The 56,194-nt window shown below is 45.6% G+C and overlaps 3 protein-coding genes across 3 annotated transcripts; 2 read left to right on the top strand and 1 right to left on the bottom strand.

Annotated features, from left to right (window-relative positions):
- Positions 1-22,782: 22,782 nt before the first annotated feature.
- On the bottom strand, positions 22,783-36,811 carry LOC105924620 (inhibin beta B chain). The gene is made up of 2 exons (XM_036128325.1): positions 36,006-36,811; positions 22,783-23,676 (listed from the first exon to the last, which is right to left on the bottom strand). The coding sequence occupies exons 1-2, from the start codon at positions 36,400-36,402 to the stop codon at positions 22,898-22,900; spliced, it is 1,176 nt and encodes a 391-aa protein (XP_035984218.1). The 5' UTR covers positions 36,403-36,811; the 3' UTR covers positions 22,783-22,897.
- Positions 36,812-38,641: 1,830 nt separating this feature from the next.
- Positions 38,642-48,587, top strand: LOC105922981 (ras-related protein ralB-B). The gene is made up of 5 exons (XM_036128344.1): positions 38,642-39,071; positions 40,851-41,017; positions 41,092-41,300; positions 47,981-48,155; positions 48,226-48,587. The coding sequence occupies exons 2-5, from the start codon at positions 40,904-40,906 to the stop codon at positions 48,331-48,333; spliced, it is 606 nt and encodes a 201-aa protein (XP_035984237.1). The 5' UTR covers positions 38,642-39,071; positions 40,851-40,903; the 3' UTR covers positions 48,334-48,587.
- A 2,370-nt stretch (positions 48,588-50,957) lies between these two features.
- LOC110367836 (fas apoptotic inhibitory molecule 1) lies at positions 50,958-55,853 on the top strand. Its single transcript, XM_036128342.1, has 4 exons — positions 50,958-51,227; positions 53,268-53,496; positions 53,570-53,619; positions 55,052-55,853. The coding sequence occupies exons 1-4, from the start codon at positions 51,012-51,014 to the stop codon at positions 55,196-55,198; spliced, it is 642 nt and encodes a 213-aa protein (XP_035984235.1). The 5' UTR covers positions 50,958-51,011; the 3' UTR covers positions 55,199-55,853.
- Positions 55,854-56,194: the final 341 nt, after the last annotated feature.

Raw genomic sequence — 56,194 nt, forward strand, 5'->3', positions numbered from 1 at the left:
TCCCGGCCAGGCCGAGGCAGACGTGCGCTCCGTCCAGCGGTAACGAGCGCAGCGTTGGTTAGGAACCAGGAAGCGGCGGTGGGGTAATGTTTCCAGGCTCTGACAGGTTGACAGGAGGAGGACTGAGGAGAAGCAAGCGGCGCTTAGCGGCCCTGAACCTCGCATGGTTGTTAGTGTCTGGTGTCAGGTTTTTATTTTGCCGTTCGGTAGGCGACAGACGACCGTTGCTCAGGATTCAGTTCTCCAACGACGCTCTGGAGAGCCTCCGCCCTGCTCCCCAGCATGGGCTCAGTTCGTTAGGGTTCCTGCACCGCTGTCTCACTAGGTGCAGGTCTGGACTTTGACTAGGCCATGTTGGAGCAGAGCAGCCCCCGACCATCATTCCTCCACCACCATGCTCCACCCTTTGAATGAGGGGCCTCTGCTCCGGTCCTGTCTGCTCTGGCCAATGTGGTCCGGCGTCTTGACCTTTAACCTTTAACCTGTAGAGTCTGAGGCGGAGCTGCTGGTTTCTGGTCTTTTCTCTGGGCTTCCCGCTCTGACGTCGGGCTGAACCCGCTGCGACGTCCACCTTGGGAAGGTTGACAACCGGCTGAGATGTTCTCCTCTCTGGAGGACCTCAGGTGGTCTGGAGATGACCTTTGAACCCTTCCTGAAGACGATGATTTTAATAGAGACATTTTTACCCTGCTGGTGGCGCTCCAGGCGCCGTCACCACTGAGAAACGCTGATGTTTGCCTTTTTGTCCTGTTTTCAAACCAACTACAGCCTCTGCTGCTCGTTATGGTGAAGAATCTTCACGACACCCAGAGACAGATACAAACCAAAATGATCTCATCTATAATGTGCCTGCAGCACTCTGTCCCGATGGAGGACAAAAAGGGGGTAAAACGTGTTGTTTTAGGTGGAAACTGCTGCTTCCATCAACAGGTTTGACTTTGACGACCGTGACAGCTGTCGGGTCGGACCGGTTCGCCCAGATTTCCAGGTCCTGATTGTTTTCTTTCTCATCCTTATCTTTTGTTCGCGCCAGAGGAGGAAAAGTCGGAGCGCAGCAGAAGAGTCTGAGCTCTTAGCGGCTCCCGGCTGATTTAGCCGAGCCTCTTTTGTCCACCCGCTGATGAGCACCTTCTCCCGTCGGCTCGCACCCTTAAATTCCTGCGGTCCTCTGGTATAAGGCCCCCCTCTGCCTCCCCATCCATCAGACCGGGCCTGACGCCGGCACGGCAGCAGGCAATCAGGGACTCAATCAGCGAGGGACCTGCGGAGAAAAGAGGGACCCTAAAAGAGAGAGAGAAATAAGGTAAAAGCCACTCCTGGAACAAAGCGATCAGCCTTTATTCAGAGGGCTTAGCCTGGAAACAAGACCCAACCTGCAGCCCCTGCACAACATCTGCCAAGGCCCGGCTAGTCTCTCACATGACAGCGCCTGGAAAATTATTGATGTAAGCCTGAAGAGACATGTGGCCTGATTTAGATAATAGACGTGCTTTTTCCCCCTTTTTTTTTTTAAATCCTGCTCAATTATTCAAACATTTGGAGTGAGAACAATGCCTAATTGGGAGTTACCAAGAAAAGCAAACTGTGCCCCATTGTGCCTTTTTTTGCAACTTGCTCTGTCCCACTTTTCTGAGGCACAACAGCGAACAAAAAGGCAGAGAGAATGGAGACGGGGGGAGTGGGGGGGGGGGTGAATGCAGGGACAAACAGGTGTGAAAACCTGAAGGACCGTGTTGCTTGGAGGCTGCAGGTCACGCTGTGTTTGCGTCCCTGAGCCGTGATTGCCGGCGCCGTGGTGCTGGTGGTGCGCCCGTCCCTGACCTAGAAACGGGGATCAGCATCAGGCGTAATCAGCCCACAAAAATGGCAGCCGGCTCCCCGTAACGCTGGGAATGAGCAAAACGCCATTAGATTAGCGCCATGAATAGTCATGACCGCCCCTTCTGCGGGGAGCCGTATTCTAATGAGGCTCTTGAATATTCATGACGGGAGGGAGCCGGGTCGGGGCCGCGGCGGCGCCGGGGCACGGGGGCGGCTGGACGCCCGGCGGACTCAGCCGGCCATCTGGAGCGTTTAGGGAGCACAATGCCGCCGCGGCCCCCGGACCCATAATGAAGTACAAGATGAGTTCCGTGTTGTGGCGCCGCTGCGTTTCCCCACCGCTGGGCCCGCAGGCTTTCATGTGTCGCCGAAAAGTTTGTACCCCAACGAGAAAGCACAAAAGTCAGATGTTCCTGGACATCTTTTCACTTTAAGTTGATACTTTTGCTCAGTTTTGCCGACAGAAATGTAGAGGACAGACTTTGCGTTTGACCGCTGGTTAAAAACTGGACCTGGACATTTTTCTGTTTAGAAACCGGACCGACTTTTAGAAGTTAGCTTCTACCGTTAGCCGCTAAAAGGCGTCTGGAGGCTAACCGAGCAGACATCGATCAGGTCAGATGTTCCTGGACTTCTTTTCAGTTTAAGTTGATATTTTTGCTCAGTTTTGTCGACAGAAATGTAGAGGACAGACTTTCTGTTTGACCGCTGGTTAAAAACTGGACTTGGACATTTTTCTGTTGTAAATCGGACCGACTTTTAGAAGTTAGCTTCTACCGTTAGCCGCTGAAAGGCATCTGGAGGCTAACTGAGCCGACATCGATCAGGTCAGATGTTCCTGGACTTCTTTTCAGTTTAATTTGATATTTTTGCTCAGTTTTGCCGCCAGAAATGTAGAGGACAGACTTTCTGTTTGACCGCTGGTTAAAAACTGGACTTGGACATTTTTCTATTTGTCAACCGGACCGACTTTTAGAAGTTAGCTTCTACCGTTAGCCGCTGAAAGGCATCTGGAGGCTAACCGAGCCGACATCGATCAGGTCAGATGTTCCTGGACTTCTTTTCAGATTAAGTTGATATTTTTGCTCAGGTGTGCCGACAGAAATGTAGAGGACAGACTTTCTGTTTGACCGCTAGTTTGTAAACCAGCAGTTTTAGAAGTTAGCTTCTACCGTTAGCCGCTGAAAGGCGTCTGGAGGCTAACTGAGCCGACATCGATCAAGTCAGAACCGGACCTCCAGGCTGGAGCAACCCAACCAGAGACGAACATTTTGTTGCTTCTTTGTTTTCTTTCAGGCCTAATTTTGCGTCTGAACACGTTGGTTCTGTTTGACTCGCAATTCTTCATGGTTAGTGGATCCTCTGCTGAACTGGGTCAGTCCTTCATTCCCTAGAAACCAGCCAGCAGAAAACACATCACTCCATCAGTTGCGTTTCCACTGACCAACACATTTTTTTTACTAATTACGAAAATAAATTTGCTTAATGGAAACACAGCGTTTTTGCAAACACTCCTACTTTTCGCTAAATGTTTTTTTGTGCTAGGATAAGGTGTTTTTTTTCAGTCAAGTCCACATTGGTATATTTCACAAAACTGCATCACACGAGTCACGTGATCAACAACCGGATGTTACTACAGGTGAAATAGACAAAGAAGACGACAACAGGAAGTAGCAGCGGCATGTTTGGATTTGCGAGGCGACGGCGAGTTTTTACGTTTAGTTCATGACATTATTATTATTATTATTATTATTATTATTATTATTATTATTATTATTATTACGGACATGTTAGATTCTAAACAGCGGAGAAATGCGAGCGTTTACCGAGATCTTGAAGCGGCCATGACGGTTCCACAAACGCTGAAACAGAAATACCTGCCTGGCGGAAAAGATAAAACTTGTTTCAAACACCTCATGAATGAGATAATCGCGTGAATAAACATCTTAACGTAGGATTTTAATCGCATTTCTTATTTAATGGAAACATGTCTGTAGCTTTGGATGAGTCAGGGTGGGCAGAACTGCATCTGGATGGTTGCAGAAGCGTGTTACTCTAGAATCTATAGATCTAGAATCTATAGATCTGTGGTGAGGTCTGGGCGCTTTAATGGGATTTCTACTGTAATGATTCCTGCCGGGGAATATCCACATCCTGGCATTCGGTCTCATGTTCGGGACTTTTGCTGTTACCAAACTTTGTTTGGGATCATTCTGGCTGTTTTGACTAATCCGGGGGCGGCGGTTGTTGTGACTGTGGCTTCTCCTGGAGTGGTGGAAACATTCCCATGTGACTCAGCTCCTAAACTTAGCTCGGCCATGAAGTATGGGGCCCTTGATGCAGGACGCCCGCGCTGACAGCCGGCGTCTCGGAGATCTGAGGAGCTGTGGGTGAAGTGGAATGCCTGAGGCGTGAGTCAGGAGGCGTCGGGCCGTGGGACGCTGAGGTGTGGACCAACACCTGGGTCCTCCCAGAGGAGATGATTCAATGGGGAGATGTGAAAGAAGCTCTAATACCGGGCCTGAAGCCCACGCTTCCAGCTTAGCGTTCCTGGTCCATTTAATCAGCCAGACCAGACACATTCAGTTCACTTTGCTGAGGCCAATTCACTCATTTTAAGCTCTAATATGCTTAAATTTAAGCCTTTCGCTGTCAGAGTCCAATTCAGTCCCACTTATTTCCCACAGTACAACCTGACCCGGTAGAGCCACGGTCCAGTTCAGTTCAGTTCAGTTGGATTTATTCCTCCGGTGAGAAAAAACACACCACGGTTCAATCCAGTTCAGTTTATTATTTCCATTTAAATCTAAGTGAAGGTTGATCCAGTCCCACCCACACAGAGCTCAGTTCAAATCCGGTCCACTTCATTTTAAACCGTCCTGTTCAGTTCGTCTAGTCTGACATATCTGAAATAAATTCTGTTGAAATATATTACGTTTTATACGTCACAATTCAGTCGTTTCCAATTCAACACAACAGAAATAACCCTATTCGTATACTATTGTTTACAGTTCAGTTAATTTTTAATGGGTCTTTAAAATCCAACTTGTGTGACATGGTCCAATTCAATCTGGTTCGTTACAAACGGCCCAGTTCAAGTAAATTCATTTTATTCAGTTCATAGCATAAATTAAACCCAGTGCACTCAGATTCAATCAATAGAACACGATTCAATCTGGTTTCTATTGTATGGCCCAGGTCCAATTCATTTTATATGTTTCAATTTGTCCCATTAATTCCAATTTATTAGTTTTAATTCAGTTCACTTCAGTCCGCTTCATTTTAAACTGTCCCATTCAATTTGACTAGTCTGACGTGTCTGAAATAAGTTCAGTTGAAATATGTTACATTTTATACGTTACAATTCAGTCGTTTCTAATTCAATCCAACAGACTCAGGCTCAGAAATGAATCTGTTTATTTACCATTGTTCAATTCAGTGCAATTCATTTTTACTGATCCTTTAAAATCCAACTTGTGTGACATGGTCCAATTCAATCTGGTTCGTTACAAACGGCCTAGTTGAAGTAAATTTGTTTTATTCAGTTCATAGCATAAATCAAACCCAGTACACTCAGATTCAATCAATAGAACACAATTCAATCTGGTCTCTATTGTATGGCCCAGGTCCAATTCATTTAAAATTTTCAATTTGTCCCATTAATTCCAATGTATTCGTTTTAATTCAGTTCACTTCAGTCAGCTTCATTTTAAACCGTCCTGTTCAATTTGACTAGTCTGACATGTCTGAAATAAATTCAGTTGAAATATATTACATTTTATATGTTACAATTCAGTCGTTTCCAATTCAATCCAACAGACTCAGGCTCAGAAATGGTCCTGTTTATTTACCATTGTTCAATTCAGTGCAATTCATTTTTACTAATCCTTTAAAATCCAACTTGTGTGACATGATCCAATTCAATCTAGTTTGTTACAAACGGTCCAGTTCAAGTAAGTTAATTTTATTTAATTCATAGCATTGTCTACTTTATAACTCCTACATAAAGTTAAACCAAGTACACTCAGATTCAATCAATAGAACACGATTCAATCTGGTCTCTACTGTATGGCCCAGGTCCAATTCATTTAAAATTTTATAATTTGTCCCATTAATTCCAATTTATTGCTTCTAATTCAGTCCAGTGCCTTCAGACTTAGAAATAAACCCAACGGCATACAGTCCAATTCAATACAATTAGTTTTTTCTGGTCCACTTCAGTTTGATTCGTACCATACGGTCAGATTTAAAGGCTCATATCAGTGCAGCTGCTTTAATTTGGTCCATTTAGATCCAAATAATTTTGTATTTTTTTGGTTTAATCCAAAATATTCCAGACAATCCAGTTTGCTCCAATTCATTTCATCCTGATCCGCTCAGAATCAAACCCAGAAGAGTTCAGTTCAGTCCAGGTATCCAGCTTAATGACATTTAATACAAGAAAAACATGTAAGAAAACATATTCAAATTAAACACAGTGTGAATAATCAGGTTTAGCTCCACCCAAAAAAGCCCGGTGCGTTTCTGAGCCGGTCCGATCTGGTTTAGTAGGTTTTTAACCAGAATATCGGCCTTCACCAACTTGTCTAGTGCAGAAAACCAAGTTTTAAAGTAGGTAGCTACTGGAAGTTCATGTTTCATGTGTGTTTGAACCTAGAGATGAAAACTGCAGACATTCTGTTCTGAGGCTCTGATCCCTGCAGAGCTTCGTAATATCAGAACAGTCCAGACATGTCTGCTTTTATTTTGTTCCTGTCAAGCAGCGAACCCACCGCCCAGGGAACCTGGAGACTCCTCAGCTCTTAAAAACACCCACAGCGGAGGGGAAGGCGGCATTTAAAGCTCCCTGGAAGCGTCTCCTCCCTCCCTGGATCTCCTCTATGAGGAGCTGAGTGTGTCTCCACTGTCATTTTACGACATGCTGCAGAAAACCACAAGCAGCTGATCGGGGATGACGAGGCTCCCAGCACCAACCTGGAGATGCAACAAGCCTCTAATGATAGGTGTGGTAAACGTTCCTGGCATTCCCCTCTGGAGACTGGAAACGCCCTGCCTGCAGACCTGCTTCCTGCCTGCAGACCTGCTTCCTGCCTGCAGACCTGCTTCCGGCCTGCAGACCTACTTCCTGCCTGCAGATCTGCTTCCTGCATACAGACCTCCTTCCTGCCTGCAGACCTGCTTCCTTCCTGCAGACCTGCTTCCTGCATACAGACCTCCTTCCTGCCTGCAGACCTGCTTCCTTCCTGCAGACCTCATTCCTGCCTTTACACCTGCTTCCTGCAGACCTCCTTCCTGCCTGCAGACCTGCTTCCTTCCTGCAGACCTGCTTCCTGCCTGCAGACATGCTTCCTTCCTGCAGACCTGCTTCCTTCCTGCAGACCTGCTTCCTGCCTGCAGACATGCTTCCTGCCTGCAGACATGCTTCCTGCCTGCAGACCTGCTTCCTGTCTGCAGACCTGCTTCCTGTCTGCAGACCTGCTTCCTGCATACAGACCTCCTTTCTGCCTACAGACCTGCTTCCTGCCTGCAGACCTCCTTCCTGCCTGCATACCTGCTTCCTGCTTCCTTCCTGCAGACCTGCTTCCTTCCTGCAGACCTGCTTCCTGCCTGCAGACATGCTTCCTGCCTGCAGACATGCTTCCTGCCTGCAGACCTGCTTCCTGTCTGCAGACCTGCTTCCTGTCTGCAGACCTGCTTCCTGCATACAGACCTCCTTTCTGCCTGCAGACCTGCTTCCTGCCTGCAGACCTCCTTCCTGCCTGCATACCTGCTTCTTGCCTGCACCCCTGCTTCCTGCCTGCACCCCTGCTTCCTGCCTGCAGACCTGCTTTCTGCCTGCAGCCCTGCTTCCTGCCTGCAGACCTGCTTCCTTCCTGCAGACCTACTTCCAGCCTGTAGACCTCCTTCCAGCCTGCAGACCTGCTTCCTGCCTGCAGACTTGCTTCCTGCCTGCAGCCCTGCTTCCTGCCTGCAGACCTGCTTCCTTCCTGCAGACCTACTTCCAGCCTGTAGACCTCCTTCCAGCCTGCAGACCTGCTTCCTTCCTGCAGACCTACTTCCTGTCTGCAGACCTGCTTCCTGTATACAGACCTGCCTCCTGTCTGCAGACCTCCTTCCTGTCTGCAGACCTGCTTCCTGTCTGCAGACCTGCTTCCTGTCTGCAGAACTACTTCCTGTATGCAGACCTCATTCCTGCCTGCAGACCTGCTTCCTGCCTGCAGACCTGCTTCCTGCATACAGACCTTCCTCCTGTCTGCAGACCCCCTTCCTGTCTGCAGACCTGCTTCCTGCCTGCAGACCTGCTTCCTGTCTGCAGACCTGCTTCCTGCCTGCAGACCTGCTTCCTGCCTGCAGACTTGCTTCCTGCCTGCAGCCCTGCTTCCTGCCTGCAGACCTGCTTCCTTCCTGCAGACCTACTTCCAGCCTGTAGACCTCCTTCCAGCCTGCAGACCTGCTTCCTTCCTGCAGACCTCATTCCTGCCTGCAGACCTGCTTCCTGCATACAGACCTGCCTCCTGTCTGCAGACCTCCTTCCTGTCTGCAGACCTGCTTCCTGTCTGCAGACCTGCTTCCTGTCTGCAGAACTACTTCCTGTATGCAGACCTCATTCCTGCCTGCAGACCTGCTTCCTGCCTGCAGACCTGCTTCCTGCATACAGACCTTCCTCCTGTCTGCAGACCCCCTTCCTGTCTGCAGACCTGCTTCCTGTCTGCAGACCTGCTTCCTGTCTGCAGAACTACTTCCTGTATGCAGACCTCATTCCTGCCTGCAGACCTGCTTCCTGCCTGCAGACCTGCTTCCTGCATACAGACCTTCCTCCTGTCTGCAGACCCCCTTCCTGTCTGCAGACCTGCTTCCTGTCTGCAGACCTGCTTCCTGCTTCCTGCCTGCAGACCTGCTTCCTGCATACAGACCTGCCTCCTGTCTGCAGACCTGCTTCCTGCCTGCAGACCTGCTTCCTGCGTACAGACCTGCCTCCTGTCTGCAGACCTCCTTCCTGCCTGCAGACCTGCTTCCTGCCTGTAGACCTCCTTCCAGCCTGTAGACCTCCTTCCAGCCTGCAGACCTGCTTCCTTCCTGCAGACCTACTTCCTGTCTGCAGACCTGCTTCCTGTATGCAGACCTACTTCCTGCTTCCTGTTTGCAGGCCTGCTTCCTGCCTGCAGACCTCCTTCCTGCTTCCTGTTTGCAGGCCTGCTTCCTGCCTGTAGACCTCCTTCCTGCCTGCAGATCTGCTCCCAGCCTGCAGACCTGCTTCCTGCCTGTAGACCTGCTTCCTGCCTGCAGACCTGCTTTCTGCCTGCAGACCTCCTTCATGTCTGTAGACCTGCTTCCTGCCTGCAGACCTGCTTTCTGCCTGCAGACCTGCTTACTGCCTGTAGACCTGCTTCCTGCCTGCAGACCTGCTTTCTGCCTGCAGACCTGCTTACTGCCTGTAGACCTGCTTTCTGCCTGTAGACCTCCTTCCTGCCTGCAGACCTGCTTCCTTCCTGCAGACTTGCTCCCAGCCTGCAGACCTGATTCCTGCCTGCAGACCTGTTTCCTGCGTACAGACCTGCTTCCTGCCTGCAGACCTGCTCCCAGCCTGCAGACCTGCTTCCTGCCTGCAGACCTGCTCCCAGCCTGCAGACCTGCTTCCTGCCTGTAGACCTGCTTCCTGCCTGCAGACCTGCTTCCTGCCTGCAGACCTGCTCCCAGCCTGCAGACCTGCTTCCTACCTGTAGACCTCCTTCCAGCCTGCAGACCTGCTTCCTACCTGTAGACCTCCTTCCAGCCTGCAGACCTGCTTCCTACCTGTAGACCTCCTTCCAGCCTGCAGACCTGCTTCCTACCTGTAGACCTCCTTCCAGCCTGCAGACCTGCTTCCTTCCTGCAGACCTACTTCCTGTCTGCAGACCTGGTTCCTGTCTGCAGACCTGGTTCCTGTCTGCAGACCTGCTTCCTGCTTCCTGCCTGCAGACCTGCTTCCTGCCTGCAGACCTCCTTCCTGCCTGCCGACCTGCTTCCTGCATACAGACCTGCTTCCTGCATACAGACCTCCTTCCTGCCTGCAGACCTACTTCCTTCCTGCAGACATGCTTCCTGTCTGCAGACCTGCTTCCTTCCTGCAGACCTGCTTCCTGCCTGCAGACCTGCTTCCTTCCTGCAGACCTGCTTCCTTCCTGCAGAACTGCTTCCTGCCTGCAGAACTGCTTCCTGCCTGCAGACCTACTTACTGTATGCAGACCTGCTTCCTGCCTGCAGACCTGCTTCCTTCCTGCAGACCTGCTTCCTGCCTGCAGACATGCTTCCTGTCTGCAGACATGCTTCTTGCCTGCAGAACTACGTCCTGCCTGCAGACCTACTTCCTGCCTGCAGACCTACTTCCTTCCTGCAGACCTGCTTCCTGTCTGCAGACCTGCTTCCTGCCACTCATCCATCCATCATCCACACATCCATCCTTTAATCCATCCATCCATCTAGCCATCATCCACACATCCATGCATCCATCCATCCATCCATCCATCCATCCATCTGTCCGTCCGTCCATGAAAACCATGGCTCATTTCCTCCCACTTCACAGTCATGTAGGACATTGTGTTACTTTGTCAAGTAAAAGAACTCTGAGTTTTATGGTTATGACACATCGGCCTGAACATGTATGACACAGGTCCATCAACTTTAAAAGGCAGGGAAAATTTATTTGTACAGCACATTTCAGTACAAGACAGCAGAAAGAAAAAAAATAACATTTTTAAACATGTCACAACATGCCTGTATTTTCCTCATGATATATGAGTTTATATCTTACACGTTTTTACACGTATGCGTGATGATATGTGGACTAATCAGCAATAGAAATCCTAATCCTGAGGCAAAATACCTGATTTAACAAACACACATTAAACTGATCTGGGAGCTGCACATTAGTCCCACACAGCTGGTTGAAGACTTTGTTATTAAGGGATGTGTTATCTCCATTATCTCTGCTGTCCTGTGGCACATTCCTCCAACCACTAATGTTGATGTGAACACTCAACTTTGTCTTGGAAAGAAAATATACCTTCCGACCACAGGAAACTTGACAACTGAGGGGAACGTACAGCCAGTTGTTGAATTTAATCACGTATAATAAAAAAAGAAAGATCCAAATGTGAAAAATTTCCTTCTGGAAGTGTTTTTATTTCGTATTTTCACGTCTTGAATTCGGCTTCCAGCACGTAAAAAAGTAACATTTGATCTCAGGTATCCATCTTTGGCCTCAAAGTACCACAATTTACCAGAAAGCTTTCTCCAGCGATGGAAAACCATAACAATATTGGAAATCATGTGCTGGAACTAGAAGGGGTCGGAGACGCTTCAGGCTTTAGACTTCAGACTTAGTATTCGTGTTGTCAGTAATGAAACTGCTCTGCTGTTTTCCTGCCTGAGCTTTCCCAGAAATAAGCTTAGGGCCCTCAGATAATTTGTTCCAACTGCCCCACAAAGCTGAAAGGGCTAATTCACAAGAAATGTCACCTCAAGGTACTTCAAGGTACGAGACAAATGGGTCAATTCACATCCAAGTTCACCGACTGGTAAAACGCTATCTATCTGAGGAAGGCCAGCAAACTGCAGCAATCCCTCCTCCTGAGCCAGAAAGGAAGCAATCTTACCAGGATGAAACCTCCAGCAGAACCTGGGTCAGTATGTAATTCTGCCACATCCGGCTGGAGGTTGAGAAGACAAGAAGACGGGGGGGAAAAAAAACACACTGAACCAGGAGTACTTTCTATACGAGCTTATCATTTATTTTTACTTTACCTTTATTTTACCAGCAAGTCCCTTGAGATAAAATCTCTTTTGCAAGGGAGACCGGACCAAGATGCACCAGAAACCTTTCATATAAAAACATCTAAGTACAGATACAACAATTTACAGTTTAGCTCAGACCGTGAGTTTTAACCACAGACAGGAGACTCGGGTAGGTGGGCAGTTTGCCCAAAATGGCCGTATAAATGAACGATGGCCGGTTCTTCTCTCTCCTCAGGTGGAGTGAAGGCCATGAGAGCACAGCTCACAGAAATGCCTCCTGTATGAGGAGGTGATGAAGCGTGGTGAACTAAAGTGTCCAAGCAGAAGAGGGTTCAAATACAGGATACCTCCATAGTCCAGGACCTGGAGGACGGTGGGCTGTACGAGTCTTTTTCTCACATCGGGGATAAAACTTGATTTATTTCTGTAGCAAAAGCCTATTAAAGTGTTCAGCTTCTTCTGCTGATGTTCAGAGTGTGTGTTTTTTAAGGACCGTTCATCATCATTAATCCACACACCCAGATATCTATAACTGCAGACTTTTCCGACGTTTGCTCCGGCTAATTTGCTCCGGCTAATGTTCGGGGACCATCATACAGACCAGTCTGACTGCGAGCCCTACGGAACGTCACATACTTAATATTGTTGGCGTTTAGGACCAGCTTCAGGTGCAGAAGTGAGATCTGGAGTCTGAAGTTCAGCCAGTGCTTGGCAGATGGAAGACGCAATCGAAGAGATGAGGGTATCATCTGCATAGAGGCGAGTTTTAACATGTGTCAGACGACCACACGGGTTGTTTATAAAAACTGTGAAGAGGACAGGCTCCACGATAGATCTGTACGGGTCCAGCTTCACAACTAATACGCAGCAGAGATATAGTCTGTGAAACATTCAACGGCAGAATCACACACCCATGTCCTTCAGTTTGTATAGCAGATGATAACCGTAAAAGCTCCGTCCTTGGTTATATTCAGGAAAGAACAACTGAACAAACAAGCGCTCATCAGTGAGTTCCTATGGTAAAAGAAAATACAAAATGAAAGAATACATTACACTGTATTAATGGCAGCAGTGGGTCAGGCGTACTTTCTCTGGAAAATCAAACCCTAACGGAGTAAACCGAACATATAGAAGCTATAGCGCCGATAATAGGTCCATCCAGGAAAGAGGCACGGCTGATTAAAGAAGCACCAGGCCAGAAGCACTTTCTGTGGAAAAGGAACAAATGATGGGGACCTGAAAGGTGATGGCAGCAAGAGTTCAGTTAATGGTTCTGTCCTGGAAAGAGACATTTTTTGGCCCCCAATACCGATACCCGATACCTGGCTGTGCATTATTGGCCGATACCGATACCATCTGTTTGAAACGGATGTGTGTATATATATGAAGAACTGCATACTACTTAGGGTAGTAGAACTTTTTATTGCCTACCTGGAATGGGTGACAATAGATGAATAAACTTTTGGCTCTCAAAGACCAAAATAGTGCAACATTGGTGAAATTATAACATGTACACTGCAAAAACGGATCTAAAAATAAGTAAAGTGTTCTTAAAGTTAGTGTATTTGTCCTTGATTTGAGCAGGTAAAAAAGATTATTTGCCAATGGGATGAGTATTTTGACCTCCAAAATAACATAATTAGACATCCTGTACTTGAAATAAGATGATGGAGATGAGTTGTTCCTATTTTAAGTGCAAAAATCTTATTCCATTGGCAAATAATCTTTTTTACCTGCTCAAATCAAGGACAAATGCACCAACTTTAAGAACACTTTACTAATTTTAAGTTCCGCTTTTGCAGTGTATAATAGTAGTGCAACAGTAAGACAGTAAAATGACATTATTAATTGAATAATCTCTTTTAAACCCTGAGTTTTGGCTCTCAAATGCCAAAATAGTGCAACTTTCATGAACTTATATAACATGTATTATACTAGTGGGGAGAGAGAAGGCTGCGTTCAAGTGACATACAAACATCAAAATGGTATCAGTGCCTATTTGTTGGTACTCGCTGATACGATACCATTATTTTAGTGCTGGATCGGAGCCCCGTACGATACTGGTATCGGTGCAACACTAAAAGAGACACAGCTAAACACAGGAGACTGAGCCATGCGTACTTTCTGTGAAACCCAAATCTAACAGCTAATCAATAAACAGCAGAGTAAGGAAAAAGGGTCTGCTATAAAAACTGTTCCCAGGTCAGGTAGAACCACCGGTGACGTGTCCTCAGGCTAAAACGCCACATGACTGGTCTAAATCTACACTGTGCTTTATTCTGAGAGCTCCACGGACAATAAAGTAAAACACCCCTGGTCCTGGAACACCATGGTTTCTGATTGGCTGACATTTCCACCGTGGCGTGCATCAGTCAGAACGCCCTGAGCCGCTTCACCTCCTCTTCTTTTAGACTTAGAGCACTGTTGTCTCATGAATGGATGCCTTCCCCGGACGCTGTCCACCGCAGGGAAACATGATAGAAAAGACATAAAGACGGGCAAACAAGACAGCCTCCACCCTGCGGCCTTTTGTTCAGTGGGACTCTGTTGGTAATATTGACATTAAACCATCAGTCATTGTTAGATTTCTCCTTTCTAGGTGCGTCTCTCACTACCTTCAGCTGTTTGCTGATGTTACATTGTTGGCTTTGCTAATTGTTAAAGACGTGAACGCACGTTTGCTTTTGCTTTTGTAGAAAACACTGGAACTTCCTGGCTTTCAGCTCCATTCCTTTCAGGGGAGTATCGACTTTGTCCTAACTGCTTCCAGCTGTTCGCCACTAACAAACCCAAAAAGGTACGACACCGGTGGATTCTGTCCACCTCTCTCCACCTTCATTTTGTGTCTGAGGTGGTCCTTCTGCGGTCTCTCCTCTCCAGGCGTCAGGTACAGCCTCGTTGGACGCTGGTGATTCACGGCCTCTCCCTAACCCGGGAACAAACTGCATCTGCTCCTCGTGGGCCGTAAATCACGGGGATAAGCACATCGAGTCTCAGAGCCTCCTCGCGCTGCCGGAGCTGTTTACTCGGAGTAAACACGCGCTGCCGAGCCAGGCCCCCGCGGCTGCATCTCCTCATTAACATTCCTGTGTTCTGCGGCGTGCCGATGTTCCAGCAGCATGACCAAACAGCTCTGGCGTGTCACCTGACATCACCGCCGCCGCTGTCTCTATAATCCACCGAGTTTCTAAACAGCTCTGCCTCTGGCCTCGTCCGCAGGAACCTCTGGATTTTTGCCCGGCTGTTTGTTTGCGCCGCAGTTCCACCAGTGGCCACCAGATGGTGCATCCACATGAAGCTAAGACGACGTACCCCCCTTTATCCGTAAGCAGTGTTGGGGAGTAACGGGTTACATGTAACGACGTTACGTAATTTAATTACAAAAAAACTGTAATTCAGTTACAGTTACTTCCGGAAATATTAAGAATTACAAATTTAGTTACATTTTTTTTAAAAATATAAAGAAAAACCTTTGCAAAATATGTACTGATATTTTTATTGCTTCGCGCCAACATGTGTTGTGAAACTGCAAAACTTTGTCTAAAGTGGAGAATCAAACGCGTGTCTACACAGCTCAGCGTTCACAGTGTTGCGTTCGCGAGCGTCGGAAAGCTATGGTGCATTCAGGAGCATGGGACATTTCAGTTTTACAATGAAAAAAAAGGCAGAAAACGGAACAGAACTTAACTCGTACAATAATGTATTTATCCAGAAACAGTGTGGGCTTTCTTACAATACTGAATGCTCTATAACTGTATTTGTTATTTTTGATTATGCTAGCATCTGCTAGCTTTTTATAAAAAAAAAAATCTATAATATTACAGCAGCAAATTATCAAAGTTTTTCAAAGCCTGTAACAACTGTGCTGTCATTGTTTTACAGGGCAGAATTTGCATTTGCTGACTCTTGTCCTTTAACTACTGATGGATATACGGGAATAGAGTCATACAAGTGTCAATTCCCAATTCCGCTTTTTTAAGGTTCACATTCAGTTCTCAAAAATTAAATGTTGAACACGGGTCAATACTCATTAAAACCTTAAAGTAATCAAAAAGTAATCAAAAGTAATTAGTTACATTACATTTTAAACAAAGTAACTTGTAACTGTATCGGATTACATTTTTAAAGTAACTTACCCAACACTGTCCGTTAGATAGTTAAGCTCCTCCCACAGGTGACAGCTGTTACGTACGGAGCTGAGAGGTTTGATGATCCGACTTTAACTTCTGAGGCCTCTCAGCGTTTCGCCGCCGCCTCGTCCGCCCATCACCTGTCAGATTATGGCGTCTGCTTTCTCCCCGACATTTACCGGTTCTCACCAATCCTGGCCTCCACTTGCACTCCCAGGAGTAATTAGAGACTGACGGGTGTCAGGGCAACACTCCTCGCATTGTCTCCTAGGCTGGTGCTTTATTTCCCACATTTTATGCACTGCAAAAACGGATTCTTAAAATTAGTGTATTTGTCCTTGATTTGAGCAGGTAAATAAGATTATCTGCCAATGGAATGAGTATTTTGACCCCTAAAATAAGATAAATAGATATCCTGCACTTGAAATAAAATGATGGAGATCAATTGTTCCTATTTTAGGTGCAAAAATCTTATTCCATTGGCAGATTATCTTATTTACCTGCTTAAATCAAGGACAAATACACTGATTTTAAGAACATTTTACTTATTTATAGTTCCGTTTTTGCAGTGCAGCGCCCCGGTTCTGCACTGCAGAAAACGGACCTAAAAATAAGTCAAATGTTCTTAAAGTTAGTGTATTTGTCCTTGATTTAAGCAGGTAAATAACATTATCTGCCAATGGAATAAGTATTTTGACCCCTGAAATAAGATAATTAGACATCCTGCACTTGAAAAAAGATGATGGAGATCAATTATTCCTATTTTAGGTGCAGAAATCTTATTCCATTGGCAGATTATCTTATTTACCTGCTCAAATTAAGGAAAAATACACAAATTTTAAGAGCATTTTACTTATTTTTAGTTCTGTTTTTGCAGTGCGTCTGTGGATGTGAGATCTGCGGTGGAGCCGTGAGTCTCTACGGTTACTAATTGCTGATAATTCCTTACAATCATGACGAGCGTGACCCTGCTGCCCCTGCTTGGCCATAATTAGGCCTGTTTGGAGGCTTGTTCTCACGCAACAACCACCGAGGAAAACCCGGAGCTTCCCTGTGAACCATAAAGTCAGAGGTGTCTTTGTTGCACTGCAAAAACGAAACTAAAAATAAGTCATATTTTCTTGAAATTAGTGTAATTAGTGTAATTTTTGGCAGTGCAGGCTAAGATCTGGCACCAGAGATGAAACCACACTGCAAAAACAGAACTAGAAATAAGTAAAATATTCTTAAAATTAATGTATTTGTCCTTGATTTGAGCAGCTAAATAAGATTATCTGCCAATGGAATGAGTATTTCGACCCCTAAAATAAGATAATTAGATATTCTGCCCTCTAAATAAGACTATGGAGATGAGTTGTTCCTATTTTAAGTGCAAAAATCTCATTCTATTGGCAAATCATCTTATTTACCTGTCTGAATCAAGGACAAATGCACTCATTTCAAGAAAATTTGACTTATTTTTAGTTCCGTTTTTGCAGTGTGGGGGTCCCTCCATTATGTGCTGGAAGCATCATGCTGAGGGCCTGGTTCACTGCCAGCAGCACTTCTTCTCACCGGGTTAATGAAGGACGACTACCTCCTGATTCTTCAGCTTTAAAAACGGTTCTGAAACTCATCCCTACCGGTTCTGGGAGATATAAACTGGGCCGACATTCTGGATCTCAGAGTTCCTCTATTCCAGGTCTGTGCCAAGAAAAGCAGCCAGAAAGCTGCCAGACGCTCGTCAGTGGGCGGGGGAACATGAAGCCTCCTGCTGAGGGGCATTTATCCAGATATATTGTGCATTTAAAGCCAAATATTTACTTTTCAGGATCCCAGCCATGATTTTCACCGTCTTATGCCGATGACGAGTGAAGCGGACCTGCAGGCCCAGACGAGGCACCTGCTGCACTGCAAAAACAGATCCAAAAATAAGTAAAATGTTCTTAAAATTAGTGTATTTATCCTTGATTTGAGCAGGTAAATAAGATTATCTGCCAATGTAATGAGTATCTTGACCCCTAAAATAAGATAATTAGACATCCTGCACTTGAAATAAGATAATGGAGATGAATTGTTCCTATTGTAAGTGCAAAAATCTTATTCCATTGGCAAATCATCTTATTTACCTGCTCAAATCAAGGGCAAATACATTCATTTTAAGAATATTTTACTTATTTCTAGTTCCGTTTTTGCAGTAATGGTTTCACCTCTGGTGCCAGATCTTAGCCTGGACCCTGCACTGCCAAAATAGACCTAAAAATAAGAATTTTTTTCTTCAAATTAAACTATTTGTCCTTAATTTGAGCAGGTAAATAAGATGATTTGCCAATGGAATAAGATGTTGGCACTTAAAATAGGATTAATTCATCTCTGTCATCATATTTAAAGTGCAGTATGTCTAATTATCTTATTTTAGGGGTAAAAATCTTATTTACCTGCTCAAATCAAGGACAAATACATTATAATACAGAATATTTTACTTATTTTTAGTTCTCTTTTTGCAGTGTGATCCTTCTTTCAGTGTGAGGAAGACGACGACGACAGACGCACGTTGTTACAAGTAATAAGAAATTTATTTTCCAACAATTACAAATGACAAAAAATATCTCAAAAGCGTATTGATATGTTACATGGACTGTACAGGGGGTCGCATGGCGTGTGCTTCAGTCTAAACAAATTCAAGAGCTAACAAAAAAAACCCAACTAGGAATATTTAAGTACTCTGATGAAAAAATAGGACATATTTAATGTCTAAGTAAAAAATAGAAAAGAGTTTGTCTGTTCTACGGACTGATCGCATACCCTGAAACAGTGTTTAGGCCTCTTTTTAACTGTCACAAAGTCATTTACAAACACAAACATGACGGCCTCTTTGGTTCCACGATTACATCTGAACACAACTCACTTTGCTCCCATAAAAAATAGCTTCTTCTTTTAGATTTTAACCCATGGCAGTTTCTATGCATTGGATCCCATCATTATGCTACTGCTCAGTGCAAATATTCTAACAAGTGGCTTTGACTGGTGGGGAAACGGATCTACAAATAAGTAAAATGTTCTTAAAATTTGTGTTTTTGTCCATGATTTGAGCAGGTAAATAAGATTATCTGCCAGTGGAATGACTATTCTGACCCCCTAAAATAAGATAATTAGATATAATGCACTTGAAATAAGATGATGGAGATAAATTGTTCCTATTTTAAGTGCAAAAATCTAATTCTATTGGCAGATTATCGTATTTACCTGCTCAAATTAAGGTAAAATACACACATTTTAAGAGCATTTTACGTATTTTTAGTTCTGTTTTTGCAGTGTAGAGTGGCAGGAGAGGCGGGGGTCGGGCGTGGGCCAGCAGATAATAAGCAGGAAGTGGAGCTCAGGTGATGCAGAATAAGGCCTGAGAAAAGCACGGCGCTCTCAGTGTGTCTTAAAGTGTGTTAGCGCGCTCCGCCGGGCTTTAGACGGCCCGGTTCCGGCGCCACATCTGGGTCGCAGCTCGCCTCGGGTTCTCCTCTTTCAGACTTTATTTATAGCTAGGTCAGTCTCTGAGAAGCTCACCTGTTTCATGAATGAACGCTGCTTCTGATTGGATTTATAAAGCGTGCCTTTTTTTTTTACACGCGCCATGGCGGAAGTCCCAGAGCCGGCTGGTTAACTGTAAACGTTAATTGGACGATGATTCAATAACGATATATATCGATCAGTAGGCGTGTGGTTCAATATAAAAAACAGGGTTCAATAAAAAGTTCAATTAAAGAGCCAATCATGTAGGTTAATACTGCACTGCAAAAACTGATCTACAAATAAGTCAAATGTTCTTAATATTTGTGTATTTGTCCTTGATTTGAGCGGCTAAATAAGATTATCTGCCATTGTAATGAGTATTTTTACCCCTAAAATAAGATAATTAGACATTCTGTACTTGAAATAACACGATGGAGATGAGTTGTTCCTATTTTAAGTGCAAAAATCTTATTCCATTGGCAGATTATCTTATTTACCTGCTCAAATAAAAAAAATACTCTAATTTCAAGAAATATTTTCTTATTTTTAACTCTATTTTTGCAGTCTTTATCAGTAGATTATAGAAAAAGCTGGGAACTAAAAAAAAAAAGTAAAATTGTCTTGAAATTAGTCCGTTTGTCCTTGGTCTGAACAGGTAAATAAAATTATCTGCCAATGGAATGAGTATTTTGACCCCTAAAATAAGATAATTAGACATCCTGCACTTGAAATAAGATGATGGAGATGAATTGTTCCTATTTTTAGTGCAAAAATCTTATTCCATTGGCAAATCATCTTATTTTCCTGCTCAAATCAAAGATACACTAATTTTAAGTAAATATTACTTATTTTTAGTTCCGTTTTTGCAGTGTACAGTTATTGCATCCTCCCAACCAATCACAAACCTCTGTTTTTCTTTTTTAACACTTACAGTTTTCATAAAAAAGTTGGTTTGAATCCGTTTGTTTAAAATTGGCTCATTAAGCAACAGCAAAAAATGGCCAGGACTGCACTTAAAATGTATATTTTGAATTATTTTGATAATTCTGGATATCGATCAATATGATTTCTATTTTATCGATATGCTTGTATTCTATAGGAATGCTGGTCTACAGGCTGGTGGACTTTAGAGAGACTTTTAAATAAACCATAAAATAATCTCTACTTCATGTTAAACATAAATGAACCTTAACAAATGAGACGTTGATTACATGAACGGACCTGTGGAGCTCCTCAGGGCCGTGTTCTAGTGCCACTGCACACTTTGATTGTCATTCCTACAAACTTTAATAAAAAATGGCTTTGAGCTTCTTCACCTTTGTGTCAAGTTCCCAAGACTTTTTAAAAAGGCCAGTTAGTCCATTTCTATTGTAATTATAGTTAAGGAACAATCAAATCCAGAGAATTTGCCTAAATAATGGGAGAAAATGTCATACACTGCAAAAATAGAACTAAAAATAAGAAACATTTTCTTGAAATTATAGTATTTTTCCTTGATTTGAGCAGGCAAATAATATTATTTGCCAATGGAATAAGATTTCTGCCCTTAAAATAGGAACAATTCATCTCCATGATCTTATTTCAAGTGCAGTATATCTAATTATTTTATTTTGGGGGTAAAAATATTCATTCCATTGGCAGATAATCTTATTTACCTGCTCAAATAAAGGGAAAATACATTCATTTCAAGAAGCTTCTACTTATTTTTAGTTCTATTTTTGCAGTGTAATTTGAGGCAATGGAACGGCTGCTGTGACTAACATGTTGCTGGATCAACCTCACAGGCACACATTATGATTTTAGTCATAACTTAAACCTGCAGACGGTTCAACGCTGACGTTGATTAAGTAAACGGTGGAGAAGGTCATTGTTATTTTCATTTAACACATAACCTTTGTTTGTTTTGTTTTTTAGATCCGGGTTCTGCACCAGTGGAGCTTTCCAGGTCAGATTAATTAGTTTAATCCTGGATTTGACAATAAAGTGTTTTGTTGCTTATATAGATGTGTACAGATCGTCTTTTTTTTATCTGAATCATCGTAAAAATGTCAAGAGGAACCCAAATAAAGGTTTGTCTGACTGATTCGGATTGATGATGTCACACACGGCGGACAACGCATCCTTTATCCCGGCTTTATTTGAATGATGCAAATTAATGACGCACTTTCTAAACTTTCTTTCTCGAAGCTCAAAGTAAATTAGTTGTAGACGCACACAGGAAACCGTTCCAACATGTCGTCTCCCATGAGAGGAAAGCGCCTTTTTTACACCTGGAGCTCCGCCCACGCCTCTGCCTGCCACGCCCACCTTTCAGGTAAAGGTTGTTCGTTCGCTCGGTTTGCTGGGGCACCTTCTACATTTTGCATAGCTCATGCGGCACTTTCAAAGGGGACTGTGGTCGGGGCTTATTAAAGGCAAATCAATCTGCAAGTGCTTTAAAAGTGTGCATGGGGGGGGGGGGGTGGATTGCAGAGCTGCACTGCAAAAACAGATATAAAAATAAATAAAATGTTCTTAAAGTTAGTGTATTTGTCCTTGATTTAAGTAGGTAAATAAGATTATCTGCCAATAGAATGAGTATTTTGACCCCTAATATAAGATAATTAGATATCCTGCACTTGAAATAAGATGATGAAGATGAGTTGTTCCTATTTTAAGTGCAGAAATCTTATTCCATTGGCAAATTACCTTATTTACCTACTCAAATCAAGGACAAATGCATTAATTCTAATAACATTTTGCTTATTTTAAGTTCCGTTTTTGCAGTGTGCATGGGACTGGATATGGCAACTTTAATGCAAAAACGGATCTAAAAGTAAATAAAAATTTTCTTAAAATTTGTGTTTTTGTCCTAGATTTGAGCAGGTAAATAAAGTTATCTGCCAATGGAATGAGTATTTTGACCCCTAAAATAAGATAATTAGACATCCTGCACCTGAAATAAGGTGATGGAGATGAGTTGTTCCTATTTTAAGTGCAAAAATCTTATTCTATTGGCAGATCGTCTTATTTACCTGCTCAAATCAAGGAAAAATACACTAATTTTAAGGAAATTTTACATATTTTTAGCTCCGTTTTTGCAGTGTAAGGAGGCGTGAGGAGAAAGACAGCCAGGAGGTTCCCCTGATGCCTCTAAGTGCTGCTGGGTGAGGGTCTGTGGCGTTAAGGGTCGATGTTTTCAGCGTTGCTAAGTGCAAGAAAACGATGTGTGACCCGGTTCCACAGAGTCATCGCCTCCAGGAACCCCAGTCTGCCTGACTTAGAGTCAGCGGCAGGCCAGAGGAAGGAGACATCTAAAAACGACTGATTCCAGAGAAATAACGAGACATTTCTCCCTAACCTGCAGGTCTGGAGCTTCCAGGTGCCTGGACAGCTCTGGATTGTCTGCGAATGATTGATGCCTGGGTTCAGAGCTCTGCTATGTGGACAGAAGTGCTGTAGGTTGGCAGAACTTTCCTAATGATTATACTGCTGGGTCTACCGATGCTGATTGTTTGCCGAGTGGATCAGATTTGGAAGATTGGACAGAAAACATAGCAACAAACATAAATATATATACAAGGTTTTTTTGTTTTTTTTGTGCAGGCATACATGCGAGTGTGTGGATCTGTGTGGGACGAGTTCATAAATATTCTGTTTTATATCCGCCGTGGAAGCGTCCATCTGCAGAGTCCTGGAGGGGGGAGTCAAGCGCAGCCGCACTCGTCCACGATCATGTTGGGCACGTCCCGCTTGACGATGTTGTACTCGTCGTCGAAGTAGAGCATGGACATGGTGCTGAGCTTGGTGGGGATGCAGCAGGAGTTCATGGAGCCGGGGCTCATGCCCCGCATGCGGTACTGGTTCACCACCGCCGTGTGGAAGGACGAGGCCGAGCCGGGGACGCCCGCCATGTAGGCCGGGCAGTTCCCCTCGCAGTAGTTCCCGAAGTAGCCCGACGGCGCGATGATCCAGTCGTTCCAGCCGATGAGCCGGAAGTCGATGTAGAACTGCTGCCGGCAGCACAGCGAGCTGCTGCCGTCGCACTCCAGCCCGCGCTTCCGGATGCGGTGCTTGGTGTCGGCCTGCCGGGCGCGCACCACCAGGAAGGGCCGGTGGGCGTCGTCGTCCGGGCTCATCAGCGCCGGCAGCACGCCCGCCGCCTCGCAGCCCTCGCAGCGCACGTCCAGGTTCTGCCGCCGCGCGCCGCTCCTCTGGAACGCCAGCCGCACGGCGTCCGTCAGCGGGAAGGTGTGCCAGCCGCTGCGCCGCAGCTCCACCCGCTTCTCCACCAGGTCCCAGCGGCTGCCCAGGCCCGGCTCCTGGTAGTACACCTTCACCGTCGCCCTGCGCTTGCCCCGCGGCTCGCCGCCGGTCGGCAGCAGCTTGAAGTAGAGCCAGAGGGTGGCCTGGGTCACGCGCAGGTTCTGGTTGCCCTCGTTGGAGATCAGGAAGAACAGGCTGGACCTGGAGGTGACCAGGTCATCTGTGGAGGATAGAGGAGGACAGGTGAGGACAGGTGAGAGACCAGGTGAGAGACCAGGTGGAGGATAGAGGAGGACAGGTGAGAGACCAGGTGGAGGACAGGTGGAGGATAGAGGAGGACAGGTGAGGACAGGTGAGGGACAGGTGAGGACAGGTGGAGGATAGAGGAGGACAGGTGAGGACAGGTGAGGACAGGTGAGGACAGGTGGAGGATAGAGGAGGACAGGTGAGGACAGGTGAGGACAGGTGAGGACAGGTGAGGGACAGGTGAGGACAGGTGGAGGATAGAGGAGGACAGGTGAGGACAGGTGTGGGACAGGTGAGGACAGGTGTGGGACAGGTGAGGGACAGGTGAGGACAGGTGGAGGATAGAGGAGGACAGGTGAGGACAGGTGAGGACAGGTGAGGACAGGTGAGGACAGGTGTGGGACAGGTGAGGACAGGTGGAGGATAGAGGAGGACAGGTGAGGACAGGTGAGGACAGGTGAGGACAGGTGAGGACAGGTGTGGGACAGGTGAGGACAGGTGGAGGATAGAGGAGACCAGGTGAGGACAGGTGAGGACAGGTGAGGACAGGTGAGGACAGGTGAGGACAGGTGTGGGACCAGGTGGAGGAAACTGATTCATCACGGCACGTTTTAAAGGCTTTACTCGGCTCCAGTGGAGCTTTGATTGGGTTAGGATTACACTTTATTTAACTAGAGAAAGCTGTTCCTGCATAACAGCAGTGAGAATGCTAATCTGCAGAATGATTTGAGGAGAAGATGCTGAAGAGAAGAAAAAGCTGAAAAATATTGAAGAATTTGAAAAATTAGAAGTAATTTGTAGTAGTAGTAGTATCAGTAGTAGTAGTAATAGTAGTAGTATCAGTAGTAGTAGTAATAGTAGTATCAGTAGTAGTAGTAGTAGTAGTATCAGTAGTAGTAGTAATAGTAGTAGTATCAGTAGTAGTAGTAATAGTAGTATCAGTAGTAGTAGTAGTAGTAGTAGTATCAGTAGTAGTAGTAGTAGTAGTAGTATCAGTAGTAGTAGTAGTAGTATCAGTAGGAGTAGTATCAGTAGTAGTACTAGTAGTATCAGTAGTAGTAGTAGTAGTAGTAGTAGTAGTACTAGTAGTATCAGTAGTAGTAGTAGTAGTAGTAGTAGTAGTATCAGTAGTAGTAGTAGTAGTAGTATCAGTAGTAGTAGTAGTAGTAGTACTAGTAGTAGTATCAGTAGTAGTAGTAGTAGTAGTAGTACTGGTAGTATCAGTAGTAGTAGTAGTAGTAGTAGTATCAGTAGTAGTAGTAATAGTAGTAGTATCAGTAGTAGTAGTAATAGTAGTATCAGTAGTAGTAGTAGTAGTAGTATCAGTAGTAGTAGTAGTAGTAGTATCAGTAGTAGTAGTACTGGTAGTATCAGTAGTAGTAGTAGTAGTAGTAGTATCAGTAGTAGTAGTAATAGTAGTAGTATCAGTAGTAGTAGTAATAGTAGTATCAGTAGTAGTAGTAATAGTAGTAGTATCAGTAGTAGTAGTAATAGTAGTATCAGTAGTAGTAGTAGTAGTAGTATCAGTAGTAGTAGTAGTAGTAGTATCAGTAGTAGTAGTACTGGTAGTATCAGTAGTAGTAGTAGTAGTAGTATCAGTAGTAGTAGTAATAGTAGTAGTATCAGTAGTAGTAGTAATAGTAGTATCAGTAGTAGTAGTAATAGTAGTATCAGTAGTAGTAGTAGTAGTAGTATCAGTAGTAGTAGTAATAGTAGTAGTATCAGTAGTAGTAGTAATAGTAGTATCAGTAGTAGTAGTAGTAGTAGTATCAGTAGTAGTAGTAGTAGTAGTATCAGTAGTAGTAGTAGTAGTATCAGTAGGAGTAGTATCAGTAGTAGTACTAGTAGTATCAGTAGTAGTAGTAGTAGTAGTAGTAGTAGTAGTACTAGTAGTATCAGTAGTAGTAGTAGTAGTAGTAGTAGTAGTATCAGTAGTAGTAGTAGTAGTAGTATCAGTAGTAGTAGTAGTAGTAGTAGTATCAGTAGTAGTACTAGTAGTAGTATCAGTAGTAGTAGTAGTAGTAGTAGTAGTACTGGTAGTATCAGTAGTAGTAGTAGTAGTAGTAGTATCAGTAGTAGTAGTATTAGTAATACTAGTAGTATCAGTAGTAGTAGTAGTAGTAGTGGTAGTAGTAGTATCAGTAGTAGTACTAGTAGTATCAGTAGTAGTAGTAGTACTAGTAGTATCAGTAGTAGTAGTAGTAGTAGTAGTACTAGTAGTAGTATCAGTAGTAGTAGTAGTAGTAGTAGTATCAGTAGTAGTAGTAGTAATACTAGTAGTATCAGTAGTAGTAGTAGTAGTAGTGGTAGTAGTAGTATCAGTAGTAGTACTAGTAGTATCAGTAGTAGTAGTAGTACTAGTAGTATCAGTAGTAGTAGTAGTAGTAGTAGTAGTAGTAGTAGTATCAGTAGTAGTAGTAGTAGTATCAGTAGTAGTAGTAGTAGTACTGGTAGTATCAGTAGTAGTAGTAGTAGTAGTAGTATCAGTAGTAGTAGTAGTAATACTAGTAGTATCAGTAGTAGTAGTAGTAGTGGTAGTAGTAGTATCAGTAGTAGTAGTAGTAGTAGTACTAGTAGTATCAGTAGTAGTAGTAGTACTAGTAGTATCAGTAGTAGTAACAGTAGTAGTAATAGTAGTGGTAGTAGTATCAGTAGTAGTAGTAGTAGTAGTAGTAGTAGTATCAGTAGTAGTAGTAGTACCATCGGTAGTAATAGTAGTAGTAGTAGTAATAATAACAGTTGTATCAGAAGAATTTCAAAAAATTAGAAAATTTTGAAGAATTTGAACAATTCGAACAATAAGAAGAATTTGAAGGAATATGAAAATTTGAAGGAATTTGTAGTAGTAAAAGTAGTAGTAGTAGTAGTATCAGTAGTACTACTACTAGTAGTAGTTGTATTAGTAGTAGTAGTATCAGTAGTAGTTGTTGTACTATCAGTAGTAGTATCAGTAGTAGTTGTTGTACTATCAGTAGTATCAGTAGTAGTATCAGTAGCAGCATTAGTATAATCATTAGTAGTAGTAGTAGTATCAGTGGTAGTATCAGTATCAGTAGTAGTAGTAGTAGTAGTAGTAGTAGTAGTATCGGTTGTAGTAGTAATAGTAGTAATATCAGTTGTATCAGACAGATTTGAAGGAATTCGGAGAATTTGAAAGATTTGAAGAATTTTAAGTATTTGAAAAATTTGAAAAAATTTGAAAAATTTGAACAATTTGAACAACTTGAACAATAAGAAGAATTTGAAAGAATTTGAAGGAATACGAAAAATTTGAAGAATTTGAAGGATTTTGCATTCATTTCAATGGGAGCAAAAAACGCTCAAAAAGTACAAATACTTCAAAAAGTATAAAAGGTACCATAACCATGAGATATAGCAGTAATGTCGAGAACGAGCCGAACGTTTTGGTACGAAAATCGTTGAAATCGGTTGAAGTATGCGGGAGTAGTTAATAATAAAAGTCGTTCCAGACTAGAAACAGGCCACCACAGCTACTGCCCCCTACTGGTGAACACAGGTAGCACGAGGACAGCCACAAACTATAACTGACGAGTTTCACCGACTAAAACTACAGCTTTAGTCGGGATTAATTAATTAACTCTTATCATTCACCCTGTTTGAGAATGGAGGGGGGGCGATTAGAGCGGCCAATTAAGCCAACGGCACGTTTTTGGACTGTGAGAGAGACTACCACTGAGAATTGAACCCTCAACCTCCCAGCAGTGAGGCACAGATGAGCAGTAGAAGCAGAACATGTAGCGTCTGCATTTTGGGGCTTCTTGCACTCAGATTCCCACAATGCATTGGGTTCATGCTAAACTTTCATCCGTGGAGAGGAGCCGACATTATGACACAGACGGCCCTCAGGGGGGAACACGGCGGTGGCAGCATCATGCTGGGGTCCGACCGGAGGTCCTAGTCAAAGTCCAGACCTGATCCGCTGGTTTATCATATATAATCTGGTTACTGACGGCTGTGATGTGACGCCACATTTAAAGACACGGCGTCTCAGCAGCCTGTTCAGGAAGCCTCAGTAGGACGCCTGTCTCTTTAAGAGGCTGGTTTAGCGCCATGTTTCACGATAAAACCTCGTTAACGTCACAAACCTGAGACGTGAAAATGGAAATTAAAGTCTAAAGTTGTCTTTAAACCTGCGATGGTCCAGCCTGTAGGTGGCGCTGCTGCCTGCCTGGCTGACTGCTGATGCCAACCAGGAGGAACTCAGGGCAGCCCTGCGTCTCCTCAGGAACCGGCCCCAGACCCCGGGCCCCGGGGAGACGCAGTCCTGCAGGAGGCAACAGAACCCAGATGTTTGGGAGTAGAACCTGCGCACCGATCAGATCATGAATAAGTTAGTCTGCAGGTGTCTGCTGGGAAGAGAAGAGCTGCTGCCTGGAATGATGAGGAGCTGAGGCTGTCCCACACTTCCTTGCTGCCGTTAGAACCTATTAGAACCGTCTGAGAACCACGACGCAGCCTTTATTACCTACTAGAACCTTCTCAGAACCACGCTGCAGCTTTTATTACCTACTAGAACCGTCTCAGAACCACGCTGCTGCCTTTATTACCTACTAGAACCATCTCAGAACCACGCTGCTGCCTTTATTACCTACTAGAACCATCTTAGAACCACACTGCTGCCTTTATTACCTACTAGAACCATCTTAGAACCACGCCACAGCCTTTATTACCTACTAGAACCGTCTTAGAACCACGCCGCTGCTTTTACTACCTACTAGAACCATCTCAGAACCACGATGCTGCCATTATTACCTACTAGAACCATCTCAGAACCACGCCGCTGCCATTATTACCTTCTAGAACCATCACAGAACCACGCTGCTTCCTTAATTACCTACTAGAACCATCTCAGAACCACGATGCTGCAGCATTTATTACCTACTAGAACCATCTCAGAACCACGCCGCTGCCATTATTACCTTCTAGAACCATCACAGAACCACGCTGCTTCCTTAATTACCTACTAGAACCATCTCAGAACCACGATGCTGCATTTATTTCCTACTAAAACCGTCTTAGAACCACGCCGCTGCTTTTACTACCTACTAGAACCATCTCAGAACCACGCCGCTGCCATTATTACCTACTAGAACCATCTCAGGACCACACCGCCACCTTTATTACCTACGAGAACCATCTCAGAACCATGCTGCTGCCTTTATTACCTACTAGAACCATCTTAGAACCACGCTGCTGCCTTTATTACCTACTAGAACCATCTTAGAACCACGCCGCAGCCTTTATTACCTACTAGAACCATCTCAAAACCACGCCGCTGCCATTATTACCTTCTAGAACCATCACAGAACCATGCTGCTTCCTTAATTACCTACTAGAACCATCTCAGAACCATGATGCTGCAGCATTTATTACCTACTAGAACCATCTCAGAACCACGCCGCTGCCATTATTACCTACTAGAACCATCTCAGAACCACGATGCTGCAGCATTTATTACCTACTAGAACCATCTCAGAACCACGCCGCTGCCATTATTACCTACTAGAACCATCTCAGAACCACGATGCTGCAGCATTTATTACCTACTAGAACCATCTCAGAACCACGCCGCTGCCATTATTACCTACTAGAACCATCTCAGAACCACGATGCTGCAGCATTTATTACCTACTAGAACCATCTCAGAACCACGCCGCTGCCATTATTACCTACTAGAACCATCTCAGAACCACGCTGCTGCCTTTATTACCTACTAGAACCATCTTAGAACCACGCCGCAGCCTTTATTACCTACTAGAACCGTCTTAGAACCACGCCGCTGCTTTTACTACCTACTAGAACCATCTCAGAACCACGATGCTGCCATTATTACCTACTAGAACCATCTCAGAACCACGCCGCTGCATTTATTACCTACTAGAACCATCTCAGAACCACGCCGCTGCATTTATTACCTACTAGAACCATCTCAGAACCACGATGCTGCAGCATTTAATACCTACTAGAACCATCTCAGAACCACACCGCTGCCATTATTACCTACTAGAACCATGTCAGAACCACACCGCTGCCATTATTACCTACTAGAACCATCTCAGAACCCCACCGCTGCCATTATTACCTACTAGAACCATATCAGAACCACGTCGCTGCCGTTATTACCTACTAGAACCATCTCAGAACCACGTCGCTGCCGTTATTACCTACTAGAACATCTCAGAACCACGCCGCAGCCTTTATACCTACTAAAACCATCTCAGAACCACGCCGCAGCCTTTTCTTACCTACTAGAACCATCTCAGAACCACGCCGCAGCCTTTATACCTACTAGAACCGTCTCAGAACCACGCCGCTGCTGCATTTATTTCCTACTAGAACAATCTCAGAACCACACTGCTGCCATTATTACCTACTAGAACCATCTCAGAACCACGACGCTGCATTTATTTCCTACTAGAACGTCACGGAACCACGCTGCAGCCTTTATTACCTACTAGAACAATCTCAGAACCACAACGCTGCCTTAATTGTCTACTAGAACCGTCTCAGAACCACGACGCCGCTGCCTTTATTACCTACTAGAACCATCTCAGAACCACACTGCTGCCTTTATTACCTAATAGAACCATTTCAGAACCACAACGTTGCCTTTACTACCTACTAGAACCGTCTCAGAACCACAATGCTGCAGCCTTTATTACCAACTAGAACGTCACGGAACCACGCTGCAGCCTTAATTACCAACTAGAACCATCACAGAACCACGCTGCAGCCTTTTTTACTCACTAGAACCATTTCAGAACCACGCCGCAGCCTTTATTACCTACTAGAACCGTCTCAGAACCACAACGCTGCAGCCTTTATTACCAACTAGAACGTCACGGAACCACGCTGCTGCCTTAATTACCTACTAGAACCATCTCAGAACCACAATGCTGCAGCCTTTATTACCTACTAAAACCGTCTTAGAACCACGCTGCTGCATTTATTATCAACTAGAACCGTCTCAGAACCATGCCGCTGCCTTAATTCTCTACTAGAACCATCTCAGAACCACAATGCTGCAGCCTTTATTACCAACTAGAACGTCACGGAACCATGCTGCTGCCTTAATTACCTACTAGAACGTCACGGAACCACGCTGCTGCCTTAATCATCTTCTAGAACCATCTCAGAACCACGCTGCTGCCTTAATTCTCTACTAGAACCATCTAAGAACCACAATGCTGCAGCCTTTATTACCAACTAGAACGTCACGGAACCATGCTGCAGCCTTAATTACCTACTAGAACCGTCACAGAACCACAATGCTGCAGCCTTTATTACCAACTAGAACGTCACGGAACCACGCTGCAGCCTTAATTACCTACTAGAACCGTCACAGAACCACGCTGCAGCCTTAATTCTCTACTAGAACCATCTCAGAACGACAACGCTGCAGTCTTTATTACTTACTAGAACCATCTCAGAACCATGGCGCTGCATTTATTATCAACTAGAACCGTCTCAGAACCATGCCGCTGCCTTAATTCTCTACTAGAACCATCTCAGAACCACAATGCTGCAGCCTTTATTACCAACTAGAACGTCACGGAACCACGCTGCAGCCTTAATTACCAACTAGAACCATCACAGAACCACGCTGCAGCCTTTTTTACTCACTAGAACCATTTCAGAACCACGCCGCAGCCTTTATTACCTACTAGAATCATCTCAGAACCACAACGCTGCAGCCTTTATTACCAACTAGAACGTCACGGAACCATGCTGCTGCCTTAATTACCTACTAGAACCATCTCAGAACCACAATGCTGCAGCCTTTATTACCTACTAGAACCGTCTCAGAACCACAACGCTGCAGCCTTTATTACCAACTAGAACGTCACGGAACCACGCTGCTGCCTTAATTACCTACTAGAACCATCTCAGAACCACAATGCTGCAGCCTTTATTACCTACTAGAACTGTCTCAGAACCACGCTGCTGCATTTATTATCAACTAGAACCGTCTCAGAACCATGCCGCTGCCTTAATTCTCTACTAGAACCATCTCAGAACCACAATGCTGCAGCCTTTATTACCAACTAGAATGTCACGGAACCACGCTGCAGCCTTAATTACCAACTAGAACCATCACAGAACCACGCTGCAGCCTTTTTTACTCACTAGAACCATTTCAGAACCACGCCGCAGCCTTTATTACCTACTAGAATCATCTCAGAACCACAACGCTGCAGCCTTTATTACCAACTAGAACGTCACGGAACCATGCTGCTGCCTTAATTACCTACTAGAACCATCTCAGAACCACAATGCTGCAGCCTTTATTACCTACTAGAACTGTCTCAGAACCACGCTGCTGCATTTATTATCAACTAGAACCGTCTCAGAACCATGCCGCTGCCTTAATTCTCTACTAGAACCATCTCAGAACCACAATGCTGCAGCCTTTATTACCAACTAGAACGTCACGGAACCACGCTGCAGCCTTAATTACCAACTAGAACCATCACAGAACCACGCTGCTGCCTTAATTACCTACTAGAACGTCACGGAACCACGCTGCTGCCTTAATTATCTTCTAGAACCATCTCAGAACCACAACGCTGCAGCATTTATTACCTAATAGAACCGTCTCAGAACCACAACGCTGCAGCCTTTAATACCAACTAGAACCGTCACAGAACCACGCTGCTGCCTTAATTACCTACTAGAACCGTCACAGAACCACGCTGCTGCCTTAATTACCTACTAGAACCATCTCAGAACCACAACGCTGCTGCCTTAATTACCAACTAGAACCGTCACAGAACCACGCTGCTGCCTTAATTACCTACCAGAACCTTCACAGAACCGCGCTGCAGCCTTAATTACCTACTAGAACCATCTCAGAACCACAACGCTGCAGCCTTTATTACTTACTAGAACCATCTCAGAACCACGCTGCTGCATTTATTATCAACTAGAACCGTCTCAGAACCATGCCGCTGCCTTAATTCTCTACTAGAACCATCTCAGAACCAAAATGCTGCAGCCTTTATTACCAACTAGAACCATCACAGAACCACGCTGCAGCCTTAATTACCAACTAGAACCATCACAGAACCATGCTGCTGCCTAAATTACCGACTAGAACCATCTCAGAACCACGACGCTGCCTTTATTACCTACTAGAACGTCACGGAACCACACTGCTGCCTTAATTATCTTCTAGAACCATCTCAGAACCACGACGCTGCAGTATTTATTACCTAATAGAACCGTCTCAGAACCACGCTGCAGCCTTTATTACCAACTAGAACGTCACGGAACCACGCTGCTGCCTTAATTACCTACTAGAACCATCTCAGAACCACAACGCTGCAGCCTGTATTACCTACTAGAACCTTCACAGAACCACGCTGCTGCCTTAATTACCTACTAGAACCATCTCAGAACCACAACGCTGCAGCCTGTATTACCTACTAGAACCTTCACAGAACCACGCTGCTGCCTTAATTACCTACTAGAACCATCTCAGAACCACAACGCTGCAGCCTGTATTACCTACTAGAACCTTCACAGAACCACGCTGCTGCCTTAATTACCTACTAGAACCATCTCAGAACCACAATGCTGCAGCCTTTATTACCCTCTAGAACCTTCACAGAACCACACTGCTGCCTTTATCACGTACTAGAACCATCTCAGAACCACGCTGCTGCCTTTATCACGTACTAGAACCATCACAGAACCACGCTGCTGCCTTTATCACGTACTAGAACCATCACAGAACCACGCCGCAGCCTTTATTACCTACTAGAACGTCACAGAACAACGCTGCTGCCTTTATTACCAACTAGAACCCTCTTAAAACCACACCGCTGCCTTTATTACCTACTAGAACGTCACAGAACAATGCTGCTGCCTTAATTACCAACTAGAACCATCTCAGAACCACAACGCTGCAGTATTTATTACCTACTAGAATGTCACGGAACCACGCTGCTGCCTTAATTACCTACTAGAACGTCACGGAACCACGCTGCTGCCTTAATTACCTACTAGAACGTCACGGAACCACGCTGCTGCCTTAATTACCTAATAGAACCGTCTCAGAACCACGCTGCAGCCTTTATCACGTACTAGAACCATCTCAGAACCACAACGCTGCCTTTCTCACGTACTAGAACCATCACAGAACCACGCTTCAGCCTTAATTATCTTCTAGAACCATCACAGAACCACAACGCTGCCTTTATCACGTACTAGAACCATCACAGAACCACGCTTCAGCCTTAATTATCTTCTAGAACCATCTCAGAACCACAACGCTGCAGCCTTTATCACGTACTAGAACCATCACAGAACCACGCCGCTGCCTTTATTACCTACTAGAACGTCACAGAACAACGCTGCTGCCTTTATTACCTACTAGAACCCTCTTAAAACCACACCGCTGACTTTATTACCAACTAGAACCATCTCAGAACCACGCCGCTGTCATTATTACCTACTAGAACCATCTCAGAACCACGCCGCTGTCATTATTACCTACTAGAACCCTCTCAGAACCACACCGTTGCCTTTATTACCTACTAGAACGTCACAGAACAACGCTGCTGCCTTTATTACCTACTAGAACCCTTAAAACCACACCGCTGACTTTATTACCAACTAGAACCATCTCAGAACCACGCTGCAGCCACTAGAACCGTACCACTGTTCTCCATTAAACCTGCTTAACCACTGCTGGTTCGTTTCTTTAGGGATAAATAAATGAAAATGAATCTATTCTCTTTGTTCTAAGCAGAAATAGAACCAGAACGTCCAGAACCAGCAGAACCAGCGTCTTTGGGCTTAACATGTTAGGAGATTCTTTAAAATAAACCAGGGTGACGTTCTAAGGGTCGCTTTCACATCCAGAACGTGCAGCTGGAAGAGAACCAGATCCCTGCTGCACCCGGTGCCGTTCAGGCCAAAGAAAAGTCTTGGTTCTGGCCCAGAGAACGGACCGGGCCCTGCAGCAGAACCACCAGGAGAACCAGAGAACGGACCGGGCCCTGCAGCAGAACCACCAGGAGAACCAGAGAACGGACCGGGCCCTGCAGCAGAACCACCAGGAGAACCAGAGAACGGACCGGGCCCTGCAACAGAACCACCAGGAGAACCAGAGAACGGACCGGGCCCTGCAGCAGAACCACCAGGAGAACCAGAGAACGGACCGGGCCCTGCAGCAGAACCACCAAGAGAACCAGAGAACGGACCGGGCCCTGCAGCAGAACCACCAGGAGAACCAGAGAACGGACCGGGCCCTGCAACAGAACCACCAGGAGAACCAGAGAACGGACCGGGCCCTGCAACAGAACCACCAGGAGAACCAGAGAACGGACCGGGCCCTGCAGCAGAACCACCAGGAGAACCAGAGAACGCTGCAGGTCTACTGGGATCTTTTCACCTCTCCTGTATTAAAACAGCAGGTTCTGGCAGCAGAACTCAGAGGATCTCCTCCTCTGGGTCATTAATGGAGCAGTTCTGCTGAGAACCCAGAGGGGAGCAGGAGGTTGTGGGTTTGAAACCAGCAGCACCGGACCTGCCTGTCTGTCTGTCTGTCTGTCTGAGGCTGGAAGGCTCCCAGCGGACTGCAGCCAGGAGCGGCTCGGTTCCTGAACGCACCATGATGATAAACTCCCTGACCGGGTTCTGTCCGCAGCGCATGAACGCAACAGAACCCCTGAAGTGATCAAAGGGTTATAGAGCCGCTGGTTTTAGCTGATTTATCATCTTCACCGGGTTTTAGCCTGATTTATCATCTTCACCGGGTTTTAGCGCTGAAACTGAACTTCTGCAGAGCTTAAATCCTGGCAGCCTCCTCCTGAGGGACAGCAGCCTGGACGCTGCGTCTCTCCTCTGGATCCACACAAAGCGCGCAGACTGCGCTCCTGGAGGAGGAACCTGTCCCGCTGCGCACCGCAGAGAACATCTTTATCAACCTGAGGCTTTTAATGTTTATCAACCTGAGGCGTTTATCGGCTAATTAAGCTTTCTGTGTGACGCTGCTGAGGTTCCTGCAGGCAGAGAGCGCAGCGGCTCCTGGGGAACCGGGAACCGGAGCCCAGGGTGGGAATAACTCCCGTTCTGGGCTCCTGCTGACCCGCTGAGAAGAACCAGGATGACGGAGCTCCTGTCACTGTCTGACACCAGAGGATTTCTCCGTTTTCAGCCGCTCTGCTGTGGGTCTGCCGCGCGTGGGGATGACGGGCATGCCCCGGGTCCCTAATCCTCTTTGTCTCAGACACAACACGCCGCCTCCCCGCAGGAGGCGCACCGCGCAGCGCTGACCTTTCTCGGCAAAGCTGATGATCTCGGAGCTCTCCTCCAGCACCTCGTTGCTCATCGGGTGCCCGTCCAGGTTGGGGATCTCCACGCGGCCGTCGTCGCGCAGCTTGCCGGCGTGCAGCTTGCGCAGCGCCGTCACCATGGCCGCCCTGGGCACCGGGTGCGTGATGTTGGGCCGCTGCCGCAGCTGCAGGCGGCTCAGGATGTGCCTCTTCACCGCCTCCAGGAAGTCCCCGTCCACGCGTCCTGGCTCCGGCTCCTCCAGGCGCGCGGACGCGGCGCAGGACGCGCAGGACTCCGGGTGCGCCGCCGCCGCCGCCTCGGCTTCGGGCGCGGCGCCGCAGCGCGCGGAGAGGACGCAAGCCAGGAGCAGAGCCAGTCGGAGGAGACAGTTAATCATTTTCTGAGTGAGTGGAACCAGTGGGGGGGAATCACATCCTACACAGGTCCTCTGGAGCCGGACGCAAACGGAACCGCGCTCTGGTGGCGCTCTGGAGTCAGCCCGAACCCGCTTCCAGACGTCCCGTCAACATGTTCCTCACAGGGAGCGGAGCCGCGTCCCGCCGGGGCATCCTGCCAGTCCAGAACCGAAGAGCCGCCTCTAGACGTTCACACCGGGTCCGCCGGGGAGCTGCGCGCTGCTGCTGCTGCTGCTGAGGAGGAGGAAGAGGAGGAGGAGGAGGAGGTCGGCGTGAGCGGGAGGAAGAGCGGGGAGCGCACCGAGGAGGCTTTCCATCCTGGCGTGCGTAAAACTGGAGACTCAACAAGCTGAAAACTTTTATATGGCTGAAGGGAGGAGGAAGAGGAGGAGGAAGGGGGTTCGTGGGTGGGCCAATCAGAAGAGAGAGAGAGAGAGAGAGAGAGAGATCTCAGATCCACCGAGCCTTAAAGAAGTCTCTCATCACAGCAGGAGCTTATTATTCTCACCTGGTCTGCTTCAAATGGACCAGGTGTGAATGCAGAACCTTTTCTGGTCCACTAACGGTCTCGGTCCGGTCCGGAACCACAGAGAGAGCTCAGCCGTGAGTGGCACCGGAACCACACCTGGGTCCCGGTGCCACTGTGGGGCGCGGCGCTGACCGACTGCCAGCAGCTGTGACCTCCATGGAGTATTTATAACAGAAATGCAAAAGCAGGATTTCCATAAATGCTTTGCCTCCGTTTCCGCCCCCCCCCCCCCCCCCCCCCCAGCTGGGCTGCTGCGGGTTCTGGTTCCCCTGCTGAAAGCAAACTGGACCCAACAAGCGGTCCAGAGGACTTTCCTGGTGTGGCTGCAGCCTTACAGACCCTGCAGGTGAACTTTGACCCCAGTCTCCAGCCTCTTAGAGCCCTGAAGGCTCCAGGAACCAAAGCGTGCCCACAGCATGATGCTGCCACCGCCATGCCCACAACCAGAACCAGAACCAGAACCAGGGGCGTGGCGCGTTTCAAAGGGCTCAGACCGAATGGTGGTTGTGTATCTGCAGGTTTATGATCACATATTTAGATTTAAAGAGAATAAATCAATAAAATGAGCTTAGTTGACCCTTTAAAAGCAGAGGCTCGGGTTTAAACTGTGTTCTCCGTTTCAGCCTGTGTCTCTGGTTTCTCTCAGGCCCAAAAACACCCACGGAGGTTCAGAACCCACTCCAAACATCAGCTGATCCACTTCCAGTGGCGCGCCCAGACATTTGTTAGTGAAAACTGTGAATCATATGAGCTCTGGGTTTGTTTTGCTGCTCCTGCAGCCACTGCGCATGCGCACGGCATGCGCTCTGAGCCAGGCAGCGCTCAGGCTCAGCAGGCAGGGACATGGCGCCATCTTTGGTCCGCCGGCTGGTGCTACAGGAGAACCTGCGGAGCGAAGCGGAACCAGCGGGTTCTGCTGCCTTGGTTAATGGGTCAGTAGGAGCTGGTTGGCTTTTTGTTGGTCCATTGTTCCGGTTCTGTTAAAAAAATGCAGAATAACATAAAATCTACCAATTATGTACATTTACATTTGCTTTATTTTAACTGAATTCACTTTATTTTTTTATTATTTATTATTTTATAACATTATTTTATTCAAGTTGATATTATTATATTTGGGGATTTCTGCGAAATCTTTTTTATTATTTTTTCTTCCTTGCTATTTTTTTTTTATCTGCTTATACTTTTAAACGGATGAGATGAAACTAAGAATGTGGTTAATGGGTCAGTAAGAGCTGGTTGGCTTTTTGTTGGTCCATTGTTCCGGTTCTGTTAAAAAAAATGCAGAATAACATAAAACCTACCAATTATGTACATTTACATTTGCTTTATTTTAACTGAATTAACTTTATTATTTATTTTTTTATAACATTATTTTATTCAAGTTGATATCATTATATTTGGGCATTTCTGCGAAATCGTTTTTATTATTATTATTTCTTCCTTGCTATAATTATTTTTTCTATCTGCTTCTACTTTTAAACGGATGAGATGAAAATAAGAATGTAGGGTTAAAGTTATAGTTATGTGGTGTTATATTCAGTTTGATTTTACTTTGTTTTATTTAATGCGTTTCACTTTCATATATATTTAGCATATTTTACATGTTTGATGTTGTTTTATTGCATGTTATGATGTATTATTTTCTTCTTGGTAGACCTAAGCTTGATTAATTTCCTTTTATTTGTGTTTTACGTGGTTTTATCGCACTTTATTCGTTTTCGACTCGAAGGAATTCCGTGACGTCACTTCCTGTTACTGTTATCTGCGTCCATCAGAGAGTGGCCACAGCGCGAGATGTCTCACTACACTTTGAATTGTGTTGCTTGTAGGTCCAAAACCTGAGTTTAGCTTTGTGTTTTTGCATTTCTGCGTGGTCTGAGCGACGCTGCGGGAAATATTGCTTTATTTCGGGCAAGGTAGGCTAGTTTGAAGCCTCGGTGACAGCGGAAGAACCGAGTCCCGCTGGCGGCCACGTTCTTCCGCCAGAGGACTCATCTGCTCGCATATAGACAATCTGTGCAGGTCCGGGTAGAAGGTGGGGCGCGCAGTCTGATGATCAACTTGTAAAAGTTTTCTGAGGCGGATTCCTGAGAGGACGGCAGGGAAACGCGTCGGCAGGTGAGTTAGCCGAGCTGCTCCGGTCCGTTTGGGTCGCCGTCCGGCTGTCGGTGCCGCAGCAAGCGGCGTTTAGCGGCCCGTTTTCCCTCAAGTACCCCCTGAGGGAAGAGGCTCTTATCTGTTGCTGCCTAACTGCCTAGCCAGCGCAGCCTAACTGACGGCGGCAGCGGCCAATAGGAGCCTCCGGAGGGGAGTTCCGCTGGCAGGCTGAGCCAATCAGAGGCGCCGCTGCGGCGGAAGGCGGGAATGAGCGGCAGAGCGTTCAGAGTGCCGCAGGAACGGCGTCCAGCTGTCAGCCGGCGGCCCGGAGAGGAAGCGGAGTGTCGACACGGCGGCCGGTAGTTCCTGCTTCCGCCCCTCCGGCCCACACGGCCGGTTACAGCCAGCCCGGTGCTGGTGGGCCTCACCGACACCTGATTAGGTCAAGTGGGTCATTCCACAGCCGCTCTGTGTCCCAGATTAGCCAGACTGGACCAGAACCACGGCACCAGAACATTTGTCTGAGCCTGAAGACACGCAAGAAGTTTTCTCAACAACTGGGAACTTTTCTAGAAGTTCTGACAGACCAGGTGCTGGTCCAGTTCCTTCTGCTGTTCCAGGTCCAGTTTCTGCTGGTGCTGTTCCTGGTCCAATTCCAGTTCCTGGTGCTGTTCCTGGTCCAGTTCCTACTGGTGCTGTCCCAGGACCAGGTCCAGTTCTTGGTGCTGTCCCAGGTCCAGTTCCGGTTCTTGGTGCTGTTCCAGGTCCAGTTTCTGCTGGTGCTGTTTCTGGTCCAGTTCCAGTTCCTGGTGCTGTTCCTGGTCCAATTCCAGTTCCTGGTGCTGTTCCTGGCCCAGTTCCTACTGGTGCTGTCCCAGGTCCAGTTATTGGTCTAGTTTCTGGTCCAGTTCCAGTTCCAGTTCCTGGTCCAGTTCCAGTTCCTGGTGCTGTTCCAGGTCCAGCTTCTGCTGGTGCTGTTCCTGGTCCAGTTATTGGTCTAGTTTCTGGTCCAGTTCCAGTTCCTGGTGCTGTTCCAGTTCCAGTTCCTGGTGCTGTTCCAGGTCCAGTTTCTGCTGGTGCTGTTCCTGGTCCAGTTATTGGTCTAGTTTCTGGTCCAGTTCCAGTTCCTGGTGCTGTTCCTGGTCCAATTCCTACTGGTGCTGTCCCAGGTCCAGGTCCAGTTCTCGGTGCTGTCCCAGGTCCAGTTCCGGTTCTTGGTGCTGTTCCAGGTCCAGTTCCTGCTGGTGCTGTTCCTGGTCCAATTCCAGTTCCTGGTGCTGTTCCTGGTCCAGTTCCTGCTGGTGCTGTTCCTTGTCTAGTTCTTGGTCCAGTTCCAAATCCTGGTGCAGTTCCAGTTCCTGGTGCAGTTCCAGTTCGTGGTCCAGTTCCAGTTCCTGGTGCAGTTCCTGTTCCTGGTGCTGTTCCTGGTCCAGTTCCTGCTGGTGCTGTCCCAGGTCCAGTTCCTGTTCCTGGTGCTGTTCCTGGTCCAGTTCCTGCTGGTGCTGTTCCTTGTCTAGTTCTTGGTCCAGTTCCAGTTCCTGGTCCAGTTCCAGTTCCTGGTGCAGTTCCAGTTCCCGGTGCAGTTCCAGTTCCCGGTGCAGTTCCTGCTGGTCCAGTTCCAAATCCTGGTGCTGTTCCAGTTCCTGGTGCAGTTCCAGTTCCTGGCCCAGTTTCTGGTCCGGTTCCTGGTCCAGGTCCTGTGAGGCCCGGTTCCCTTAGAACTGTTAGCAGAACCGGTCCCTGTGAGCCACCTGGTGGATGTTAACCGTGTCTGTGTTTGTCTCTGACCCGGTGGAGCAGCAGAACCTCCAGGACCCGGGGCAGAGCTGTGCGGCGCTGGTCCGACACCGACCATGTCGTCTGCTAAGAACAAGAACCAGACGTCTCTGGTTCTGCACAAGGTCATCATGGTGGGCAGCGGCGGCGTGGGCAAGTCGGCGCTGACCCTGCAGTTCATGTACGACGAGGTGAGGCCGCCGGACCGCGTCCCCCACAATGCCTCTGGGCGTCCCCCACAATGCATCACGGTGTCTGTGTGCAGTTCGTGGAAGACTACGAGCCCACCAAGGCGGACAGCTACAGGAAGAAGGTGGTTCTGGACGGCGAGGACGTCCAGATAGACATCCTGGACACGGCGGGCCAGGAGGACTACGCCGCCATCAGGGACAACTACTTCAGGAGCGGAGAGGGCTTCCTGCTCGTCTTCTCCATCACCGAGAGCGAGTCCTTCAGCGCCACCGCCGAGTTCAGGTGGGTTCTGGTTCTGGTTCTGGTTCTGGGTCTGGGTCTGGGTCAGGTTCTAGTTCTAGTTCTGCTTCTGGTTCTGCTTCTGCTTCCTGCTCGTCTTCTCCATCACCGAGAGCGAGTCCTTCAGCGCCACCGCCGAGTTCAGGTGGGTTCTGGTTCTGGTTCTGGTTCTGGGTCTGGGTCTGGTTCTGCTTCCTGCTTCTGGTTCTTCTGCTTCCTGCTCGTCTTCTCCATCACCGAGAGCGAGTCCTTCAGCGCCACCGCCGAGTTCAGGTGGGTTCTGGTTCTGGTCCGGTTCTGGTTCTGGGTCAGGTTCTAGTTCTGGTTCTGGTTCTGATTCTGGTTCTGCTTCTGGTTCAAGTTCTGCTTCTGGTTTGGCTTCTGGTTCTGGTTCAGCTTCTGGTTCTAGTTCTGCTTCTGGAGGGTCCGGCTCACTCGTCAGGTCAGGTTCTGCTTCTGGTTCTGGTTCTGCTTCTGGTTCTGGTTCTGGTTCAGCTTCTGGTTCTGATTCTGCTTCTGGTTCTGGTTCTGCTTCTGATTCTGCTTCTAGTTCTGCTTCTGGTTCTGATTCTGGTTCAGCTTCTGGTTCAGCTTCTGGTTCAGCTTCTGGTTCTGGTTCAGCTTCTGGTTCTGCTTCTAGTTCTGGTTCTGATTCTGGTTCTGCTTCTGGTTCTAGTTCTGTGCTTCTGGTTCTGGTTCTGGAGGGTCCGGCTCACTCATCGGGTCAGGGTTAAAAAAACGTTACCGCTCAGTAGGGTTCTGCTGGGGGTCTGACCCGTCAGAACTTCTGCTGGTACCATCAGAACGTTAACTGGTACCATCAGAACTCTGGCTGGTACCATCAGAACGTCTGTTGGTACCATCAGGTACCATCAGAACGTCGGCTGGTACCATCAGAATGTTGCTTGGTACCATCAGAACTCTGGCTGGTACCATAAGAACATTGCTTGGTACCATCAGAACTCTGGCTGGTTCCATCAGAACTCTGGCTGGTTCCATCAGAACGTTAACTGGTTCCGTCAGAACGTTAACTGGTACCATCAGAACTCTGGCTGGTTCTGTCAGAACGTTAACTGGTTCCGTCAGAACGTTAACTGGTACCATCAGAACGTTAACTGGTTCCGTCAGAACGTTAACTGGTACCGTCAGAACTCTGGCTGGTTCCATCAGAACGTTAACTGGTACCGTCAGAACGTTAACTGGTACCATCAGAACGTTAACTGGTTCCGTCAGAACGTTAACTGGTACCGTCAGATCGTTAACTGGTTCCGTCAGAACGTTAACTGGTACCATCAGAACGCTGTCTGGAACCGTCAGAACGCCGGCTGGTTCCGTCAGAACGTCGGCTGGTACCGTCAGAACGTCGGCTGGTACCATCAGAACTCTGGTTGGTACCATCAGAATGTCGGTTGGTACCATCAGAATGTCGGTTGGTACCATCAGAACTCTGGTTGGTACCATCAGAATGTCGGCTGGTGCCATCAGAATGTCGGTTGGTACCATCAGAACTCTGGTTGGTACCATCAGAATGTTGGCTGGTACCATCAGAACGTCGGTTGGTACCATCAGAATGTCGGTTGGTACCATCAGAATGTCGGTTGGTACCATCAGAACTCTGGTTGGTACCATCAGAATGTCGGCTGGTGCCATCAGAATGTCGGTTGGTACCATCAGAACTCTGGTTGGTACAATCAGAATGTCGGTTGGTACCATCAGAACTCTGGTTGGTACCATCAGAATGTCGGCTGGTACCATCAGAATGTCGGCTGGTACCATCAGAATGTTGGCTGGTACAATCAGAATGTCGGTTGGTACCATCAGAACTCTGGTTGGTACCATCAGAATGTTGGCTGGTACAATCAGAACGTCGGTTGGTACCATCAGAATGTTGGCTGGTACAATCAGAATGTCGGTTGGTACCATCAGAACTCTGGTTGGTACAATCAGAACTCTGGTTGGTACAATCAGAACTCTGGTTGGTACAATCAGAATGTTGGCTGGTACCATTAGAACGTCGGTTGGTACAATCAGAACGTCGGTTGGTACAATCAGAACGTCGGTTGGTACCATCAGAATGTTGGTTGGTACCATCAGAACGTCGGTTGGTACAATCAGAATGTCGGTTGGTACCATCAGAACTCTGGCTGGTACCATCAGAACTCTGGCTGGTACCATCAGAATGTTGGCTGGTACCATCAGAATGTTGGCTGGTACCATCAGAATGTCGGTTGGTACCATCAGAATGTTGGCTGGTACCATCAGAACGTCGGTTGGTACAATCAGAATGTCGGTTGGTACCATCAGAATGTTGGTTGGTACCATCAGAATGTTGGTTGGTACCATCAGAATGTCGGTTGGTACCATCAGAACTCTGGTTGGTACCATCAGAATGTCGGTTGGTACCATCAGAATGTCGGTTGGTACCATCAGAACGTCGGCTGGTACCATCAGATCTCTGGTTGGTACCATCAGAATGTCGGCTGGTACAATCAGAACTCTGGTTGGTACAATCAGAATGTCGGTTGGTACCATCAGAATGTTGGCTGGTACCATCAGAATGTTGGCTGGTACAATCAGAATGTCGGTTGGTACCATCAGAACTCTGGTTGGTACCATCAGAATGTTGGCTGGTACCATCAGAACGTCGGTTGGTACCATCAGAATGTCGGTTGGTACCATCAGAATGTCGGTTGGTACCATCAGAACGTCGGTTGGTACCATCAGAATGTCGGTTGGTACCATCAGAACTCTGGTTGGTACCATCAGAATGTTGGTTGGTACCATCAGAATGTTGGCTGGTACAATCAGAATGTCGGTTGGTACAATCAGAACGTCGGTTGGTACCATCAGAACGTCGGTTGGTACCATCAGAATGTTGGTTGGTACCATCAGAATGTTGGTTGGTACCATCAGAATGTTGGTTGGTACCATCAGAATGTCGGTTGGTACAATCAGAATGTCGGTTGGTACCATCATAACTCTGGCTGGTACCATCAGAATGTTGGCTGGTACCATCAGAACGTCGGTTGGTACCATCAGAATGTTGGTTGGTACCATCAGAATGTCGGTTGGTACCATCAGAATGTCGGTTGGTACCATCAGAACTCTGGCTGGTACCATCAGAATGTCGGCTGGTACCATCAGAACGTCGGTTGGTACAATCAGAACGTCGGTTGGTACAATCAGAATGTTGGTTGGTACCATCAGAATGTCGGTTGGTACCATCAGAATGTCGGTTGGTACCATCAGAATGTCGGTTGGTACCATCAGAACTCTGGTTGGTACAATCAGAACTCTGGTTGGTACAATCAGAATGTCGGTTGGTACCATCAGAACTCTGGCTGGTTCCATCAGAACGTTAACTGGTACCGTCAGAACGTTAACTGGTACCATCAGAACGTTAACTGGTTCCGTCAGAACGTTAACTGGTACCGTCAGAACGTTAACTGGTTCCGTCAGAACGTTAACTGGTTCCGTCAGAACGTTAACTGGTACCATCAGAATGTCGGCTGGTACCATCAGAATGTCGGTTGGTACCATCAGAACTCTGGTTGGTACCATCAGAATGTTGGCTGGTACAATCAGAACGTCGGTTGGTACAATCAGAACGTCGGTTGGTACAATCAGAACGTCGGTTGGTACCATCAGAACTCTGGTTGGTACCATCAGAATGTTGGCTGGTACAATCAGAACGTTGGTTGGTACCATCAGAATGTCGGTTGGTACCATCAGAATGTCGGTTGGTACCATCAGAACTCTGGTTGGTACCATCAGAATGTCGGTTGGTACCATCAGAATGTCGGTTGGTACCATCAGAACTCTGGTTGGTACCATCAGAATGTCGGCTGGTACAATCAGAACTCTGGTTGGTACAATCAGAATGTCGGTTGGTACAATCAGAATGTCGGTTGGTACAATCAGAATGTCGGTTGGTACCATCAGAATGTCGGTTGGTACCATCAGAATGTCGGTTGGTACCATCAGAATGTCGGTTGGTACCATCAGAATGTCGGTTGGTACCATCAGAACTCTGGTTGGTACAATCAGAATGTCGGTTGGTACCATCAGAATGTCGGTTGGTACAATCAGAACTCTGGTTGGTACCATCAGAATGTCGGTTGGTACCATCAGAACTCTGGTTGGTACCATCAGAACTCTGGTTGGTACCATCAGAATGTCGGCTGGTACAATCAGAACTCTGGTTGGTACAATCAGGATGTCGGCTGGTACAATAAGAACTCTGGTTGGTACAATCAGAATGTCGGTTGGTACCATCAGAACTCTGGTTGGTACAATCAGAACTCTGGTTGGTACAATCAGAATGTCGGTTGGTACCATCAGAACTCTGGTTGGTACAATCAGAACTCTGGTTGGTACCATCAGAATGTCGGTTGGTACCATCAGAATGTCGGTTGGTACCATCAGAACTCTGGTTGGTACAATCAGAATGTCGGTTGGTACCATCAGAATGTCGGTTGGTACAATCAGAACTCTGGTTGGTACCATCAGAATGTCGGTTGGTACCATCAGAACTCTGGTTGGTACCATCAGAACTCTGGTTGGTACCATCAGAATGTTGGCTGGTACAATCAGAACTCTGGTTGGTACAATCAGAATGTCGGCTGGTACAATAAGAACTCTGGTTGGTACAATCAGAATGTCGGTTGGTACCATCAGAACTCTGGTTGGTACAATCAGAACTCTGGTTGGTACAATCAGAATGTCGGTTGGTACCATCAGAACTCTGGTTGGTACAATCAGAACTCTGGTTGGTACAATCAGAATGTCGGTTGGTACCATCAGAACTCTGGTTGGTACAATCAGAATGTCGGTTGGTACCATCAGAACTCTGGTTGGTACCATCAGAACTCTGGTTTGTACCATCAGAATGTCGGCTGGTACAATCAGAACTCTGGTTGGTACAATCAGAATGTCGGCTGGTACAATCAGAACTCTGGTTGGTACAATCAGAATGTCGGTTGGTACCATCAGAACTCTGGTTGGTACAATCAGAATGTCGGTTGGTACCATCAGAATGTCGGTTGGTACCATCAGAATGTCGGTTGGTACCATCAGAACTCTGGTTGGTACCATCAGAACTCTGGTTGGTACCATCAGAATGTCGGCTGGTACAATCAGAACTCTGGTTGGTACAATCAGAATGTCGGCTGGTACAATCAGAACTCTGGTTGGTACAATCAGAATGTCGGTTGGTACCATCAGAACTCTGGTTGGTACAATCAGAACTCTGGTTGGTACCATCAGAATGTCGGCTGGTACAATCAGAACTCTGGTTGGTACAATCAGAATGTCGGTTGGTACCATCAGAACTCTGGTTGGTACAATCAGAACTCTGGTTGGTACCATCAGAATGTCGGCTGGTACCATCAGAATGTCGGTTGGTACAATCAGAATGTCGGTTGGTACCATCAGAATGTCGGTTGGTACCATCAGAACTCTGGTTGGTACAATCAGAACTCTGGTTGGTACAATCAGAATGTCGGTTGGTACCATCAGAATGTCGGTTGGTACCATCAGAATGTCGGTTGGTACCATCAGAATGTCGGTTGGTACCATCAGAACTCTGGTTGGTACAATCAGAATGTCGGCTGGTACCATCAGAATGTCGGTTGGTACCATCAGAATTTCGGTTGGTACCATCAGAACTCTGGTTGGTACAATCAGAACTCTGGTTGGTACAATCAGAATGTCGGCTGGTACCATCAGAATTTCGGTTGGTACCATCAGAATGTCGGTTGGTACCATCAGAATGTTGGCTGGTACCATCAGAATGTCGGTTGGTACAATCAGAACGTCGGTTGGTACAATCAGAACGTCGGTTGGTACAATCAGAACGTCGGTTGGTACCATCAGAATGTCGGTTGGTACAATCAGCATGTCGGCTGGTACCATCAGAACTCTGGTTGGTACCATCAGAATGTTGGTTGGTACCATCAGAATGTTGGTTGGTACCATCAGAATGTCGGTTGGTACAATCAGCATGTTGGCTGGTACCATCAGAATGTTGGTTGGTACCATCAGAACTCTGGTTGGTACCATCAGAATGTTGGTTGGTACCATCGGAATGTCGGCTGGTACCATCGGAATGTCGGCTGGTACCATCGGAACGTCGGTTGGTACCATCAGAACTCTGGTTGGTACCATCAGAACTCTGGCTGGTACCATCAGAACGTTAACTGGTACCATCAGAACTCTGGTTGGTACCATCAGAACGTCGGTTGGTACCATCAGAACATTAACTGGTACCATCAGGCTGGTTGTGGCTGTAGGGCAGGAGAGATGAAACCCAGGTCCAGAACCCGCAGTGATCCATCAGGCCTCAGCACCAGAACCACCCTACAGAACCGAAGGGACTGTTGATGGTTCTGGTTCTGGTCCAGGTCCAGATGGCGTTAGCAGCTCATCAGCTGCTCCACTTCTGTAACCAGCTCCAGAATCTCTCTGAAGAGGTTCTGGAGCTGGGTCCGGTTAAAGCTCCTGGATGTGCAGAAGTGGGTCGGCCGGGTCGGTTCTGCTGTGGTTCTGCTGTGGTTGTGCTGTGTGGTTCTGAGCCGGGTTCTGCTGTGGTTCTAAGCCGTGTGCTGTGTGGTTCTGCTGTGGTTCTGCTGTGGTTCTGCCGTGGTTCTGCTGTGGTTCTAAAGCGTGTCCCGTGTGTCTCTCAGGGAGCAGATCCTGCGGGTCAAGGAGGAGGAGGCGGTTCCGCTCCTGGTGGTGGGGAACAAGTCGGACCTGGAGGACAAGCGTCAGGTGACCCAGGAGGAGGCGGGGGCCAAGGCGGGCGAGTGGGGGGTGCAGTACGTGGAGACGTCGGCCAAGACCCGGGCCAACGTGGACAAGGTGAGTGGAACCGGGTCGGGTCAGAACCGGGTCAGAACCTTCGCTCTGTGACGTCTCCTCCTCCCTGCAGGTGTTCTTCGACCTGATGAGGGAGGTGCGTAAGAAGAAGATGGCGGAGAGCAAGGAGAAGAACGGGCCGAGCGGCGGCAGGAAGAAGAGGAGGTGCTGCGTGCTGTAGGAGGTTCTGAGCGCGCTCAGACGGACTCACTCCTCCTCCATATTTATCTCTGCTCACATTCCTCACCTGGAGACACCTGTGTGCAGCTCCTCCAATCATGTAAAGGCACCTGTAATCACCCCCCCCCCCCCCCCCCCCCCCCGCTGGACTCTAAAGGGAAAAAATCAGGTTTCTAAGCTTCTCTGGGAAAAAGGACTCATTGTTGTTCTGCTCTCTTCTCTTTGTTCTGGTTATTAAACAAGAATCTGATCAAATCGCCTCACTTTCTCCTCAGAGTCACTAAATTATTCACACGTCTACGCTTTAAACTCTGCAGGGAGATTAAAAATATAAATATACATGTTTATGGTTAAACATAAGAAAAGACCTAAATGAATTAAAAACCTGATGAATAAGTCCATATAAAATAAACTGAATGTAATACATAATATAGTAGATGTATAAATAAGTTTTAGCTTTTTCCTTTCAGAGGTCGCCACAAAGATCCATTTAAATATATAAGAAACAAAGAAATTAATTAGTTGTCATTACAAAATACAAATATATGCAAACGGGACAATATGAATACTCAGACTTATTAATAAAATGTATTTTACGTCAAAAAAGAAAATGCATAAAGAAAAATAAACTAAAAACAATGATTTATGTTGTGAGTAAACAGGAATGTTATTAATAATTAGTAATAAACTTGATTAAATAAAAAGTTTCATCAGTTAAACAAAACTTAATTTCATCCATCTTAAATAAGACTAGGAAAACTGTTTATTTTTGATTATTTAAGGAACTTTGCTTCTTTATGGAGTCAGGTTTGTTTATTTATTCCTGTTTTGTTGGTCAGACATCTTTCTTTGGGTCAGATTGAACGCTTCAGATGAATTAGCATCTGGAATAAATCATAAAATGTAATAAAATGTTCCCTGCCAGCCTTAAAAACTGGTTAAAGATGAACCAAAACTGCTTGTTTTTAATTATCAGAAGTAAGAGTTGTTTTACGATTTGATAAGGTTTTATTTTTTAAATTGAAGTAGTATGTAGATTATATTTAGTTCTCTCCCAACCAGGGACAGGAGCTGAAATTTAGCATTAGCTTTAAACTTTATATGCAGCACTTCCTGCTTTGTTATGTCACTGTTTGTTTGCATTGTCCCGGTCAGATAAAGATGAATTTATTTTAAAATAGAAACTAAAAATAGAGGTAAAACCAGATTAAATCAAAGATCAACTGAATATAAAATAGAGGTAAAAATCTGATAAAATGAAATAAAGATTCATTTAATGGAATATAACATAGAAAGTAAAGGTAAAAAAAAACCTGATTAAATCAAAGATGAACTGAATATAAAATAGAAAGTAAAGGTAAAAACCAGATTAAATGAAATAAATATTAATTTAATGGAATATAAAATAGAAAGTAAAGGTAAAAACCAGATTAAATGAAATGAAGATTAATTTAATGTAATATTAAAAAGAAAGTAAAGGTAAAAACCAGATTAAATGAAGATTAATTTAATGGAATATAAAATAGAAAGTAAAGGTAAAAACCAGATTAAATGAAGATTAATTTAAAGGAATATAAAATAGAAAGTAAAGGTAAAAACCAGATTAAATGAAGATTAATTTAAAGGAATATAAAATAGAAAGTAAAGGTAAAAACCAGATTAAATGAAGATTAATTTAAAGGAATATAAAATAGAAAGTAAAGGTAAAAACCAGATTAAATCACAGATGAACTGAATATAAAAAAGAAAGTAAAGGTAAAAACCAGATTAAATGAAGATTAATTTAATGGAATATAAAATAGAAAGTAAAGGTAAAAACCAGATTAAATCACAGATGAACTGAATATAAAATATAAAGTAAAGGTAAAAGCCAGATTAAATTAAATAAATATTAATTTAATGGAATATAAAATAGAAAGTAAAGGTAAAAACCAGATTAAATTAAATAAATATTAATTTAATGGAATATAAAATAGAAAGTAAAGGTAAAAACCAGATTAAATGAATATTAATTTAATGGAATATAAAATAGAAAGTAAAGGTAAAAACCAGATTAAATGAAATAAATATTAATTTAATGGAATATAACATAGAAAGTAAAGGTAAAAACCAGATTAAATGAAATAAATATTAATTTAATGGAATATAAAATAGAAAGTAAATGTAAAAACCAGATTAAATGAAATAAATATTAATTTAATGGAATATAAAATAGAAAGTAAAGGTAAAAACCAGATTAAATTAAATAAATATTAATTTAATGGAATATAAAATAGAAAGTAAAGGTAAACACCAGATTAAATGAAATAAATATTAATTTAATGGAATATAACATAGAAAGTAAAGGTAAAAACCAGATTAAATGAAATGAATATTAATTTAATGGAATATAAAATAGAAAGTAAAGGTAAACACCAGAGTAAATGAAACAAATATTAATTTAATGGAATATAAAATAGAAAGTAAAGGTAAAAACCAGATGAAATGAAACAAATATTAATTTAATGGGATATAAAATAGAAAGTAAAGATATAAACCCTGCTCCTCCCGGTCAGGCTGCGCTGCTGGCTGCGGCCAGCAGAGGGCGCTGTGGCTCCAGGTGACTCCAGGTGTTCCAAAGCTGCTTCCGCCGCGCAGAGCGGCTGAGGAGCCGCTGACGGCACTAAGCCGCTTACTGTAATGCTTCTGCTGCTGAGGCGGCACGTCCCGGTTCCCTCTGCCTCCTCAGAACCGGAACCAGCGGCGCCCGGAGCTCCACGCTCCGTCCTCGGGTCCAGGATGCTGGGAGGAGACGCGGTGGCCGTGTGGGAGGTGGCGCTGAGCGATGGCGTCTACACGGTGGAGTTCGCCCACGGCACCACCACGGGGAAGCGCGTGGTGTGCGTCAACGGCACGGTGAGAGCTGGTTCTGGTGCCACTGTGCAGGCTGCTGGGTTCTGCTGGGTTCTGCTCGGTTCTGGGGAATCTGGGTTTGGGTTCCACTCTGAGCATCCCTATGTTCCATGTCCTCCACGGAGGTCCTCTGAGGTGTTTGGTCCACTGAGAGGTTCTGATAGGACCCTACAGGTACAGCAGGAACCCAGGATGATGTGGAGCCCAGATGTTCAGCTCCACCAGAACCGGGTCCGGACCAGGATAAACGGGTCGCTCCCCCTGATCCAGGCAGACGGGGCGCAGGAGCTCAGAGCAGCTGCTCCTCCACACCGAAGGGCGCCGGTTGAGGCGGTGCCTCCTGGACGCCCCCCTCCAGGAGGACCAGAACCTGCTGGACCTGGTTCTGGTTCTGGTTCTGGAGCAACGGGGGACGCTCCGGCTGAGTAGTGGTTCAGGTCAGAAGGTTGTAAAGTGGGGAAGCGAATAAACACGCTGTAGACTTTTATTGTGGCGGGTCATAAAACGGTCAGGTGAGGAGAAAGAAGCATTTAGAGGAGAATAAATGGAGATTATCTGTGATAGGAGATTAAAATCTGGATACAGAGCTACGTTTATGTTCAGGAAAAGTGTTTTTATCCTTTTATCGTCTGCATCCCCCGTGTCTCCACCAGGACCGCTGACACCACCGCTGGAGGCGTCCCTCAGGGCGCCGCTCTGGGCTCCTGGTATTTCTGTACCGGCCCTTTAAGAAGGCCGGTGCCTCTGGTGGGGCCTTGTTACCATTAGGGTCTGTGATTAGGCTAAAACCACTGAGCTATATAATACACTGGAGTGCTAATCACCGTCTGTTAGAACGAGTCACTTTGAAGCCACCAGCCGCCATATTGGTACTCCCTATTTCCCCCCAGTAACTAGGGAATATGTGCGCTACAGCATCGAATAACGAGGATTTTCTCATGTTCAGGGGGGGCTTAAGACTTTTAAAATGTCAAATGCCATACACTGCAAAAACGGAACTAAAAATAAGTAATATTTACTTAAAATTAGTGTATCTGTCCTTGATTTGAGCAGGAAAATAAGATGATCTGCCAATGGAATAAGACTTTTGCACTTAAAATAGGAACAACTCATCTCCATCATGTTATTTCAAGTGCAGGATGTCTAATTATCTTATTTTAGGGGTCAAGATACTCATTCCATTGGCAGATAATCTTATTTACCTGCTCAGATCTAGGACAAAAACACAAATATTAAGAACATTTGACTTATTTGTAGATCCGTTTTTGCAGTGTATACTTTTATTTTATGTTCTAAAACTATCACACTGCAAAAAGGGAACTAAAAGTAGGTAAAATCTTCTTGAAATTAGTGTATTTTTTACTGATTTGAGCTGGTAAATCAGACTATTTGTCAATGGAATAAGCTTTTCGCACTTAAAATAAGAACAATTCATCTCCCTCATCTTATTTCAAGTGCAGAATGTCTAATTATCTTTATTTTAGGGGTAGAAATTCTCATTCCATTGGCAGATAGTCTTATTTAGCTGTTCAAATCAAGGAAAAATATACTAATTTCAAGAAAATGTTACTTACTTTTAGTTCCCTTTTTGCAGTGCAAGTACTGAGAAAGTCATGTGCTGAAATATTTAGCATTTTATTCATATTAAATATATACATATATATATAATATGAATAACATGTAAAATATTTTAGCACCTAATTTCCTAGTAGTTGATAGTGTTAGTACATCCACTGACTGTAGAATTACCTGTGAAACGTTTTCACACAGCCAGAAAACTGCTTGTTGTTGCAACCAAATCCTGTGGGATTCTGTGAGAGTAGGGAGTAGCAAGATGGCGGCCAGTGACCACCACTGGAGGCGTCCCTCAGGGCGCCGCTCTGGGCTCCTGGTATTTCTGTACCGGCCCTTTAAGAAGGCCGGTGCCTCTGGTGGGGCCTTGTTGCCTTTAGGGTCTGTGATTAGCCTAAACCCTGGATTAATTGTTGACCGCTGGGCAAAGATGGACGGGGGGTGGAGGTCTGACGCGGTGTCCCCCTGCAGGAGGTGCTCAGGAAGGACTGGATGTTCAAGCTGGTGGGGAAGGAGACGTTCGCGGTGGGCGGCGCCGGCACCAAGGCCACCATCAGCATCGAGGCCGTCGGCGGCTTCGCCTACGAGTACTCGCTGAGCGTGGACGGCAAGAGCCTGCAGAGCTTCACCGACAACCGGGCCAGGACCACCAAGACCTGGACGGTCCAGGTGGACGGGACCGACTACCGGATCGTGCTGGGTGAGTCTACCGGGGGGGTCAGAGGTCGGCTCCGCCCGTGACCTGTCCTCATGGACTGTGCTCTGTCCTGCAGAGAAGGACACCATGGACGTGTGGTGCAACGGGCAGCGGATGGACACCAGGGTGAGAACCGCCAACCTGGACCCGGTTCTGCGTGTCTGAGCGGTGGTCAATGCGCGGCCCGTGGGCCGTTTACGGTCCCTGGACTGGTTATCTGCGGCCCCACAGCGCCATTTTGGCTCCAGCAGCACCGGTTCCTAACTAGAAAAGTTATTACAGACCAATTAAAAGATAATTTATATTAAAATCTAAAGAATATCTTAATATCTACACTTTTTATTTTCCCTTTGATTTTCACAGCGAAGGGGACAACAGCTGTGCAGAGACTGAAATGCAGACTTTGGTGCTCAAACTCTGCTTTTATCGGTTTATTAAAACTGGTTTTCAGAGAAAGAATAGACAAATAAATAAAATAAAATAAAAAGTCAATCAACTTCCATGAGCGTTTACAACAGGGTTGTCAAACATACGGCCCGCAGGCCGGATCCGGCCCGCCGAACAATTTAGTCTGGCCCTGTGGCTAAATGCATTATCATTATTCAACAATGATTTTATTTATTTTTTTCAGTGTCCTGTCTGGCAATGTGGCAATAAGAATTGTTGTCTTAATGCCAAAAAGAGCTCATCAGATTTTACTTTCACAAGTGGAGCAGTACTGCTTTTGCTCTGCTTGATTTATGAATGAATAGTTTTATTATGATTCATGCGGGGAATATCTCAAATGATATGGACACTACAATGGGGAAGTAGGAGAGGAAAGGAAGAACAAGAAGAAAAAAGAAAAGGTGAAAGAAAGAGGAGATAAAAGAAAATGATAAAACAATTATTGAAAAAACATGTACTTTGTTTAATTGAAAATCTGCAGTTCCTATATTGTCCACGAGGGGCGCTGTGTTTTAATTAGCAGATTAAGCTTCAGGTGTGGAAAAATTTAAATCATTTCTTAATTTTTATCTGTTTGATGTATTTTGTCATGCAGGACAGTGTTTTTAAGTACCAAAAAATGTGAATAAATGTTTTTCAACATTGTATAATCACTGTGATCAGTTCTTATGCATGATGCACTTAAGTAAATGTTTAACTGAGTAAAAGTATTGTTGAAATTGCACATACTTTTCTTAAAAACGCTGAGGTTATTCATAATATATTGTGTAAAAGTGAAATTCATTTGATATAAAAATCAACAAGTCCACATTTATTAGTTCTATTTAATCTTGTAATAAGTTAACTCGTGTGGCCCTCTTGAGATCAGATTAAGCTGTAAACCAAAATGAGTTTGACACCCCTGGTTTACAACCTGGATGACCAAACTTTAACTATTTTCAGTTCTTTCCAACAGAAAATCTGACTAATTAAAATATTTCATGCTCTTATTTTGTAGAGCAGGTCACATTTTTTTTTTCTTTTAATATGCAGCATCGTTATTTTGTCTTTATTTAGGCCCATGTGACGGAAAGTCCACCTTCAGAACCCTGCGTGTGTCTCTGCTCCACAGGGCGAGTTCGTGGACGACGGCACCGAGACCCACTTCCCGGTGGGGGGGCACTCCTGCTGCATCAAGGCCACCGGTGGCGGCAGGAAGAAGGCCATAGTGCACTGCCTGCTGCTGGACGGAGAGAAGCTGCCCGGTACCGCGCAGTAGAGCCCGACCGGACCGGAACCACGGGCCCGGTTCGGCTGTCCGGCTCTCACTGGTTCTGCATGTAGACGCAGCAAATAATAAAGCGAAACGCCGTGGGCTTTTATTTTGAAAGGATGGTGACGGGTCGCTTTTTCACGGCAGCGGTGGTCTCTGCGCAGACTCAGTGTGCCTGAATGCAGCTGTTTACCAGGAGGCAGCCAGGAAGCGCAGGAAAACCGGAACCCGACACGTCGGGCTTTCAAAATAAAAGCGCGCAGTGCGGAAAACTTTCACCTCAGCTGGCGACTACATCCTAAATGTTAGATAAAGCAGATTGTGTTTGAGTTTACACCACAAAGCATGTTTTAGACACTGGGTAAGTAACGAATTATAAAGGAAATAGACTAATTAAGACTGAGCTGGACCGTTAAACCAGAACTAAACAGGCTTAACCTCGTTAAAACTTAATTAAATTAGTGATTCGTCTTTAACCAAAGGAGACAAACTGAACTGAACCCACAGGTAACTAGTTACATTTACTCAGTTACATTTACTTCAGTAACTTTCTGAACAAAATGTACTTTTAGGAGTAGTTTTACTGCGCTGTACTTTTACTTTTGTCATATTATTAGTAAATTTCTGGCTGCTCTTCCTGCTGTGACTAACTTAGACAGACTTAGACAACTTTATTTGTCAATTTGTATGCACAAAGTGCGTACAGAACGAAATTTCTTTTGCATACAGCTTGAAAAATCACAGTAAATTGCAGTAAATTTCAGGATAAGGTGCTTCATGAATAAAGAACACAGTTGTTTTAATAAAAAATGCACTAGAGACAAAAACCCAGTTTATATTAAAGTGAGAGTTCCTATTTGTTCACTGGCTTTATTATTTTATTGTTATTTTCTATCTGCTGAGCTCATTGAGACATTTGGAGGTCAGATGAACGTTCAGTAAACAGATTATTGTTATTAGAAGTACTTATTCTAACATACTGTATATACATTAACTGATGTA

The sequence above is a fragment of the Fundulus heteroclitus genome, chromosome 24 (genome assembly GCF_011125445.2).
Source record: "Fundulus heteroclitus isolate FHET01 chromosome 24, MU-UCD_Fhet_4.1, whole genome shotgun sequence".
NCBI lineage: Eukaryota > Metazoa > Chordata > Actinopteri > Cyprinodontiformes > Fundulidae > Fundulus > Fundulus heteroclitus.

Excerpts from the sequence above, each read along its gene's own strand:
- LOC105924620 (XM_036128325.1), bottom strand. The coding sequence starts at position 36,402 with ATGATTAACTGTCTCCTCCGACTGGCTCTGCTCCTGGCTTGCGTCCTC. Across the intron at positions 23,677-36,005 it reads CATCAGCTTTGCCGAGAAAG|ATGACCTGGTCACCTCCAGG; the intron begins GTCAGCGCTGCG and ends TATCCTCCACAG.
- LOC105922981 (XM_036128344.1), top strand. The coding sequence starts at position 40,904 with ATGTCGTCTGCTAAGAACAAGAACCAGACGTCTCTGGTTCTGCACAAG. Across the intron at positions 41,301-47,980 it reads AGCGCCACCGCCGAGTTCAG|GGAGCAGATCCTGCGGGTCA; the intron begins GTGGGTTCTGGT and ends TGTGTCTCTCAG. Across the intron at positions 48,156-48,225 it reads CCCGGGCCAACGTGGACAAG|GTGTTCTTCGACCTGATGAG; the intron begins GTGAGTGGAACC and ends TCCTCCCTGCAG.
- LOC110367836 (XM_036128342.1), top strand. The coding sequence starts at position 51,012 with ATGCTTCTGCTGCTGAGGCGGCACGTCCCGGTTCCCTCTGCCTCCTCA. Across the intron at positions 53,497-53,569 it reads CGACTACCGGATCGTGCTGG|AGAAGGACACCATGGACGTG; the intron begins GTGAGTCTACCG and ends TCTGTCCTGCAG. Across the intron at positions 53,620-55,051 it reads GGCAGCGGATGGACACCAGG|GGCGAGTTCGTGGACGACGG; the intron begins GTGAGAACCGCC and ends TCTGCTCCACAG.